Source organism: Ursus americanus, chromosome 6, assembly GCF_024610735.1.
Source record: "Ursus americanus isolate L20-20 chromosome 6, mUrsAme1.1.p, whole genome shotgun sequence".
Lineage (NCBI taxonomy): Eukaryota > Metazoa > Chordata > Mammalia > Carnivora > Ursidae > Ursus > Ursus americanus.
In genome coordinates, this window is record NC_142132.1 from 69841826 (window position 1) to 69913914 (window position 72089).

Consider the following 72089-nt stretch of genomic DNA (forward strand, 5'->3'; position numbering starts at 1 on the left):
ATGGAGAGATGGATAGATACGTAATAAGTCAAGCACAGAAAGTTTAGTTGTTGAATCTAGGTGGTGGGTATATAGGTCTTCAGTGTAAAGTTATTTGAACTTTCCTGTGTGTTTGAAAATTTCTTTCTTTTTTTTAATGTTTTTTTATTATATTATGTTAGTCACCATACAGTGCATCCCCAGTTTCCGATGTAAAGTTCGATGATTCATTAGTTGCGTATAACACCCAGTGCACCATGCAATACGTGCCCTCCTTACTACCCATCACCAGTCTATCCCATTCCCCCACCCCCCTCCCCTCTGAGGCCCTCAGTTTGTTTCTCAGAGTCCATAGTCTCTCATGTTTCATTCCCCCTTCTGATTACCCCCCCCTTTCTTTATCCCTTTCTTCCCCTACCGATCTTCCTAGTTCTTATGTTCCATAGATGAGAGAAATCATATGATAATTGAAGTGAAAATTTCTATATTAAAATAGAAAACATTGGGATGGTATCAAACCACTTTGATATTTAGATTCCATATGATATAAAAGGTAAATATAATAATTATTTCTTAAAATATGTACAATACTCCAGAAATTACAATATTTTCAACCACATAAACTTAAAAATATTTTGTTGTCAACTTCACAGCATGCTAGGTGATAGATTTTAAACATCTTTCAGGGGCTTACAGGCAAAAGAAGTGTGAAGACAGGTGCACAGATATCCCCCTGTGGCTAGTTGTGTACATTTACCATCACATCTGGACCTGTTCCCTCCTGCAGAATTTTATCCTTAGGGTGTGAACCCTGCTGCCCTATTCCTATGACCTAGGGATGCATGCTGTAATATAGCAGTTAATGTGTTCAGTGTATGAATTCATGCTATGCTAGTGGCTCTTCCAGGTAACATGTATGTTCTGCCATGATACTGTGAAGAAAATGTGTTACCCAAACCAGTGACCCTAAGGGTGGAGAGCTAAAGGGTGTGGGAAGCCAGTGGGGAGATTATTGGGGCCAGGCAGAGCCCAGAGAAGGCTGGCTCCGTCAGTGTGTAGTAGAAATTTGTGTGAGCATTTCTTCTTTGTCCAATCCTTAGGGAGTCAGGTAGACATTGGCATCTAGATGTAGGCCAGGAATGCTAAAAATCCTTCAGTGCATGGGATAGTCATGCCCAAGAGAGAGTTGGCCCACACATCTGCATGATTTTCGGTGAAAACCTGATCTATGTTCACGTAAGTCCATTTTATATGTAAAAATTTCCTTTGGTGTATAAACCCCAAGTACCTTTTGCAGGCTTTAAATTTTTTAAGAATTCTATAAGATTCTATTTTGTTTTGTATCGAACATAATCAGGAGTGATTTCTGGTTTCAGAAAATTCTGTTGTTTCTGCCATTGTTCTCCTGCCATGCGATTTGCTAATGTGACCCACACCACCACACTGTGTCTGTAGCTGCTGCACTCCTGGCCACTCGGCATGGAGGCGCACAGAGCCCGCGGTGCACATGTCCTCTAGCGTGCTCAGACCTGAGCATTTACACGTGGAAAGACATAGCCTTGTACTACCTGTGACTTCCCGTCTAGTTTAACTTATATTGCAATTATAATGGTTTCCTTTATTGAAATTCTGTGTAGGTGGTAATATTATTTACAGATTTCATTTCCAGATAATAAGGAGGATGTTACAGTTTATTTGTTGAAAGAAGGGAGCACTGGTCCAGTAGAATTAAGAAACACTGGCCTGTGATGCCCCTGGGATTTAGCACACCGCACTTCATGACCCTCTAGGTCATCGCTTCACCTGTTCACGTACTCAAAGTAACAACTATGTCGTGGCTAATCTTTCTTGAAGGATTTCTTTGATTCCCCTGTGGGACTATAGGTCAGTGTATGGACAGCACGTTTGTATCCCTCCCTGCCCACCTCCCCATATTCATATGTTGGAACTTAACCTCCAGTGGGATGGTGTTAGGAGGTGGGGACTTTGGGAGGTGGTTAAGTCCTGAGAGTGGAGTCCCTATAATGGGATTAGTGCCCTTATAAGAAGGGACGGGAGACCCTGCTTCCTCTCTGCCTAGTGAGAGGACACAGCAAGACAGCCATGTGCAAACCAGGAAGCAGGGCCTCACCAGACAAGGATCTGCTGGCACCTTGGTCTTGGACTTCCAGCCTCCGGAACTGTGAGAAATAAACTGATGCTTAAGCCATCTAGTCCATGGTCATTTGTTAGAGCAGCCCGAACAGACAAAGGGGGCTTAAATTCAGTGATGCCTCTGTGTATGTGGCAGTCGCCACAGGTGTCCATAATCTAAAAGGAAGCCCCAAATAGGTGCATTTCAGCACCATGATGTCCCCTCGACAGCTGGAGCCCAAGATGATGGTAACACCGCATGAAGTAATGCAGCAAGATGCCAGCCCACGTGCACAGACAACCCATTGAGACCAACTGGGAGGAAAACAAACATATGCAAATACAGAGCAGGAGTAAACATAACACATTTGCTTGTGGAACTCATGACAAATGCAGCCAGGCAGCAGGCTCCTGTCTGCGTGTGTAGAGGGAACGCAGGGTGAGGAAATGAGGCAAATGTTTGATCTTATTATGCTAACCAGCTGGCCACCCGCCAAGTTCCACATTATAAGAGGAAACCAGGTCGCTCCTACCCCCCAGCTGTGACCCAGCGATGAGGCCCAAGTGCGTGAATCTCAGGACCTCCTGGGCATCGTGGTGCCATCTAGGGGTGGAGGCTGAGTTGTCCCTGCAGCCTGGCAGCCTTTTGCACAAGTTGTCCAGGATCTTACTGCAGTATTTTGCTTTGCAAGAACTGTTATCAGTGTTTATTCACATGGACTAGTAGATCTAATAATATTGCACGTTTCACAGTCTTCTAGTTTTTTATTAACGTTCTTCGGCTAGGTAATACTTAAGCACGGCACGAGATTCAGAGAGTACAAAAAGGTATCAGAAGAAGACCCCCTCAGCTCTCCGGTCCTCCAGCGGTGTGTGATTCTCCTATCCTACAGTGTTTTGTGTGTTTTTCCAGAGGTTTGCACAGATGTATAACAATTTTTATACAAACCAGTGCAAACTACACACACTGTTCTGCACCTGTTTTTTTCCATTTATCAAGATATTTCAAAGATGACTCTGTATCAGGATATATGGAACTAGTTTGCTCTTTTTAATGATTATATGGAATTTTACTGAGTCATTGAACTGTGATTTCATCTGTCCATTTTGGATGACTATTTAGGTTGTTTCAAATACTTTTCTATCATAAACAGTGCTATGATTTATATTCACATCTTCTATGTGTGTGTGTGTACGTGTGCACAGTCATTTTGCACACGTGTATGAGTATCTCTGAGAACACATTCCAGGAGTGGGATTGCTAGATTAAAGGGCATGCGTCTTTGTAATTTTGAAAGCTTTGGCCAAAGGTTCCTTCAGGGAATTGGTAACATTTACGTTGCCAGTGGCAATGTATGCAAGTTCTTGTCCCCCTGGCCCCCCTCCCCACCAGCACAGTGCATTATCAGATATTTTTATCTTTGCTAACATGATCAATGAAAAATACTATCTCTGTAGGTTTAATTTCATTTACAAGATACCATTATAAGCATCCGTCTCTCTTAATCCATATTACTACCCTGTTAGATAGGTATTTTGTTAATTTTGAACATTTTCCTGATGAGAAAACCAAGGTTAGACAGGCTGAATGATTTGCAGGTCACACAGCTCAAGTTAGAACACAAGTCCAGAGGTTCTGCATCCAAATGCAGCTCTTCCCATAAGACCAGAGTTGCTTCCAGTGGATAAAGTAGCTATGGTCCAGGAAGCAGGAGATTTTGGTTTGTCAGAAAGAAAACCACAGGCCCAGAATGGTGTCATTTAGGCTGAGTTAACAAACCAGAACTTAATACCTAACCTAATTGTAGCTTCAGCCTCCCCTAAAAATGTGGTCTTAAGCCATCAGTCCTGAATTTTCTGATCAGCACCAAAGAGGGAATCTGTCACTTGGGCCCTCTCTATGCCCCACCCCCACCAAAGAAGCTGAGGTAATCTGCATGGTAAGACGCCCTGCCCTTCCCTCTAAGGGAAGTGACCTTGCTTTATTTTGCTAATAACTCCTTGCCTCACCTTTCTTCCTATAAAAACCTTCCATTTTGTATAACTCCTCCTAATTTCCCTCTACTTGCTAGATGGGATGCTACCTGATTCATGAATCACTTAATAAAGCCAATTACATCTTCACATTTACTCATTTGCATTTTTGGTATTTAACAGGTTCTTGGTGGAAGAAAAGCCTAGATGCCTCAGTGGAGACACAGGCTATAAAAGAGGGAAATTGGTCTCTGAAAACAGTCTTCTGAGACCTGGGGACTACCATAGCTCTACCCACAGCCCTGGGAGACTCAGACACAGGCATCCATTTACCTGAGTCAGAAAGCCACACAGTCAGTGCCCAGAGAACATTGACTACTTCCTGGGAACCAATTCTCTTCAGCAGAGGACCCCTCTAAGGAAGTGAAGACTGAAAAAGATTGTACACTTTCCAGAAGTTAGGGTGCAGTAGGAGGCTGGGCTTGATGATGTTCCCAATTGAGGGACCTCTGAGGAAAACAAATCTGCCTCTGCAGCTTCTTGTTGGAGATTAAGTTGCCACTCTGCACCTGTTGAGACCTCTGGAAACTCCTGTCATAAATTCATTCTTTAAGAAGACCAGCCAGAAGATATGACGGCTGATAAAGGATTGCCAGTGCTGAGGAGTTGGGGTCAAGGGTTGGCTGGTCTTAGTCCAGTTTCCCCCACGTGACCCCTGAGACAAGGGGCTCAAGTGCAAGTAGTTGTCTTGCGAGATAGAAGACCATCAGGGGATTGGGGAAGTGACATAGGGAGGGAAGATGGCCGTAAGAGGGAGTTATTAAACCAGCTCCATGCGGGCTTCATCCCTTGGCGGGACCTCTGGGAAGTGGTATAAAACAATCTCAGAATTATCCCAGCTGAGGAGTAGGAAGCTGTAGTATTTATATACAGTATTTATATACCAACTCCTAAGAGTCTCTGGTCAAAGGCTGTTCTCAGAGAGGTGGATTCCCTAGTGTTTTGGGTTCGCCATGCAGGAGGACAGCATGGCTTCCCACGATCCAGAAAAGGGCCTAGAGATACCAATGATGGCACTTGCCTACTGGCAGGAGCGCATGGAAATGGCCGTGTGAGAAATAAGGGTAGGGCACAGACAGGGCTGTGATGGCTCTGCTCTTCAGTGTCATCACCGGAAAGTGCCCCAGGCTTCAAGTGGTGACAGTGAGGGCAGGGAACTGAACTCTACTATGCACCCCTGTCCTGATCAGGGTTGAGCTGTACCTCATCTCTGCTCCAGAACTCTTAACCACTGTTGAATGTTCACCCTCAGACTCATGAATCATTTGCAGATTTGACGAAAGTTAAACTTGTGGCACAGACAGAACACTTTGAAGACAATTGTAGAGGTTTCCCCAGAATATCATCTGTGGACCCCTGGCAGGTCCTTTGGAGCCTGAGATCTAGATCTGCCTTCCATCTGAGTGTGGCAGCCTGCCTATCTAGTAGCCATGCAAACCTTTATTCTCTTTCCTCATCGTCAGACACTCCTGATTACCTTGTCCTTGAACTGATGACAGATGGATTGAATTGCAAGGTGATTGTTTTTAAAGGTTTTATTTTTTTCAATTTCACAATAGAACTCTGTTTCCACAGTTTCATTAGGGGAAATTAATAGCATTTATGCAAACTTCAGCCAGGAAATACATGACAGCTTGTAATCAGATGTAGTCCCAGCAGTAAAAGACTTGAACTTAATTAGCGTTCTCCTGTTCTGCATTTTTATAATGTGCATTTGGACATCTGTTTTAAAAAAAAAATCAGTGCTCTAAATATGTGTTACTTGTGTTGATATGGGTTTTTCTTTAGTGCCTGTGTCACAAGTATTATTAATCAGGGCATGTGAACTACTGATCTTCTAAGAATTTATTTACTGAAATAATATGCTAACGCAGTGGTGTTACTGTGCATGAATACTTAGTGGATTGCCAGAATTCCCTTAGCTTGCATGCTGCACCTCAATTTCTCCATTTGTAACTCTGGATGAATACTTGGATTTAACTCTCAGGAGATTTGATTAAATCACTGTGTGATTTCCAAACTGCATTTTCTGGCCAAATCAAAGAAAGTTTGATTTGGAGGAAAGAACTAATTATTATAAAGTAAAACCTTAATCATTTTCCATGTTCTACATCTCTTCTGAAACTTGCCTCTTCATTTTTCTCTCCACGGAGCCCATTGGGAACTGCAGGGAAGGTAGAGACTACCTGGATTCTGTCTAAAAAACAGTAAGGGAAGACAGAAGCAAATGCTGTTCAGACTTCAACATGGGGCATGGGTCAGGGACACAGGCTGAACACCGATTTTACCATTTATTAGGCTAGCCTTTGAAGGGGATAGCCGGTAGCATCAACTGGGGAGGAGGGTGAATAGGTGTTGGAGTAGTAAGAGTTAAAAAGAGACCTGGCCCATGCAACCCAGACTAGGTCACTGTTCATACTCTCCACTCCTGGGGACTGGGAGGGTGGGAAAAAATAATCAAGCATTTATTTCATCAGAGGATTTATTTTTGGAATATAGAATCCTAGTTTTTCCTATAAGTTGTATTCATTTTTAAAAATATTTTTAAAATTTTTATTTATTTGAGAGAGGAAGAGAGAGAGAGCAAGCACAAGGTGGGGGAGGGGCAGAGGGAGAAGCAGACTCCCTGCTGAGCAGGGAGCCCAATGCTGGCCTCGATCCCAGGACCGTGAGATCATGACCTGAGCCAAAAACAGATGCTTAACTGACAGCCACCTGGGTGCCCCAAGTTATATTTGTTTTTAACTCTGTATCCTTTTTGGTACTACACAGAAGACTTCAGGTTTTTCACATCTTTATAGAGTTAAGTGATACCTGAACATGTCAAGTGACTCTCAAGACTATGAAGAAGAAACAGTGCCTAAGAAGAGTAAAGACATCTAGGCTCCTTCCACAGTTTGGCTATTGTGGACGTTGCTGTTATGAACATTGGGGTATATGTGCCCCTTCTCTTCACTACATCTGTATCTTTGCGATAAATACCTATTAGTGCAATTGCTGGTCGTAGGGTTGCTCTATTTTTAATGTCTTGAGGAACCTCCATACTGTTTTCCAGAGTGGCTGCACCAGCTTGCATTCCCACCAACAGTCTAAGAGGGTTCCCCTTTCTCCACATCCTCATCAACATTTGTTGTTTCCTGTCTTGTTAATTTTTGCCATTCTAACTGGTGTAAGGTGGTATCTCATTGTGGTTTTGATTTGTATTTCCCTGATGGCTAGTGACGCTGAACATTTTTTCATGTGTCTGTTAGCCATTTGTATGTCTTCTTTGGAGAAGTGTCCGTTCATGTCTTCTGCCCATTTCTTGACTGGATTATTTGTTTTTTTAGGTGTTGAGTTTGACAAGTTCTTTATATAAAGATCTTGGATACCAGCCCTTTACCTGGAATGTCATTTGCAAATATCTTCTCCCATTCTGTGGGTTGCCTTAGTTTTGTTGACTATTTCCCTTGCTGTGCAGAAGCTTTTTGTCTTGATGAAGTCCCAAAAGTTCATTTTTGCTTTTGTTTCCCTTGCCTTTGGAGGCATGTCTTGAAAGAAGTTGCTGTGGCCGATGTCGAAGAGGTTACTGCCTATGTTCTTCTCTAGGATTTTGATGGATTCCTGTCTCACATTGAGGTCTTTCATCCATTTTGAGTTTATCTTTGTGTATGATGTAAGAGAATGGTCCAGTTTCATTCTTCTGCATGTGGCTGTCCAATTGTCCCAACACCATTTATTGAAGAGGCTGTCTTTTTTTCCATTGGATTTTCTTTCCTGCTTTGTCGAAGATTAGTTGACCATAGAGTTGAGGGTCCCTTTCTGGGGTCTCTATTCTGTTCCAGTGATCTATGTGTCTGTTTTTGTGGCAATACCATGAATGAAGAAGATGTGGTTCATATATACAATGGAACATTATTTAGTTATTAGAAAGGATGAATACCCACCATTTGCATCTACATGGATGAGACTAGAGAGGATTATGCTAAGTGAAATAAGTCAAGCAGAGAAAGACAATTATCATGTGGTTTCACTCATATGTGAAACATAGGGAAGAGTGTGGAGGACTACAGGGAAAGGGAAGGAAAACTGAATGGGAAGAAATCAGAGAGGGAGACAAACCATGAGAGACTCTGGACTCTGGGAAGCAAACTGAGGGTTACGGAAGGGAGGAGGTGGGAGGATGGGTATTAGGGAGGGCATGTGTTGTGATAAGCACTAGGTGTTATACGCAACTAATGAATCGTTGAACACTACATGAAAAACTAATGATGTACTATATGCTGGCTAACTGAACATAATAAAATTAAAAAATAAACAATGTGCCAAGGGTAAAAAAAAAAAAGAAAAAGAGTAAAGATAATTTTGAAAAAGGTACCCTGTGATAAAACTTGTCCTGAAAGGTATCACAATAGATTATAAAGCTAAAGTAATTAATGAAATGTGTCGTTGGCATGGGGATAAAAAGATAGTGGAACAAAGTAGAATGGTAACACATGGTTCCATTCATGTTGAAATGTTTATCCTTATGTTTAAAATGAAAATTTTCAACTTTATAACATGCAAAAAAATCCATTCTGTACAGTAAAGTTCTAAATAGCAGGACATTGAAGTTTTAGGGGAAAAAATCGTAGAAGACTCTCTTACGGTCTTTGGGTAAGAAGATATTTTTCAATAAAATGTAAGTTTCCAAAATAGCGAAAAAATTCATATAAATTAGGAGAAAGACAAACAGTTTAGGAAAATAATGGAACAAAGTTAAGAATCAAACATTTCACAAAAGAGGATACCTAAATAACTAATAAATATTTGAAATCTTTGCCCACACTTACTAGCAATTCAAACAATGCTAATTATAACATTAGTGCTATTAACAAGGTAATGGCTGTTAAACTTACGCTTCCACTCCGCAAATCGGATAAAATGAAGAAAATGTTCATGGACAATGGACAAGGCCTGTGGTCTTTGAGGAAAGGGAAATAACAGTGAGTGAGTGGCATATTTACCCTGTCTTTCCACTCTGAGTCTAGAATGGTGGCCTGGTGAAATAGAGTGTAGGCATAAAACAGTAGTTGGTAGAGAAAACAGAGATCAAAATTCAGTGAACTCCAAAGTTCTGACCACTAATTCCAACAAATGTGTTATCTCTGTATCTGTTTCTATTTTTTTTTTCCTGTTGTTAGTCACATTTTCTTGCTTCATTGCTAGTAAGTTTTTATTGTAGGCTGGATGTTATGAATGCTATGTTGTTGAGAGCTGGATTTTGTTGTCTTCCTATGAAAAGTGTTGAGGTTTCTGGCAGGCAGTCAATTTGCATGTTGGTGTAACCCTCAGAAGTCTGTTTTGGGACTTTGTTAGGGAAATTCTAGAATAGCCCATACTGTAGGGCGAGGCATAATGTTTATTAGGTCTCAACAGAACACCCAAAATATTCAGCAAGCCCTCTCTTCTCAGATTGTTTTGAACTCTAGTAGCTCCTTGAATTGTAGGACCTCAGAAACCTCCATCTAACTCACATCTAGCTGTTTTCTAGATGTCTTCTCCCTAGCTTTGCCCTGTGCTTATATGGAATAGTATCTGCCCAAAGATGCAAGAGAATTTTAAACAGATTTCTGTAGTTTTTTCTGTATGTACTTTCTTCTTTTTGGAACCCTGACTTGCAAGTTCCAGCCACCTTAGCACCACTGCATTTTAGGATCAAGGAGGGTAGGCAGGAGAATTGAACCATGTCCATAGCAAAATGTTCGGATTTGGCAAACTTAAGTATTGAATACATGAGTGCTGGTTTTGAGTACCTTTTTCATTTCTCCATTTAAATTCCTTAAAAATTTGATTTCTTGATTAGTAATGTATTTTCATGGCTCAAAGTTCAAAAGATGTAATGGCATATGGTAAAAATTTTATCTTCCAACCTTATTCCCTGGCCATACATTTGCTTCCCTTAATGCAACCAGTTTTACCAATTTCTTATCTGTTGTTCCAGAATTATTCTGTGTGCATTCAAGAAAGCTATATGTTTTTCTTATTTTCTTATTTACACACTGTATAACATTTTATATGTTACTTTGTGTATTTTTTTTTCCTTTAAATGTGTCTTGGAGCTTATTACATATTTGTACATAAAGAACTGCCTTACCGTTTTTATTAGCTGCATAGTATTCCATTTAATAATGACAGTAATGTATTTAACCTAATGATAAGCTTTTAGATTGGTTCCAATATTTTTCTATCCCCAAAAAAGTTATAATGAAAAACTTAATATAAACTCATTTCATCTGCTGTATGAGTGTATTTGCATAAGTATTTATTTTTAATTAAATTATACTTGACACAGTATTATGTTAGTTTTAGGGGTATAACATTGTTGTTTGACAATTATTTATATTATGAAATGATCACCATAAGTCCAGTGACCATCTGTCACCATACAACATTATAATATTGACTGTGTTCCCTATGCGGTATTATTTTTCCCTGTGACTTACTTGTTTTGTAACTGCAAGTTCATACCTCTTCCTCCCCTTCATCTGTTTTGTCTATCTCCCCACCCACTTCCCCTCTGGTAACCACAAGTTATTCTCTGTATTTATGAGTCTATTTCTGTTTGTTTTGTTTTTTAGATTCCACATAAATCACATGGCATTTATGTTTCTCTTTTGACTTATTTCACTTAGCATAATACCCTACAGGTCCATTCATGTTGTCACAAATGCCAAGATCTAATCCTTTTGTATGGTTAGTATTCTTTTGTGTATCTACACACCACATTTTCTTTATCCATTCACCTATTGTTGGACACTTAGGTTACTTCCATATCTTGACTATTGTAAATAATACTGAAATATATATATGGGGTGTATATATCTTTTGAAATTAGTGTTTTCATTTTCTTTGGGTAAGTACCATTTACTGAGTCATATGATAGCTCTGTTCTTAATTTTTGAAGAACCGTCATGCTGTTTTCCCTAGTGGCTGCACCAGTTTCCATTCCCACTAACAGTGCACGAGGGTTCCCTTTTCTACACATCCTTCCCAACACTTACTGTTTCTTGTCTTTTTGATTCTAGCCATTCTGACAGGTATGAGGTGATATCTCATTGTGGTTTTGATGTGCATTTCCCTGGTGGTTTGTGATGCCAAGTATCTTTTAATATGTCTTTTGGCCATCTGTTCTTCTTTGGAAAAATGTCTATTCAGGTCCTCTGCCCATTTTTAATTGGGTTATTTGTGGGTTTTTTTGTGTTGAATTGTACAAGTTTTATTTATATTTTGGATATTAACTCCTTATCAGATATCTTATTTGTAAATATCTTCTCCCATTTAGTAGGTTGCCTTTTTAGGTTTTTTTGATAGTTTCCTTTGCTGTACAAAAGCTTCTTAGTTTGATGTAGTCCCAATTATTTACTTTTGATTTTGTTTCTTTTGTCTAAGGGGACAGATCCAGAAAAATATTACTAAAGTCCATGTCCAAGAGTTTACTGACCATGTTTTCTTCTAGGAGTTTTATGGTTTCAGGACTCATGTTAGGTCTTAAATCAATTTGGAATTTATTTTTGTGTATGGTGTAAGAAGGTGGTCCAGTTTTATTCTTTTGCATGTGGCTGTCCAATTTTCCCAGCACCATTTGTTGAAGAGACTGTTGAAGAGACTTTCCCTATTGTATATTCTTGCATCCTTTGTCATTGATTTATTGATCTGCACCATACATTTCTAATTGTAGAATTGCCTCACTTAAAAGGTATGTATGTTTTGAATTTATAATTTGTAATTCATATCTATAGATCTGCCAAATTGCCCTCCTTAAAATATGTACCTATTTAGATTCTCACCATCAATACATGAGAATGCAACTTTCCTATATCCTTGCTAATGTAGTGTGTTATCAAACTCTGCAAGTTAAACAAAAATGAAAGATAAAGTTACTGTGTCTGAATTGTAGAAAATGTACTTGTGGAGAGAAAGCCTGAGGGCAAAGGAACTAGAGAGTTATTGCTATAAGTGAGAGAATTATGGAAGTAATGGTGGGAATATAGAAAAATGGATGGTTTTGAAAGGTAATTAATAGCTATAATTGACAAGATTTGGTGACTTATTTGAATATATGACATATTAATTTTATTATTTATAAAATCAAAAGAATGGAAACCCACATTTTCAAAAATAGGAAATGCTTTAAAGAAATTATGGTACATCCCTATGATGGCATGTCATACAGGAGTTAAAAATCAAGCTGCTAAGAAACATATCTGATAATGAGAGAATGCTCATAATATAAAGAAAAATAAACACAAAAAGTTGGATACAAAACAAAGTAGATCTCAATTTTGCAGTGTTATACCAATATATTTTTTAAGGAAATGCACTGAAATATTAACAATATTTTATTAATTAACTGCTTTTCTGAATGTTTGAATTATAGATCTTTTCAATTTTTACTTTACATATTTTAAAATATTTTACACTTGTTCACAAATGTACTATTTTGTATGAGAGAAAAAGCAGAACAATTGAATTAAAAGGATTGGGGTTTTCTTTGTTTCTTGTCTTTTTTTTTTTTTAAGATTTTATTTATTTGAGAGAGAGACAGAGCACAAGCAGGGGGATGGGCAAGGGAGAGGGACAAGGAAACTCCCCAGTGAGCAGGGAGCTGGATGCAGGGCTTAATCCCAGGACCCTGAGATCTTGATCTAAGCTGAAGGCAGATGCTTAACCAACTGAACTACCCAGGCACCCCTAAAAGGATAGTTTAACAAGAACTGCCATTTCCAGTTTGATATCTGTGACTTTTAAATCATGGCCATTTTTACTTACCTTTCTTCAAAGCTAGTTTTTCTGTAAGAATTTAAAAATACAGTTGAATTATGTTGCCTCTGGAAAGATGATTATGGTACTTCTACAATGCAAGGCAATAGCCCTGCTTGATGTAAGTGATGGAAATAAGTTCTCCAATTATACATAAGTACTCTTAAAAGCCTTCCTAAAACCCAGACTCTTTAACTCTTTTACTAATCGAACCCAAACCAGTTTTGATTCTGTGTCTGTAATTGCACAGATGCACCGAGAATCTGATTTATTGTCTAAGACACATAAGGTGAAAGCATTCTGAAAAATCTGTTTTTATTTAAGGTTTCTGCATTTATTTCCTGAAACTGTTGCCATGTATATCTTTTTAGTGAATTTATATTCAAAATATAAATTTTGCCTATCATGTCATTTTGAGATAGAAAAAGTGCTTTATGGACATTAATAAGTTAATTCTTTAAAGTATGCTATAAATGGCTGTGGGCTACTACTTTTTACCCCTCTGACCTACATAAAGGAAGTAAAGAATCATAAAGAAGGAAATTGACATAAAATAATGGCTAAAGTTCAATAGTAATTTGTCCTTATTAATATTTTAAAACAAAATCTTTTTTTGTAATAATTTTTTATTAAGTTATGTTAGTCACCATACAGTATATCCTTAGTTTTTGATGTAATGTTCCATGATTCATTATTTGCGTATAACACCCAGTGCACCATGCAGTATGTGCCCTCCTTAATACCCATCACTGGCCTATCCCAATCCCCCACCCCCCTCCCCTCTGAAGCCCTCAGTTTGTTTCCCAGAGTCCACAGTCTCTCATGGTTCATTCCCCCTTCTCTTTGTCCCCCCTTTATTCTTCCCTTCCTTCTCCTATTTCTTATGTTCCATAAATGAGTGAAACCGTATGATAATTGTCTTTCTCTGCTTGACTTATTTCACTTAGCATAATCTCCTCCAGTCCTGTCCATGTTGCTGCAAATATTGGGTAATCGTTCTTTCTGATGGCTGAGTAATATTCCATTGTATATATGGACCACAACTTCTTAATCCAGTCATCTGTTGAAGGACATCTCGGCTCCTTCCACAATTTAGCTATGGTGGACAATGCCGCTATGAACATTGGGATGCATATGGCCCTTCTCTTCACTATGTCTGTATCTTTGGGGTAAATACCCAGTAGTGCAATTGCTGGATCATAGGGTAGCTCAATTTTTAACTTTCTGAGGGACCTCCACACTGTTTTCCAAAGTGTCTGTTCCAACTTGCATTCCCACCAACAGTGTAAGAGGGATCCCCTTTCTCCAACATTTGTTGTTTCTTGCCTTGTCAATTTTTGCCATTCTAACTGGCATAAGGTGGTATCTCAATGTGGTTTTGATTTGAATTTCCCTGATGGCTAATGATTTTGAATAAATATAATTAAAATGTCTGTGCTACCCAGAGCAATCTACACTTTCAGTGCCATCCCAATCAAAATACCAATGACATTTTTCAAAGAGCTGGAACAAACAGCCCTTAAATTTGTGTGGAACCAGAAAAGGCCCCGAATCACCAAGGAATTGTTGAAAACGAAAAACAAAGCTGGGGCATCATGTTGCCAGATCTCAAGCTATACTACAAAGCTGTGATCACAAAGACAGCATGGACTGGCACAAAAACAGACACACAGACCAATGGAACAGAATAGAGAACCCAGAAATGGACCCTCGGCTCTTTGGGCAACTAATCTTTGACAAAGCAGGAGAAAACATCCGGTGGAAAAAGGACACCATTCAATAAATGGTGCTGGGAAAATTGGACAGCTACATGCAAAAGAATGAAACTTGACCACTCTCTCACACCATACACAAAGATAAACTCCAAATGGATGAAAGACCTCGATGTGAGACAGGAATCCATCAAAATCCTAGAGGAGAATATAGGCAGCAACCTCTTTGTCATGGGCCACAGCAACTTTTTTCATGACACATCTCCAAAGGCAAGAGAAACAAAAGAAAAAATGAACGTGTGGGACTTCATCAAGATAAAAAGCTTCTGCACAGCCAAGGAAACAGTCAAAGAAACTACGCAGCAGCCCATGGAATGGGAGAAGATATTTGCAAATGACACTACAGATAAAAGACTGGTATCCAAGATCTACAAAGAACGTCACAAACTCAATACATGAGAAACAAATAATCAAATCAAAAAATGGGCAGAAGATATGAATAGACACTTTTCCGATGAAGACATACAAATGGCTAACAGACACATAAAACAAAATTTCCTTTTAAAAAATCTCCCCTTAAAAAGTTCACCTTCATTATGTTCCCAACAAATGGAACTTTTTGTTCCAGATTATTAGCAATCTTCATTGTTTAATCATAAAAGCATAGTGTTTTGTCTAAACACTGTTTTTTGTAATGGCAAGCACTTAAGGTACTCTTCTCCAAGTACCGAGGACCAAAGTGCACTCCTTTCTCCGATTGCCCTAGGCCACTCACTCCTTTCCACTTCATCTCTGTGTGCCTTATGGGGTAGCAGCCTTAACTCAGAAGCAGCTGGCAGCTGTAGATGAGAACAAAATAAAGCAACCATGTATAGAAAGACACTTGAGGCCTTGAGTTTACTGATACCTGTTAACATCAGTGGAAGCCTGGATGGTTTATAAACTGTTGACAGCTGTCAAGGCACATTTGTGTGTGTACGTGGTTAGAGGACACAAGCCATTGTCAAAAGAGCAGAGCCATAAATCATTTTACCTGGGTCTTAAGAGACCACTGGTGTTCTTAGCAGGATATAACACTTGTGGCAAGCCACTTTAGCCAAATACAACGGAAGCTGGCCAGACTGTCATTGGTTCCATGGAATGGTCAACATTTTTCATTCTGCTTTCCTTCCCTCCAGTAATATAGGAACTTCAAGAAACATAGTAATAATATGCTTTTAAGGGTATGGAATAGATAGTGATCACATTTCTAGAACTGAAATCTTTCATATATAAAAAAGAGAACCCCCTTGTAGAATATATAATGCATTATGGTGTCCTCAGTAATGCAATTGGTAATATCCATTAAACTTGCTTAGAACCAAATGAGTCAAGAGAAGAAGTACATTATTGTTAATGGTGCCTGAAAATATGCCTCTGAGAATGTATTGAGCATTTAGAAGAAAGCTGTGGTTCTTTTTAATTTTTTTTCTTTTATTTATTTGAGAGAGAGAGAGAGTGCGAGCAGGGAGAGGGGCAACGGAGAGGGAGAGAATCTTCAAGCAGACTCGCACTGAGCGCCGAGCCTGTTGCAGGGCTCGACTCCGGTCTCAATCCCATAAGATCATGACCTGAGCTGAAATCAAGAGTCAGACCCTCAAAGAACTGAGCCACCCACATGCCCTGGTTCTTTTTCATTTTCCAAGGAACAAAGCTACCGTTCATTGTAAAATAAGAGTCTCAACAAAATTGTTAAGCAAGGAAAATTTAAAAATCAATTAGTTTCAGTTCATGAATACTGTTGAGTATGTGCTATTTATGTGTTGAAGTGTAAAGGGAATGATAACAGATTAAGTTTTAGCCTTTATGCAAGCACTTCATACATGAGCTGAGTGTTCTAGCACCTGTCAAGCATTTTTTTTAATGTTAATATTTTTTTTAGGTAATAAAATGGCATTGTGGGTAGGTTCTGTTTTTGTTTTGTTTTTTAAATAAATCTTATCTTTTAGAGATCCATACTGAAATATTGAAAGATGAGTTAGTACAATGCCTGGGATTTGCTTCAAAATAATCTGAAGGAGAGGACAGACAGAATTGATGGGGAAGAGAGAAATCAGATTGGCCATGAGTCAATAATTGTCAAAGCTAAGAGATGTGTACAGGGGGGTCATTATACTGTTTTCTCTACTTTTGTTTACATTTGAAATTTTTCATAATACAAAGCTTTTGGATTTTCTTCAAGACTTCTAGCTAGTGACAACTAACTTACAAAACACTTGGAATGTCAAGCATTGTTTTAAGCACTTTACCTATTTATTTAATGCTTACAGGAACCCCAGTGAGATAAATACTGTTATTCACCCCATTTTATATTTGGGGAACTGGAGGCACAGAAAGTTAAATAATTTGCGCACAGCAGCATGCTTATTAACTAGAAGAGCAGGGAGTGGCTATGGTCTGATGGCATCCTCCGTTGTAGGCAGTCTCGCCGTGGGGTCTGTGTGCTGCAGCCACTCGGTAAAGAAACACCCTTTCTTTTTGGCCCCAACACATGACATGAGGGCAGAGCGGCTGGACTTAGACTGTGTGCCACACAGCTGCATCCCCGATGCTCTCCTGAGATGCTCCCTTCTGCAATCCCTCTTTGTGGTAAACCAGTTCTAGTTTAAGGACACGTTTTGAAGGACTCATTTCCAAGGGCCCTGTATTTGTATGTTTTTTTCCGCTTATTTTACTAAGATTTTTTGTTAAACCAATCTTCTGTCACCTTGGGCTTGTGTTTGGGTTGGTGCATTGTGTTGTCCTGATTTGTGATACAAGTTGCAGAGGCGGAGGGGAGGAGGGTGGCAGCAAGGAGAAGGATACCTTACAGCACAGTGATGGGGAAAAGGCACCATGATGAGGAAGAGGGGGAGACAGGCCTGGAGCCTGGGGCAGATAGAAGCTGGGGTATTCATCACAGAGATGCTGGTACAGAACAGACCGCAAAAGGTGCTAGCATCATTTGACCTTAGGGGTTTAGAAAATTGCATGTGGCAATCACCAGCTTAGAGGCACAGTCGATGCTGGGCACTTGAAGCGTGTGGGGCTCATTCAGAGCAACCACAGCTGGCAAGTACAGTGGCAACCAGAAATAAATCTAAGAGAACCAAAAGGAATGAGAGGCCAAAAGATCAGCAGGGAAGTTAGGTTGGACCAAGATAATGACTCTGTGAGTATCAGTAACGGCAGTGGCCACACTTCTCCTGCCTTTTGGACACGTCTCCTCTTTGGCTCTCCTTCCCCTGCCCAGTGTCTGATGAGATTTCACAGATGGTCTGCCTCCAGTGTTTCTTCTCTAATTTATGCCCTGTGGTTTGAGTCATTCAGAAACTCTGGTCTGATGATATCCTCAGTTGTAGGCAGCATCATGCCATCTCTGCTCCCTTCCTTCACACAGTTGCCTACTGTGGCCACAATTTTCCTCCTCTGTTGGGCCCCTGCCCTCATGTGCAGCCATCTTAAGCTCTCCTAGCATCCTCAAGAACATAGACTTGCCTGTTGCCGGAGGAACCTCAGAGGCCCGGTTTTGAGAGCTGCTGTTCTTTAGGCTGATATGAAGGAAGTGAAATGCCCCACCATGTCCAGAGTGGTTCCACAGCCACTGTCTCACCAGGTACACACATTAGTGGAAGGGGGTGACGCTGCTGTAAATGGAGAAACTAAGTCTCACAAAGCCGGTCACATAGCTGCTCAGCAACAGACCCGAACCTAGAAACACCAGGTCTCCTGGCTGCTTGCGTTATGTCTGGTTTCTGTTGGTGGTGGTGTTTGCTTTATTTTTTATTATTTTATTTTATTGTTATGCAAAAAGGACCATCTGAATTAGAGGCAGAATAATAATGTTCTCCAAAACTGTTGCTACCGGAGTCAATAGTTAACATTTTTGAGAGGACAAGCTTGATGGGAACTGTATGTTCCTACCCCGACTGTACAGATCAGATTCCCAGGAGCCTAACTGAAGCATTAAGGTTTGCTTTCCTCAGAGCTGCTAAAAATTACATACACAGTACAACACTGACTTGCATCTACACAGCTCCCCTTTCCTTTGGGGGCCTCAGAGCCGATAACAAACATGCACCTCTCTATTCCCGAGGTGCCCAAGGCAGTTTGCATACATTAATCTACCCAGCCAACCATTAAAGCAGTGTGGGAGTTTGTTAAGTTTAAGGCAAGGTAGACTTCGGAGCCTGCTCAAGTTTAGGGTCATCTGATCCTTTGATGTGAGCAGACTCTCAAGCCAAATTCAGGTTAGATTTCCATAAAAGGTGTTACCCAAGATGCGAGATCATCATCCAGCTCAGTGTCACTCAGAGTGGGGTCGGGAGACCACGTGTCTTAGAATTACCTGGGTGCTTAGTTAAAATGCATTGCCTTGTCTCCATCTCAGACCTGTTGAATCAGCATCTCTGAGTGGCTGGACCTGGAATCTGTTAACAAGCTCCTTTGATCTTTCTGTGGCTCAAATGTGAAAACCCTGGGTCCAGTTTATCCTTTTATGCTGAAGGTGATCGAAACATGTTGGCAGAAGCTCCATGAGCTACAGTGGCTGTGGTCCATCCTGTCCCTGCTGTCATCACAGTATTTGCCATCTGAGGGCCTCAGGGGACATTCTCCCCCTGACAGACAGGCATGCCATATTTTACAACTGTGTGTCCTTTTCCAGGAAATTGAGCCTCACCATACTCTGTATGAGAAAAACAAAAAACAAAAAACAAAAAACAAAACTTCTGGCTGTCAAGATTATTTGAACTACTAGAAATTATAATAATTTATTACTGGGAGCTGCCTACAACAGGCCTGCGCTGGGCTTCCTCACTTTATATGATGTATATGATCTCACTTGGGTTCACAGTACTAATTCTACACCGTGGACATCCTCCTCTCCGTTCCTAGGTTCTTTGGTGAGGCGTGGTGAGGTGGAGTGGCTTATTCTGGGACATGCATCTCCTTATGGGCAGCTGAGCTATCCATTCAGAATGGAACCCCCTCGCTCCTCAGATTCAGCCTTACTCTTTAAGATACCTGATCCACCGTGGAGTCTGACCACTTGATGAGCAGGATCTGTCGTCGATGGTCCCTGAGCACTTCACCTTCCTCATTGAGTTCATCCCGGACCTTCTAACTAAAGCAGCTACCACTATATAGAAATGCACACGCATACATGTGCACACACACACAGACACAGACACACACACAGACACACACACACACCCTCCTCTTTCTCTAGTCTCTCCCTGTTTTGTTTTCTCTGGGGAATCTGCCACAAATGGAAATGGATTTGCTTATTCCTACATTCTTGCCTATGCCCCCTGGAATGTAGGCACTGTGAGGGATGGACTTTTGTTTGTCCTGTTCACCTTTGTATCTCCTACACTTAGAATGGTGCCTTGCACATAGAAGGTCCTCAGGAAATCTTTCCTAAATCAGCAAGCGAATGAATGCTTCATCTTTGGTTTCAGTGTTTTCCCAGCTTTTGTAGAAAAACATTCCTGATGCTGAAATTGATCTACTCTTTCTGCAAGTGTGGATTTGGACCCACTTGCCATTCCTGAGCTTCTAGGAGAAAACACTGTACAGCATTTTAAGAAAGCCCATGTGTGTGATGGTTATCATCTCTTAACACTTGGGATTGCTATTCTTGCTGTCTTCTGAAAGCCTTTGATGAAATAGGTTCAACTTCCCATTTGTCTCTTGTCCCTGAATTTACAGTGTCTAAGGTAGATTATGGCATTGTAGTCAGTGGCTCTGGAATCACCTTTAGGTCCAGATAAGAGGAGCCCCTGACCTGAGCCCCAGGGTCTAGAGACCCTTTCATTCTGACTGTGCCTCTTATGTTGGAATGAGGAGTCTGCAGGGCCAATGGAGCACGTCCTCCATGACCCCATGCCATCCCCAATAGATGGTGCTCCATCTGTTTAAAACCTCGGAATTCTTTTCCCAAATGTTCCTAACCTGATGGGATGATGAGGTCTGCATGGGCCTCTGTCCTGGACCCATTCTCCCAAAAGTGCACTGTTGCTGGCATGCATGCCACGTACACCCAGGTCTAAGAGGCAGCTGTGTACAAGGGGATGTTAGCAGAGCATGGCTATGTTGCTGAGGGGGCCCACACATGCATGTAAGGACTACAGAGCAGGATGGAAACAAAGGTGGCAACAGGAAGGGGTGGGCCAGGGCCAGAGGCCTGGGGCCAGTTTTCTCTGCCCCATCATCTGCCAGCACAGGCTTCTGAGCATCCTCAATACCAGCCTGGTCTAGATCATTACGAAGGTCTGTGTGGTGAGGTAGGATGAAAGAACATATTGTAGTTAAGTTTGCTGACTTGGTTTCTAACTTTTAATTGTTGTAGTTATCTGGTATGGAGTCTCTATTTGCGCTCTTGTCCTGAGTCCTGCAAGTATTAGGACTAATCTGAGTGGCTTCTGAAAATTATGCTTGATGGTAGCAGTATTTAAATGTTTCATGTCTCGACTTAATTTTTAAGTTTCTTATATGTATTTTCTTACCTCAATCATGCCTAGCACATTAGTGCTTAATGCCTGCCTCTCCAGTAATGACCAGATCATTGTCCGGATAAACAAGGGAGCCAAATCCATGCTGAACTGGAAATTGGCCTTTAACATTCCTGACTCCCAGGTCAGAGTGCAACACACCTATTTACGTAACAGTAAGGCAGAGCGTGCGAGAACTCAGCCAGTTTGTGTGCTTTCCCTGCCCATCCCTACTTGGAGGGTGTGCCATTTGCAGCAAACACGTTTCCTGTCCTAATTTTTCAATCACTCTCATGATGTGGTTGGAAATGGTTTCACAAATTCATGTTCTAAATGAATGTACAACCCTCTTAACACAGACACATTTATACTAATTTTTAAATGTTTTAAAGGATATTTTTGGTTTTGTCAAATCAAGTAACTTAGGGAGCACCGTGCAGGCTTCACTTACAAACCCACAGATGCTGATGTAGGGCCATGCAGTTTGAAGGGAAAAAAGTAATTATCTGGAGAGAGCCCCAGCACTGCTAAGAGTCAAGTCTGCTTTGAAAGTTTATGTTCTAGTGACTGATAGAGATCAAAATATAGATAATCCAAATCCCCCAGAATGTGTTGATACCTTATTTACCACTGAAGTTGCTTTGGGGCTGGCAAAACATTCTGTTGGCCTTTAGATTTATAATATCATAAAGGTATTATCATGTCTTTTCTTGATTGTTCAGAAAAGTGAGACCAAAAAAACCATCCCCAAATCCCAGACTCAAGGTTGCTAGGGTAGGAGGTGGGGGAGAAATGGGTGAAGGGGTACAAAACTTCTAGCACAAACTTCTAGTCAGAAAATAAATAAGGCCTGGGACATAACGTAAGCATGACAGCAATAATTAATAATGCTATATTGAATATTTGAAAGTCGCTAAGAGTAAATCTTAAAAGTTCTCATCAAGAAAAAAAAATTTGTTAGCTCTGTGTGGTGATAGATGCTAACTAGACTTATTGTGGTCATTTTGCAGTAGATCCAAATATTGAATCATTACATTGTACACCTGATGCCAATAAATGCTGAACATCAATTATACCTCAGTTTTTAAAAAAGTGAGGCCAAGAAGGGGGTAGATATGGTCTCACAAACACAGAGAGGCTGATTTCTCCTGTGGATTTCCAAGTCTCACTCTCCTGGGTCAGCCTACACAAGTGACCGGTTCCTTCTCAACTTCTTAGGAATAGCTTATTTCCTGCCTAATTTTCTTAAAGAGGTGGACATGGAAGTGATTCCTAGTTAAAATCTCAGAATATAAAAATACAAATAATTGTTATATCTTCAATTTTGTAGGATCTCATCAATAGGAGTTAAAAAATAACCACCAGAACCTAGGCAATCAGTATCTACTGAGGACCTACGAAGTAGATAAAATTCTGCTGTATTGCCTTCTCCTGGTTTTTTTCTGGATTTTGAGAAAAGAGGTCAGGACACAGGCTATGAATCCTGACCGTGGGAGCCATGTACAGTTAGTGTGCTGACCTGGTGCTCTGCAGCTCGCCGTGAATGGCTCTCTGTGTTGCTGGAATCTGTTGAGAATTCTGTACTTCTGTTTCTAGCAGCTTTATTGAGGTTTGATTTACGCACAATAAAATCGCCTACTTTTTAAAAAAAAGTTTATTTATTTGAGAGAGAGAGCGAGAAAAAGGGCAAGCGGGGAGAGGAGCAGAGGAGAGGGACAAGCGGACTCCATGCTAAGCTGGAGCCTGACACGGGTCTTGATCTCATGACCCTGAGATCATGACCTGAGCCAAAACCAACAGTTGGATGCTTAACCAACTGAGCCAGCCAGGTGCCCCTAAAATCACCTACTTTTTAAGCATTGAGTTCAGTGAGTTTAGAAACTATGGAGAGTTATGTAATCACCCCTGCAATCCAAAATCCAAACATAGATCATTTCCATCACCCCTAAAAGTTCCCTCTTGCTCCTTGTTTTCCTCTGTTTTGGAAGGGGAGATAACAGATTCAGCATGAATCAGTGTTAAGGCTAAAATGAAACCACAGACCTCCATTGCTAGAGTGTAGAGACACTGTTATTTACCCAGTCTTCCCATTGGAAAAAGAAAGATCACTGCTTTACACTAGAGATTTCTTTCTTTTCTTTGAGAAAATAAATGTTAAGTGCCAGACAGCCAATGTTTGGTTGTTGTGTGTGGATGTTTGGGTTTAATTTCAGTGCCTGAAATAGAACTTATCTGAGGTGTTTTGAAGCCGCATTTATCTGGTAGGCCCATGGGATTCCTTATTGCTCCAGGTAGAGTTATTTCGGTCAGCTGGGCCCCCTCCAGAGTACCCTGAGGATAAAGTTGTAGGTGGCAGACCGAGCGCAGGCCTCAGGAGTCTGGGTTCTGGTCCAAGCTTTGCAGTCTTCTATGTAATGTTGAGAAAGTTATTTAATTCCTTGGCTTTCTCCTCTATGGAGTGGTAATGAAAACATCATCTCATACGATTATTATGAAGGTTAAAAGGTTGACATGAACCTACCACAAGGCCCGGCACCCAACAGGCCCTGCTAGTTTTGTGTCTTAGCAGATCAGTTGTAGATGCCACTGCCTCCACCATGAAGCCTACCACCAAGGCCATGTGGAGTCAGCAGCACTCAGATCCCTGTTTCTGCTTCAGGGCAGGCAGATAAGCAGTGCTCATGCTGTGTTTCCACCCATGACAGCTATGTGTCATCAAGCCACTACTGTCCAGCCAAGCCCATCTCCTCCCCAAGCCTCTCAAGCCTTCTAGTACACAGACACTACCAATCCCTCTGATGTGATCCTGGAGATGAAACCTGTTTGTGTTCCTGGGGAGATTTCTGCCTACCTGTAAAACCTACTACCAATTTTTTTGGAAACAAAACTCATTTTTATTCATTTGTGATTTGAAAAAAAATACAGTTTCATGGTTTCATAAGTGAGAAGATCATATGTGGAAATTTACAGAAAAGCACATGTCAAGTTGCTCATTATCTCAAGACCCAGAGGAACCACTTTTGACGTAAGGATGTCTCTTTTAGGATGAACCAGTGGGAAAGAGCAGCCAAAACACAAGAGCAGAGTGCACAGAGCATACACCAGAAACACTTCCTGAGTGCCAGGCTCTGGACTGTGCAGGACCTCTTTTTAATATAGTATTACCCTGAGGTGCAGGAAACATAACAAGCTTTCATAACATGCAAAAGATAAAAATGCAAAGTGACAAGATGGAGGAATTCTCCCCAAAAGAAAGGTCAGGAAGATATCACAGCCAGAGTTTTGTTCAAAGTAAATATATACGCAACATATCTAATCAAGAATTTAAATCAACAGTTAAAAGACAACCAGCTGGACTTGAATAAAGCATAGAAAACAACAGAAAAACCTTTGCTGCAGAGATAAAAGACCTGAAAACTAGTCAGGCTGAAATAAAAAATGCTGTAACTGAGATGCAAAACAGATTGGATATAATCACTATGAGGATTGAAGAAGCAGAGGAGAGGATAGTTGATATAGATAAAATTATGGAAAACAAGCTGAAAAGAAGAGGGAAAGAGAATACTGGATTACGAAGGTAGACTTCGGGAAGTCAGCAATTCCATAAAGTGAAGTAGTATCTGTATTATAGGAATTTCAGAAAAGGAAGAGCAGGAAAGAGGGGCAGAAGGTTTATTTTAGTAAGTTATAGCTAAGAACTTCTTTAATCAAGAGAAGGAAATAGGCATTCAAGTCCAAGAGGAACAGAGAACTCCCCTCAAAATCAACAAAAACAGATCAACACCATGGCATATTATAGTGAAACTCACAAAATACAAAGATAAAGGGAGATTCCTGAAAGCAGCTTAGGAGAAAAAGTCCTTAACCTACAAAGGTAGACACATAAGGCTGGCAGCAGACCTGTTCACAGACACTTGGCAGGTTAGAAAGGACTGGCATGATATAGTCAATGTGGTAAATGGGAAAAATCCACAGCTAAGAATACTTTATCCAGGAACGCTGTCATTCAGAATAGAAGGAGAGAGAAAGTTTCCAAGATAAACAAAAACTAAAGGGGTTCGTGAACAGCGAGCCGTTCCTGCAAAAAATGTTAAAGGGGACCCTTTGAGTGGGAAAGAGAGACCAAAATTACAAAGACTAGAAATGAACAGAGACAATCTACAGGAACAACAACTTTACAAGTAATACAATGGCACTAAATTCATATCTTTTAGTAATTACTCTGAATGTAAATGGACTAAATGCTCCAATCAAAAGACATAGGGTATCAGAGTGGATTAAAAACCAAGACCCATCCATATGTTGCCTACAAGAGACTCATTTTAGACCAGACACCTCCAAATTGAAAGGGGATGGAGAACTATTTATTGTGCTAATGGACATCAAAAGAAACCTGGAGTAGCCATCCTTATATCAGACAAACTAGATTTTAATCCAAAGACTGTAATAAGAGATGAGGAAAGACACTATATCGTAATAAAGAGGTCTATCCAACAAGAAGATCTAACAATTATAAATATTTATGCCCCTAACTTGGGAGCAGCCAAATATATAAACCAGCTAATAACACAATTAAAGAAACTCGTTGATAATAATACAATAAGAGTAGGGGGCTTTAACATCTCACTCACAGTAATAGATCATTCACGGAGAAGGTCAAAAAGGAAACAAGGGCTTTGAATGACACACTTGACCAGATGGACTTCACAGATACATTCAGAGCATTTCTCCTAAAGCAGCAGAATACATATTCTTTTCAAGTGCACATGGATCATTCTCAAGAATAGGTCACATACTGGGTCACAAATGAAGCCTCAACCAGAGGCTTCAAATATACCATGCATATTTTCCAACCACAATGCTATGAAACTTGAAGTTAGCCACAGGAGAAAATTTGGAAGGACCACAAATACATGGAGGTTAAAGAGCATCCTACTAAAGAATAAATGGGTCAAGCAGGAAATTAAAGAAGAATTTAAAAAATACATGGAAGCAATGAAAATGAAAACACAACTATTCAAAACCTTTGGGATATAGCAAAGGCAGTCTTAAGAGGGAAGTATATAGCAATACAGGCATTCCTCAAGAAGGAGGAAAAGTCTCAAATACACCACCTAACCTTACACCTAAAAGAGCTGGAAAAAGAACAGCAAATAAAGCCTAAATACAGCAGGGGAAGGGAAATAATAAAGATTAGGGCAGAAATCAATGATACAGGAAAAAAAACAAACAGTAGAACAGATCAACGAAACTAGGGGCTGGTTCTTTGATAGAATTAACAAAATTGATAAAACCCTAGCCAGGCTTATCAAAAAGAAAAAAGAAAGGACCCAAATAAATAAAATCATGAATGAAATCACAACCAACACCATAGAAATACAATTATAAGAGAATATTATGAGTCATTATATGCCAACAAATTAGACAATCTGGAAGAAATGGATAAATTCCTAGAAACATATAAACTACCAAAATGAAAGCAGGAAGAAATAGAAAATCTGAAGAGACTTATAACCAGTAAAGAAACTGGAGCAGTAATCAAAAATCTCTCAACAAGTAAGAGTCCAGGGCCGGATGGCTTCCCAGGGGAATTCTGCCAAACATTTAAAGAAGAATTAATACATTCTCTGAAACTGTTCCAAAAAATGGAAATGGAAGGAAAACTTCCAAACTTAGTCTATGAGGCCAGCATTACCTTGATCCCAAAACCGGACAAAGACTGCATTAAAAAAAATTACAGACCAATATTCTCAACAAGATACTAGCATATCAGATCCAACGGTACATTGAGGGGATTATTCACCATGACCAAGTGGGATTTATTCCTGGGCTGCAGGGGCGGTTCAACATCCACAAGTCAATCAACATGATACGCCACATTAATAAAAGAAAGGATAAGAACCATATGGTCCTAGCAATCGATACAGAAAAAGCGTTTGACAAAGTACAGCATCCTTTCTTGATAAAAACCCTCAACAGAGTAGGGAAAGAGGGAACATACTTCAACATCATTAAGAACATGTACAAAAGACCCACAGCTAATCTCATTCTCAATGGGGAAAAACAGAGCTTTTCCCCTAAGGCCAGGAACATGATAGGGTTGTCCACTCTCACCACCATTGTTCAACATAGTACTGGAAGTTGTAGCCTCAGCAATCAGCAACAGAAAGAAATAAAAAGCTTCCAGGTCAGCAAAGAAGTCAAACTTTCACTCTTGGCAAACAATATGATAACTCTAGAAAACCCGAAAGCCTCCACCAAAAAAATTGCTAGAACTGATTCATCAATTCAGCAAAGTCACAGGATATAAAATCAACACATAGAATTCTGTTGCATTTTTTAAAAGAGTTTATTTATTTATTTGAGAGGGAGCAAAAGTGAGAGATATCACAGAGGGAGAGGGAGAAGCAGACTTGTCGCTGAGTGGAGAGCCCGAAGTGGGGCTCAGTGTCAGGACCCTGGGATAATGACCTGAGCTGAAGGCAGACGCTTAACCAACTAAGTCATCCAGATGCCCAGTCTGTTGCATTTCTGTACACCCACAACAAAGCAGCAGGAAGAGTAATCAAGGAATTGATCCCATTTACAATTGCAAAAAACATAGGATACCTAGGAATAAACCTAACCAAAGAGGTAAAAAGATCTGTACTCCGAAAACTAGAGAACACTTATGAAAGAAATTGAGGAAGACACAAAGAAATGGAAGAACATTCCATGCTCATAGATTGGAAGAACAAATATTGTTAAAATGTCTATACTACCCAAAGCAATCTACATATTTAATGCAATCCCTATCAAAATAGCACCAGCATTTTTTACAGACCTGGAACAAACAATTCTAAAATTGGTGTGGAACTGGAAAAGCCCTCGAACAGCCAGAGGAGTGTTCAAAAAGAAAACCAAAACTGGTGGTATCACAATTCCAGACTTCAAGCTCAATTACAAAGCTGTAGTCATCAAGACAGTATGGTACTGGCACAAAAGTAAACACACTGATAAATGGAACAGAATAGAGAACCCCAAAATGGACCCTCAATCCTATGGTCAATTAATCTTCAACAAAGCAGGAGAGAATATCCAATGGAAAAAAGACAGGCTCTTCAACAAATGGCGTTGGGAAAACTGGACAGCCACATGCAGAAGAATGAAACTGGACCACTTTCTTACACCACATGCAAAAATAAATTCAAATGGATGAAAGACCTAAATGTGAGGCAGGAATCCATCAAAATAGAGAAGAACACAGGCAGCAACCTGTTTGACCTCGGCCACAGCAATTTCTTGCTAGACACATCTTCAGAGGCAAGAGATACAAAAGCAAAAATGAACTATTGGGACTTTATTGAGATAAAAAGCTTTTACACAGCAATGGAAACAATCAACAAAACTGAAAGGCAGCCTATGGAATGGGAGAAGATATTCACAAATGGCATGTCAGCTAAAGGGCTAGTATCCAAATTCTATAAAGAACTCCTCAAACTCAATACCCAAAAAACCAAAAAATCCAGTCAAGAAATGGGCAGAAGATATGAGCAGACATTTCTCCAAAGAAGACATAAATGGCTGACAGACACGTGAAAAATGCTCAACATCACTCATCATCAGGGAAATGCAAATCAAAACCACAGTGAGATACCACCTCACACCAGTCAGAATGGCTAAAATTAACAAGTCAGGAAACGATAGATGTTGGCGAGGATGTGGAGAAAGGGGAGCCCTCTTATACTGCTGGCGGGAATGTAAACTGATGCAGCCACTCTGGAAAATTTTTTCCTCAAGAAGTAAAAAATAGAACTACTTTATAGCCTAGCAATTGCACTACTAGGTATTTATCCAAAGGATACAAACATAAAGATTCGAAGGGGCACATGCACCCCAATGTTTGTAGCAGCAATGGCCATAATAGCCAAACTATGGAAAGAGCCCAGATGTCCATCAACAGAGGAATAGATAAAGAAGATGTGGTATATGCATACAATGGAATATTACTCAGTCATCAAAAAATAATGGTATCTTGCCATTTGCAACAACATGGATGGGTATAGAGTGCATTATGCTAAGCAAAATAAAGTCAGGCAGAGAAAGACATACCATATGATTTCATTCATATGTGAAATTTAAGAAACAAAACAGATGAACATAGGTGAAGGGAAGGAAAAATAAAATAGGATAAAAACAGAGGGGGAGACAAACCACAAGAGACTCTTAACTATAGAGAACAAACTGAGAGTTGCTGGAGGGGAGGTGGTTGGGGGGATGGGGTAAATGGGTGATGGGCATTAAGGAGGACACTTGAAGTAATGAGCACTGGGTGTTACAAGCAACTGATGAATCACTAAATTCTACCCTGACATTAACAATACACTGTATGTTAACTGACTTGAATGTATTTATTTAATTTTAAGATTTTATGTATTTATTTAACAGAGAGAGACAGCACACAAGCAGGGGGAGGGGCAGGGGGAGAGGGAAGCAGACTCCCCACTGAGCCAGGAGCCCAATGGGGTGCTCTATCCCAGAACCCTGGGATCAGAACATGAGCTGAAGGCAGACGCTTAACCAGGCGCCCCCCCTTTTTAAGAATTAACTGACTTGAATTTAAATAAAAATTTAAAAATTGGGTGACTCTTTTTACATCCTTTTCTTTCCTGAGAATATTTTGTACAAGTATTTAAAAATTTTTTAGGGGTGCTTGGGTGGCTCAGTCAGTTAAGCGTCTGCCCTCCTCTCAGGTCATGATCCTGGAGTCCTGGGATCGAGTCCTGCATCAGGCTTCCCGCTCAGTGGGGAGTCTGCTTCTCCCTCTGCCTCTCCCCTTGCTCATGCTGTTTCTCTCTCTCTCACTCTCTCTCTCTCAAATAAATAAAATCTTTTAAAAAGGCTGGATTAGTTTTTAAAGCGTTGTATGTTCTTTTAAAGAAATTACAGTGGTCGACCAATTTACTAAATGTTTTTCAGTCTCTGACTCTGTATTAAAAACTCAGAGGGATACAAAAATCCAGGGGGCCCAGTCCTCCCTGCAAAGAAGTTGGAATAAATGGGAGGAAAGCTGTAGGGACCCAGGCCTGAGACTAGCAGAATGACAGGTGCTCCAGCAGAGCAAGAAGGGCACAGAAAATGGACATACTAATTACAAATTGACGAAAGGGTGGGGGAGCTGAGTAAGGATGCCTACGGGGGCGGGGGGTGATATTTGAGCTGGAGCTCAGAGATGGGTAGAATTTCACCAGGGAGTGAAGGGGAAGAGGTTGTGTTAGGAACATAGAGGGGACAGGCAGAGCAACAGTATGGATTAGTCATGTGCAGGCTAGGTTTACGGAAGCCACCTTGTCTGCTGTGGTTAGAGAAGAGGGTGAGGGGAGTTTGGCAAGAGGCAAGGCCCATAAGAGAAGTCAGGGAGGCCCCTCAAAGACAGAAATGTGGTAAGGAGAGTCACCCAAAGATGCGCATACCTTTACATCATCCCCTGGCAGTCCCAGAGGAGACACTCCCCCAAATACTTCGATCTGGGGCAATACTGTGAGAACGTCTGTATGTGGACAGAGCTCGATTACTACCAGGCATCTTGGTATTCACTGGGGAGAAAACATCGCTGAGGCAGAACAGCAAGTGGAGGTCATGGGCAGGTAAAAGGGAAATCCCATGTTCATATGCAGCCAGGTGGTAAGTGCAGAATTTGGCCCCCCTGCATCACCTACCCTGTGTTGTTAATGTCCCATTGACTGATAGTTAGGACCATACTACTCTCTTGTTACCTGTGGGGTCTAGCTTTCCTTTCTCTCTTCTCGTGTGATTGTTTGGTTGCAGTGTTTCTGAACATTTTCCATTATTGCCCCTTCTAAAAGGAAACATCAAATAAAATTTATTTACATATTTATTAATTTAATTTCTGTGTAATGAGAGAAAGTAAATACTAAAGAATAAGACTTTATTGGGTAGAGTGGAGCTTTGGAAGTCCACAGACTCTTATAATATCTGAATTTTTTTTGACCTCCCCCCTGCCAGGAGCTTGTTTTCATTGCCTTGGTGATGATATCACCCCCCATGAAAATGCATGTCCTTTTGAGTGTATGTATGAGTATAAATAAACAGACACATATTTTATCATAAGCCATTCTAATTTTTTCTAGAAACAATTTCAGTATAAATTATAGACACCATTTATGACATCAATGCAATAAGCTTTCCTAAAGCAGAGGCTGAATTTGAGATACAAAACTTAGCCAGCGGGCTCATTTACAAGGGCAACATTAGTCTATGAGTGATTTATTGTCCGAGGGGGAATGTGGACCTTTATTTCTTACTTGCTCCCATACAAAATGTTCTGGGACTTCAAAGAGCATAACATAAAAATAAAATTTTAAAATGGCAATGCCATTTTATTGGGAAAGCTGGGGTGCTGTATATCGGTAATATGGCAGTATGAGCTGCTGATCCAAGACACTGGCCTGAAATTCAGTGACGGTAAAGGCAAGAATAAGAGGAAGAATCATTACTTACTGAGAATTTCCAAGGCACTTCTAATAGATGAAATTTGAGTTGGGATTATTTAACTTCAGGAAAAACCAAATGGAGCTTTGCTGCCATGCGAAACCCATGACAGGACTTAGTTCCAGGGCTCCTGGACATGAAGACGGCAGTGACTTTAGCCTGGGGGAGCTCAGTGTAAAAAGGGTATTTTCTTTGCAGACTACAGGAATTAATAAATTTTTTGCATGCGTTTGTTTTGATCAATTTTTTCATACTGTGTTAAAATATACATAACATAAATTTACTGCCCTATTTTTAAATGCATAGTTCATTCAGTAGCATTAAGTACGTTCACATGATTGTTTACTCATCAGCACTCACTGTCCAGCTCCAGAACTGTTGTCATTTTCCAGCATTGAAATAAAGTACCTATTTTTTTTATTTTTAAATTTATTGTAGAGATTGAGAGAGAGTGAGCGGAGGGAGGGACAGAGGGAGAGAGAAGATCCCAAGCAGACTCCTCATTGAGTGCAGAGCCCAATGTAGGGCTTGACCTCAGGACCCTGAGATCATGATCTGAGCTGAAATCAAGAGTTAGACGTTTAACTGCCTGAGCCACCCAGGTGCCCCAGGATTTCACTTTTTTAGGGCCATATAATACTGTGTTGTGTATATATACCACATTTTCTTTACCCATTCATCTGCCAGTGGACATTTAGATTGTCTTCATGTCTTGGCTACAATGAATAATGCTGCAGTAAACATGAAAGTGCAGATATCTTGTCAAGATAGTGATTTTGTTTCTTTTTGATGTAAGGAAATATGGGATATAGGACTGCTGGATCATGTGGTAGTCACACTTTTATTTTTTTGAAAAACCTTCATACTGTTTTCCGTAGTGGCTGCACAAGTTTACACTCCCGCCCAGTGCAGAAGGCTTCCCTTTTCTCCACAGCTTCACAGACACAGCTCTCTTTTTCTCTCTCTCATTCTCTCTCTTTTTTTATTTAGAAGGGGGCAGGCAGAGGGAGAGGGAGAATCTTAAGCAGGCTTCACACCCAGCACAAGCCCGATATGGGGCTTGATCTCAAGACCCTGAGATCAAGACCTGAGGGGAAACCAAGAATCAGACGCTTAACCTACTCTACTGAGCCACCTGGTGCTCCAGGGACACTTATCTCTTATCTTCTTGATTCTAGCCATTCTGATGGGTGTGAGGTAGTATCTCATTGTGGGTTTTCATACGCATTTCCCTGATGATGAGTGATGTTGAGCACCTTTTCTCGTACATGTTGGCCATCTGTATGCCTTCTTTGGGAAAAAAATGACCACTTTTTTTAACCTAGAGAATTTACTTACTTTTCATTAATTTATTAATCTTCACATGTATGCTTTCTTAAAGATTAAGTAAATATTTACATTTACTTTTTCTCATTTTATCATGTATTTATTTCTCTTAACAAACACTGACTCATTAAGAAATTATTTTTTTTAATTATATAAGCTGGGAAGTCTAATTTTATATAAATGTATATATTTTCCCTAAGAATTAAGCAGTTTCCCTAAATCTAAGTATTAATCCTCTCTTTTCCACCTCTGCTCTTTCAGTGTTTGAGAATTTTAGTTATACCACCTTTTCAATTGACTATTAGTACTGTGAATGAGTTAATTCAGTCATATGTAATGTTATACCTCCACCATTGAAGACTCAAGTTCCAGAAAATGACTTGATCTAAAATTTGGAGGTCTTTTTTGTTTGGAATGACTCGTAAAATTTTTCTCCAACTAAGTACCAGCAAAGCCAGACTTGGTCAAACCAGTGGCCCAGTCATTTCACCTTTGAAAGTTTCTGAAAGAGTGTAGGAGTACATGTGACTCGGTGCATGTTTCTTAAATTCTCCACACCTTGGTTTCTCTTCCCTCGTGAAAACGTGAAAATTAGGGTAAGAAATAAAAATAGCCTGGGGGTGCCTGGGTGGCTCAGTCAGCTAAGCATCTGACATCATGATCTCAGGGTTCTGGGATCAAGCCCCAGGTCCAGACTCCCTGCTTAGTGTGTGGGGGCGTGTCTGCTTGTCCCTCTCCTTCAGCCCCTCTTCTCCCTCGTGCTCATGCACACACACACTCTCTCTCTCTCAAATAAGTAAAATCTTAAGGAAAAAAAAAAAAGAAGAATGGCTTGCCTTATATTGTTGCGAGGACTAAATGCGTTACTGGAAGGCATCTAGTACTGAGCGTAGCTGCTAGCTATGGTTGATGCTTATCAAATTTCAAAATTACCTCTAAGATAAAATTAATTAATTTTAATTTAATAAATACTATGATTTCACTAATTATTAATAAGATTAATTTTATATTCAAGGCCTCAGTAACCCCTAGCCGAACTCTGTGCTCCCATCATACTAAGCTACCTGCAGCTTTCCCAGTGCATTTAGACTTTCATAGTTTAGCATCTGTACACATGCTCCTCCCTGTGCCTGGGACGCCCCATCCCACCCCCGCTGTCCCCTCTTCTTCCCGGACCCCCTGCCTTCCAGCCATCTTTGAGGGCTCAGCTTAGGCCTGATCATCTGTGAGATGCTTTCCCCAAATGCCCCCCAGCACCTTCTCTCCCCAAGCCTCCCCCTCCAGTCTGCTTTCTGTGTCCTTTTTTCACAATTCCTCGGTGCCTTGTACTTCTTTCTTATTCATTCACTTATTCATTCACTTACTCATTTGTTAATTCATTCATGTAATAAATATCTATGGAGGGGCTACCATGTGCCAGACACTTCCTGTACCTCTGAATTATCAGGCCACTGACTCCTGGTGGGCATGGTATCCAACTGGCATATTAGTGAGAGCTCAAGGAATAGTGATTTCATGAAGAGATTCCTATGTATAGTGCCCTTAAACTTTGTTTTCTGAGCTCCTTTCTTTACTCCTTCAAAATCCCTTTGGGGAATTCTAACATACTCTGGAGTCTAATTTGAGCCTAAAGAAGGAAGGATCCTCCTTACTCAAAAACAACTGAGAAAGTGATAATGTAACTTGTCCAAGTAACATTCTACTATCTTCCTGGGAAAAATAAATTACTTATCAATTTCACTAAATGAGCACAGACAGTATTTCCTATGAACCTAGTTAAAAAAAAAAAAAAAAAAAAAAAGCTTCCCTGCTGCCACCCTCGTTGGAAAACTCTTTCTGGCTTTCTGGTTATTGGGATTCCCAGCTCCTGATCTGGTAGGAGATGGTGGGAAGAATTTGACCAGTCAGAATCTGTTTCCTGCCCTAGACACACACACACACACACACACACACACACACACACACACACACATTCCCCTTTCTATATCACCCCTGTCTCCATGGGTGCTTGCCTGGATTCCACATCAAAGAACTCACCCCCCCACCCCTGCTCAGGGAAGGTGAGTTGGAAACAGGCCTTTGTTGAGGCCTGTGCATTTCTGGATGTTCTTGCCCTTTTCCTGAACTAGGATCAAGCCCTCCATCTTCCTGCCCATTCTCAGTGTGCCTGAACTTTCCAGGAAAAGAGGACACTCTGTAATGGGAAACACTGTCTTCCCGGTCTTAGGATTGAGTACGGTTCCAGTTTGCTGAGTATTTTTTCAGAATAGATACCAAGATGGAAGCGTGTTATGTCCTCCCAAATTTAACTTCGAGCATCAGAGGTGCTCAGGCTCTGGGGACAGGGCATGTTACTTAGCTTGTGCTCCCTCTAGTGGCTCTGCAAGAGCACAACACAGGAGGTCAGATTGCATATATAGCACTTTTTTTTTTTAAAGACTTTCTTCATTTTGAGAGAGAGAACAAGGGGGAGAAAGAGCTATTCCCAAGCAGACTTCCCACTGAGTGTGGAGCCTAACCCCAGGGGCTTGATCCCACAACCCTGAGATGACTACCCAAGCTAAAACTAAGAGTTGGACGCCTAACCAACTGAGCCACCCAGATGCACCACTACACCAGACTTCTGCACTTTGTTTTCCTTGTTGGGTGAGCATGTTTTAAATTGTTATTTATTTCAAATTTTAGGGACAGCAGGAAAACAACCCATTGTACATTTAACATTAAGGAGTAGTCAAATTTTGAGTTTGAGTTTCTTTCTTGTATCTTTTTAAAACTATTTCACCTTTAAAAACTAAAACTCATGGGGCACCTGGGTGACTCAGTTGGTTAAGCATCCGACTCTTGATTTCAGCTCAGGTCATGATCTCAGGGTGTTGGGATCAAGCCATGTGTCAGGCTCCGTGCTCAGGAGGGAGTCTGCTTGGGATTCTCTGTCTCCCTCTCCCTCTGCCCCTCCCCTCACTTGTACTTTCTCTCTCCCTCTTTTAAAAAAAAAGTAAAAGTCACAATTTGAAAATAATGTAGACAGGGATGCAAAAGTTCTAATTCATGTCCTTCTCCCTGAATGTCCAGTTGATCCAGAATACAATACGACATACTTCTATAGGAGGCTTTGAATAAAGTGTGCCAACGCAGGAGGGAGCTGTAATTTTGCATCTTGTTTCACGCTGTCATTTTCAGTGTGGCAAACTGACTCATTATACACTACTTAGGAACAGAGACGTTGAACTCTGTGCTCAGTCAGAGCTGCATGGAAGCTCTGCCTATGACTGTGAGCACGTTCTGTGTTCTTCCACATGTCACTTGCTGCAGAATCTGTTGCCTTCAGGGCCGCCCAGCCACGCGTCCTTGATGCCTCCTGGCAGGGATGGTAATAAACCAGCAAGGCTGGCCGTGGCTCCTGGGCCATAAGGTAGCACACTTTATGGCCCTGCCCTCCTTGCTGCAGTGTGATTTATCCTCCTCCGTGTACTGTACACTGCTTGCTCCTTTTATTACTTTGCAGAGGTTTGAGAAGAAATAAACCCTTCCCTAAGCCATTTGCCACTGCGCAGATGGCTGGCCCTGTCGTACATCCTGTGGCAGTTTGAGCAGTGCTCATGCTATCTATGTGGTGGCTACTTTTCTATATCAACCTGACTGGGGTAAGCGATCTCCACACTGGCAGTAAAACATGATTTCTGGGTGTGTCTGGGAGGATACTTCTGGAAGAGATTAGCATTTGGATCTGTAGAATGAGTAAAGAAGATTCACCCCACCAGTGTGTGTGGATAGCATCCAATTCGTTGAGGGCTCGAACAGAACAAGAAGGCAGAGGAAGGGCGAATTATCTTTCTCTTCTTCAGGTGGGACTTCTATCTTCTTCTGCCCACAGACATTGGTGCTCCTGGTCTTAGGGTCTTCTGACTTGGACTGAATGACACCACCAGCTTCCCTGGGTCTCCAGCTTTCTCATCACAGATGGTGGGACTTCCTGGCCCCCATAATTGTGTGAGCCAGTTCCTCATAGTAATTCTCCTCTTATTTATCTCTCTCTGTATTCACCTGTTCTTCTGGAGAACCTGGCTCATACAGTCCACAACATCCGTATTTTCCTACGTCCTGAGTCCATCCTGAAATGCCTTGCTTTGGGCTCAGTCTTTTCAAGTGCTTTCTAAGGAACTGAATGACATGAATGGGCAAAGGCATTAGGCTGTGTGACCAGTTTACCTAAAAGCATCCATTAAAAATCTGGTAATAATAATAATAATAGTAACAACAGCAGTAACTGGGGTTTTGAGAAACTGGACCTAAGACAGTCGGGTCAGGGAAGGCCAGTTCAGGGCACCTATGGGACATCGGTGATCAAGACAAGGGGACCAGTCTCCAGAAGGTCTGAGATGCTAGAGTAATGTCCCCTCCTCACCTGGAGCACTCCTACTGTCAGCCCCTTTCAGTAGATAGTGAGAGTTGTTTCATCTAATTACTCCTCATCATCATCCTGTTCTCAGCCAGCTTCTCCAATACTCACCTCCAACATGGGTACTGTTTTTCTGTGGCCCTAGCGAGACTGAGAGAGCCCAACCACAGTTCAGGGTATACTACATATATGGCAGTATTAAAAGATTTTAAGAGGTTTCTAAGACCAATTCTGACATGAGGTGGTGCGGGGTGGGGGGGGGGGTCTTCTCCACACCAACGAGCAAGGTTCAACTCAATTTGGACACTGTCTACCCAGAGACAGCATCAGATTCCACAGGTTAAGGGCTCAGCCCCACTAGACTGCTCCTCACACCCCTTTCAGACACCGCTCAGAAGCCCAAGGTTGTTACCTGTGCTTCTGACTGACGGGCTAGAAACCAACTCCCTCCTTGGGTTCAGTTCATTTGCTAGAGCATCTCACAGAAAGCAGGGAACTTACCTATCAGATCATGGGTTTATTATAAAAGGATACAACTCAGAAACAGCCAGATAGAGGAGTTGCGTAGGGTAAGGTCTAGGAGTGGGGGTGCCCAGAGCTTCTATCTCCTCTTCCAGCAGGCCATTCTCCCCAAATCTCCGTGTGTTCAGCCACCCAGAAGCTCTCCAAACCCTCTCCTTTTGGGTTTTTATAGAGGCTTCATTACAGAGTCATGATTGATTAAATCATTGGCCGTTGATGATTGCTCCAACCTCCAGCCCTTCCCTGCTCTCCTCCACAGAGGTTGGGATGAGGTGGTACTGCAAATTCTAACCCTGCAGTCATGTGGTTGTCTCCTCTGGCAACCAGCCCCCATCCTTAGATCCTTTCCACAAGTCTCTTCATTAACATAACAAAAGACACCTTTGGGCTCGCATCACTTAGGAAACTCCTAGGGTTTTAGAAGCTCTGTGCCAGGAGCAGGCAGGAAGACCAAATACATGTATTTCTTATTGTAAATCACAACATCACAGCTTTGTTAAAAACTTCTTTACAAAGTAGCAGTGACTTCAATAATTTAGATTAAGCCTTTTGGAAAAGACTGGTGTCTCTTTGTGGAAGAGAAAGTTTTAGACACACTTGGTTCTGTTCTAAGACTCAGTAGGATTGGTGGTGTCTGTGCTCTCATATTCATATCCCTGGGTGAAAGGTCAGAGTTTATTACAACACAGCCCATTGTAGAATAGTGTTAGCAGCCCTTACTGAGAGCTTACTCACTGCCAGGCACTGCTCTCAGTACTTGAAATGCATTAGCTGCTTTTGCTAATAGACCAGGGGCTGGGTGCTGTTACTGTCCCCTGTTTGACAGTGGTGAACCTGGAGCATGGAGACTCAGCTTCAAGGTCACATTAGTGGAGATCTCAGGATTTGAACATAGGCTGTCTGGTCGTAGGTCCTAGGTTCCTAAGATCCTCCCACCCTCACCTGAGGCCCCCTCCCAGGACAGGCAGAATCACTGACGTGGATGCTGTGAGGACATCTGGTCCACCTCCTCAGAGACCAGGGTAGGAATGACTGACTGCTTTCCGTTTGCTTCATAATACTTTTGACTCTTGCTTTACTGACCCCATCGTTTGGGCTTCTGCAATTTCTTTTCTTGATCTTGGTATTAGGATAATCTTAAAGCATTTCTAACTCAATGGTATCTCTTCTTTCAGCAGCAGGAGAGAGCTGTAGATGTGTAATGGGCCATACAGCAGTTTACAGGCTTGTACCAGCGATGTCATCCCAAAGATTGAGATGTCCCCTCTGAGTGCATAGCTCTCACTTCCCAGGGGAGTGTCAGTGCCATTCAGCAGGCACACTGCAAAATAAGATGTGTCTAGGCTTGGTTCACTTCATTTCTCTGTGAAGAAAAGAGCTCCAGTAGATGTATTCTCAGAGAGAGAAGCAGCCTGTGAGAAAAGGATGATGAAGCTAGTCTTTGGGCCCCATTTCAATTCACATGTTTACATAATGATGTGACGCTAGCAAGACCATTAATTTCCCTGAACCTGAGTTTTCTCAGGGCCCCTTCTTGCTCCATGTAGCCCAGGACTCACACAAGGGAGGTGCTCAGGGAATATTTGCGGAATGAATGAACAAACAAATGGTCAGTGTAGGACACCGGCAAGCATAGGGTAGAGTCGGTGGATGATGGTGACCTTCACTTTTCTTCCTGTCCCTTCTTTGGTGTCATTCTCCCCAGGTACCCTTCAGGGGTCAATAACGCCTGCACTGACATTCAGAGATGATCTTTCTTACCAACAAGGTGAGTTGTGCACAAGGACTCATCCTAGTTGAGGAGCCAGAGTTCTTACAGAGAGGCCAAATATAGATGCTTTAATTGTCTTTCTCTGAATGCCAGCCAGGTCTGGTTTGGGCGAGGACTTGGTTTCAGGGAGAGGAAAATCTTTGATGAGTCCCTGCTAGGTAGCTCTCCCAACAAGGACACGAAAAGGCAGGTTTTCCTACCTTATAGTAGAAGTGCCCTAAGAAGGACATGCTTGCACCCTTTCCAGTGAAGGGGTAGGGGTCTTTGCTGGGCAGCTTTTATGCCCTGCCTCATAGCCCTCCAGCTCCCACCACCACCCTTTGTCAGCAAGAAGACCCACACTGATGCCTGCTTGCCGCCTGCCCTCATGAGCTAGCTTCAATGCTACTGCTGGCTTTGGAAAGCACGAGTCCATTCTATCTTCCACCACACGGTGGTTTGCTGTGTCAGGATGGAGCGTGGCGAGGCCCATGGTTGGCATGGATGTAACACTGAGAAGTAGTAGAATGAATGGTCAGTAAGTCCAGATTCCTGCTCCCCCTGCCTCCACAATACATCAGACTCTTAGGACATAGTTTGCACAATGAAAAATGGAAAGTAGCAATCATTGCTCCAGCTTGCTTTGCTTCTCTGCGTCTTAAGGAATGTTAGAGAGATACTACTTGCAAAACACTTAGGGCTGCTTTAGGGACATGTGCCTCGGCTCTTTCCACATAGGCATTCATGATTTGGAAGAATTTATTTTAGCCATGCAAATTGCAACTGGCCGACAGGCCCAGGGCCAATGAGAAGTTAGGGGAGGCTCAAAATCATTAAAATGCAGAATAAAGCACCTACTGGGTTCTTCTCAAGGTTTTTATTGCCTTTTCCTGCCACACTCCTATCTGCGTCTCTCCGCTCAGGGCCACTGTCAGCGGCGGCTGCTCCCAGGGGTGGGGTCCCACGTGCTGAAGCATCTTAGCACCCTTGCACAACTCTGCACCTGTGTCCCCAGCAGCTTCATGGCCTTTTCCTTCCTCCTTTCATGGCTCCCTTTCACATGTTCTCAGCCTTGGGAACATTTCTCTCCCTTGTATATGCCTTCAGAGGGCAAGCCTGGCTGTGTGTTAAGGCGTAGCTTTGCCACGTGGTGCCTTTAGTGCAGGGGCGACAGGCTGCAGGTCTAATAGTGAGATTTTGTGCTACCATCGGATGATCTAGAGAGGGCTTGGGAGGTGGACGGAATCCCATCACAGGGACAGTTCCTGTGTCCTATAAGGCTGGACTACCTTCCAGGAAGATGGAAACCGGCTCAGGGCTCCAGACCTTTCTTAGCGTGTTTCCCCATGGGCTCCTCAGAACCTGTGATCTTTGACACTCAGCCTCCTACTGTGGTTAATAATATTTCTTGTTTTCCACTGTGGCATTGTAAAACCACCATAGCCACGAATTTAAAAAGCCTTTAATAGTTGTATATAATCTGATGACACTGTGTGAGACAAGACAGAGACTTTTTTAAATTTTTTATTTATTTTTTTAAGGATTTATTGATTGATTTGAGAGAGAGAGAGAGAGAGAACGAGTCGGGGGAAGGACAGAGGAAGAAGCAGACTCCCTGCTGAGCAGGGAGCCTGACACGGGCTCCATCCCAGGACCCTGAGATCATGACCTGAGCCAAAGTCAGACACTTAACCGATTGAGCCACCCAGGAGCCCCAACAGAGGCTTTTTTTTTTTTTTAAACCTGTTATAAAGAAAGACTTAAAAGGAATTGTACTCAACGAGGTACAGCCCAGTCCGTTCCTAGAATGGAGCTCCTAAGGCTGACTGCTTCTGGCACGGGGACATGTGTTGAGGTTTGGTTATTGCGGGATTGTTTAGTTAGAACAGTCCTTCGGTGTGGGTTCAGTTTTCCTGAGGGGGTGGTTTCACACCATCATTTGTTCTGGAAAGAAGTCACTGTCGTGCCAGAAAATGAGCACTGGGGAGGCCACTGTAAGACTACAGAAAAGGAAAGGCATCCTCCTTTATGTGGCAGCTGCAGTCAGTTTTGTAAGAGATCTAAGGCATGGAGGTACTAGGTGCCCTTGCGGCCATGAGGGAGTGAGCCCCCTCCACACCTGCCAGGAAGGTCTGTCTGGGAGAGCGGCTGAGCACATGGCCCTCTGGAGCAGGTGCAGACTTGCTTTGTATTGTAGTTCCCTTTGGTCCATTTTTCCTAGTGGTTAAAGCCGGGTATATCTGACAGCCACAGGAAATCAAAGAGAAGAACTGAATTCTGTGGAGGGTGGAGGGGAGGCTCTGATTTTTGTAGCATTTGCCAATGTCTCTGGTATAAACACTCCCACTGTGGCCTATTTCAAGCTAGCGGTGGTTTAACGTCTGCCTTCAGAATGCCTTGTTACTTAACGGTGTGTCCTTGTGAACCACCATAAGCTGAGCAGGGTCACTTCCTCCAGCCTCCCCCAACCCTGTGCCAGCCAGAGTAGATGTAGCGGGGGTGTAGGTGAGGGGCAGGGGTGTCCAGAGGAGCTGCCCCTCATGAGGGTCATCATTAGGGGAGGCAGCAGAGTTGGTCTGGGATGAGGAAGCTGGAACAGGTCACAATTTTGGACATGTTGGGTGCTCATGACCCTGAAATCTGGGCCGTCCCCAGCGGTGAGCTGGCGCTGGCTCAGACAGGCTTCCGAGTGTTGATTGATAAATACTTTCAGGAGCAAGTCTGCCCGTCTGCGCACTTCACATTGGTAGCTTAACATCAGCCATTGTTGGAGAACTCACTTATACCCAGAAGTCAACAAAAGCTACACACGAAGGCCTTTCGTTCCTAGAAACACACCGCTGTCTAAAAGGCAGGTAGAGTGGATGCAGAATGTGACTTCCCATGTGTCACCGTGGGATAAATATCCGATGAACAAAAAGGATCCCTTGCACACAAAAAAACCACTTCACACTTTCCTTATCCCCTTTAATCCCTGCAACAGTCTTGTCAGACACTTGGAGAAAATATTATTTTCCCCATACAAACGACTCAGAAATAGGGAGAAGAGAAAGAGAAAGAATGCCAAGACTTTTTAGAAGCCAGCTTTATTAAGAAGAGTGTAGCGCTCAAGTGGAGAGAGGGAAATAATGGGTACAGAGCTGGTATCAAGCCTCAAGAATGGGAGAGGTCTGAGGTGTGAACAGATGGGATAGGAAATGACTCAGTGGGAACTAGGTCGGCCGGAAAGCTCTGTACGTGCAATGCTAAAGCCGTGTTCATGACGCGCTGCAGAACACGGGGGAAGGGTCCCCCCGCTTAAGCTAGCCTTGCACACGTACCCTGGAAAGATGCCCGGGTGTCCCCTCCAATCTCCTCTCACCTTCTGTGGCTCAGAGAGGGCCCTGCACTGATTTTCTAGGAGCTGACCCTGTGTTCTCTCCACAGCTCTGCAGAGTTATAGTCGAAGTCTGGAGAAGTGGGGACATGGTTGCCTCGTGATTGGGACTAATACAAATTTATCAGCACACCAGTTTTTGCAAATTGCCCTAAAGCTTCATTAATTCGAACCACTCATCTGGAATTGCAGGATGATTCAGCCAGACTAAGGTTTGCCTTATCCCATCTGACTTTAAGGAAGTAAGTGAGATCATGATGGGAAAGTTTAACTTGAGGATGTATTTTAAAGAATGTCAGCGATTCACATTCCCACAAAAACCAAGAATGTGCAGGGTACACTTTCATTAAAACAGGCTCATCAGCCTAATGAGCCAAAAGCTCCTGAGATGATAGATGATATGGAAGAAAAATTCAGTTTAAAATGATCTGCAACTCAGATTCTCACCATTTCCAGCCTACCTTTTCTAACTGCTCAGACTGGATTCAATTTAATCAGTAAATACTAGAGCTAAGAAAGCCCCACACAAGAGCTAACAAATGAGTCATGCCTGTTTGAACCCTTAACCTGTATTGATTATGAACATGTCTTAAACCTCTGCTCAGTCTTTGATCTGGGATTCCTGTTTTCTCCCAAATATCTTTAATTCTTTTTTTTTTTTTAAGATTTTATTTATTTATTTGTGAGACAGAGAGAGAACACAAGCAGGGGGAGCAGCAGGCAGAGGGAGAAGCAGGCTCCCTGTTGAGCAGGGAGCCCGACACAGAGTTCCATCCCAGAACCCTGGGATCATGACCCGAGCTGAAGGCAGATGCTTAACCGACTGAGCCACTCAGGCACCCTATCTTTAATTCTTTATTGGTAAAATAGGGAAAACTATATGATTGCTAAGGGAAAAAAAATGAGTAAAAATTTGTACAGGATATCTGGTATCGAAAGAGTATTTTAATCTGTGAAAGTGCTGATTAATTATCAACACTGGTTGGGAAAACAAACCCTTCTCTCCCTGAGAGAGGTGTCTCATGGCAAACAATTATGTACTGACTGGAATCTGATCTCTTGTAAGCTCCAAAGGGAACTGAGATAAAAGAGAATTTAATCTTTATTCATGAACTTCTTTCTCTGAGGGGGAAAAAAGGTAAGAGGAACCGAAATGGATTCTGTGTTCTGCGAGTGTTTCAGTACAATGAGTCAGGATAGCAGCTCTTCTTTTGAGCGCTGAGGCTCTGTTGCCTTAAAAGCACTGTCCTCTTTACCTGGACAGGAACATGAGTAGGTGGGCCAGATGCTTACTGATGCAGCTCACGGCTGTTTGCCTTCATAGCACTTGAGAATCCGAGCAGTGGTTGGTAAATGGGCTCCGGGCGTTAAGGACAAACGGGATTCCAGTCTGGCAAGTCTGATAGCCCATCTTCAGGATCCATCGGATGCCCCATCCCTCCAGCATGGATCCACATTGATGAGGCCGCTGCCATAATGAATGGAAGGCCACAGAATCTTTCTGGTCTCACATCGACTGGCATCTCCAGCAACCTGTAAAGGGAGCAAGCTCATTGCATTCCAGTTCATGGCCCACGTAGAGGAGTGCTTATCTCTCCAGATAGTATCACCATCACCAAATCCTCCTTGAGGGAACAGGGAGGGTCTGCCACTTCACTAAATTGGTTCCAGCAGAGTTTCTTAGGATTCCTGTTTCCTGGATCACACATACTCTGTGGGAGTTCATGTTCGACCAGAGTTTCAGACTCTTCTTCCAGAGAACATTCTTCTCACAAAGATGCTCTCTGACAGTTTTACAATTTAAGTGAGAAATCTGGGACTTAGTACTTGGTTGATAATGAGAACTGCTTGCCTTGATTTGAGATTCACATCTTCCTCCAGCACCTGCAACACATCTGCAACAGCTGTGTCGTGTCTGTACTTACAATGGCTTTGCTCACTACTCCTCTTCCTGGGATCTTCCACATGATTCTGGAAAAGTTGGATTTGGATCACCTGACAGAACAGTACTACTTCCCAGGTCAGACGGTCTGTCTTGGACTATGAGTGATGAAGACGTGCATGCCAAGTTTTGCCTGTATGTGCCAAACAGTAAGCAGAAAACATAACCCTAATGCCAAAACTAGACAAAGATATTATAGGAAAGAAAAACTATAGGCCAATACATCTCATAAACATAGACTAAAAATCCTCAACAAAATATTAGCAAATAAAATCCAACAATTTATAAAAAGAATTATACACCATGGCCAAGTGGGATTTATTCTAGGAATGCAAGGCTACCTCAACATTTGAAAAGCAATTAAAGAAGCTTACACTTATTAAAGAAAATGAAAAACTTCGATATAAATCTAACAAGAATAAGATCTGTATGAGGAAAACTATAAAACTCTGATGAAAGAAATCAAAGAACTAAACAAATGGATAGATATCCCAAGTACATGGATGGGAGGACTCAGTATAGTCAAGATGTTGGTTCTTCCCAGCTTGATCAATAGATTCAGTGCATTCCCACTCAAAATCTCAGCAAAGTGGGGATACAGACAAAGTGTGTATGCTTACGTATGGATATGTATATTCCTAGGAATTTATCCATTTATTCTAGGTTGTCCAATTTGTTGATATTTAATTTTTCAGGTGGTCTCTTATGATTCTTTGTATTTCTGTGCTATCAGTTACAATATCTCTTTGATTTCTGATTTTATTTATTTGAGTCCTCTCTTTTTTCCTTGGTGAGTCAAGCTATAGGCTGGTCAATTTTGTTTATCTTTTCAGAGAATCAGTTTTTAGTTTCAGTGATCTTCTTTACTGTGTTTATTAAATCTCTTGTTTTATTTCTGCTCTAATCTTTATTATTTCCTTCCTTCCACTAACTTCGAGTTTCATTTATTCTTCTTTTTACTAGTACCTTGAGGTGTCAAGTTAGGTTCTTTATTTGAGACGTCTCCTGTTTCTTGAGGTAGGCATTAAATCGCTATGAACTTCCCTCTTAGAACTGCTTTTGCTGCATGCCACAAATTTTGGTATATTTCTATTTTCATTTGTCTCAAGGTATTTTTTTATTTCTCCTTTTATTTCTCCTTTGCTCCATTGGTTGTTCAGTAGTGTGTTGTTTAATCTCCACATATCTGTGAATGTTCCAGTTTTCTTCATGTAATTGATTTCTAGTTTCATACCCTTGTGGTTGGAAAAAATGCTTGATATGATTTCAGTCCTCTTATATTTATTAGTACTTGTTTTATATCCTGGAAAATATTCCATGTGCACTTGAGAAGAATATGTATTCTATTGCTTTTGGATGAATGTTCTGTATGTATCTATAAGTCCATTTGGTCGATTGCTTCATTTAAGGCTGATAATTCCTTATTGATTTTCTGTCTGGATGATCTATCCATTGATGTAAGTGGGGCATTAAAATCCCCTACTATTATTGTATTACTGTCGATCTCTTTCGTTAGGGCTCTTAATATTTGCTTTATATATTTAGGTGCTCCTATGTTGGGTGCATAAATATTTACAAATATTGCATTCTTTTGTTGAATTGATCCCTTTATCATTATGTAATGCCCATCTTTGTTTCTTATTACAGTCTGTTTTAAAAGTCTGATTTGTGTTATAAGTATTGCTACCTCAGCTTTTCTTTTGGTTTTCATTTTCATGAAACCTCTTTTTCCATCCTTCATTTTCAATCTGTATGTGACCTTAACATCTAAAGTCAGTCTCTTGTAGGCAGCATATAGCTGAGTCTTGTTTTTATTTTATCCATTTGGACAGCCTGTGTCTTCTGGATTGGAGAATTAAGTCCACTTACGTTGAAAGTAATTATTAATAGGTATGTACTTACTGCCATTTTGTTAATTGTTTATGGCTGTTTTGAGTTTCTCTCTAATCCTTTCTTCTCATGCTTTCTTATGGTTTGGTGTCTTTTTTTAGTGATATACTTTTATTCCTTTTCTTTATCTTTCCAGTGTTTATGATAGGTTTTTGCTTTGTGGTTACCATGAGGCTTACATATGACAACTTATATCTGTAATAGTTAAAGTTGGTAACAGATAAAATTTGATCCCCTTGTAAAGTTCAACCTTTTTATGCTCCCCTTCCATGTTTTATGTTTTTGATGTTACATTTTATATCTTTTTATCTTGTGTATCCACTAAGTATTGTAATCACAGTTATATTTACTGCTTTTGTCTCTTAATCTTTATACTAACTTTATAAATGATTAGTTTACTACCTTTACTATATATTTACATTTTCAGTGAAATTTATTCTTACATGTATTTCCTTATTACTAATTAGTGCCCTTTCTTTTCAGCTTGAAGAAGTCCCTATAACATTCCTTGTAGGACTGGTTTAGTGGTGATGAACTCCTTCAGCTTCTGTTTGTCTTGAGAACTCTTTATCTCTCCTTCAGTTCTAATTGATAACTTTGCCAGTTAGTGTATTTTTGGTTGGAAGATATTTTTCTTTCAGGACTTTGAATATATAATGCCAGTCTCTTCTGGTCTGCAAAGTTTCTGCTGAAAAACGTGCTGACGGTCTTATGGGGGTTCCCTTGTACATAACAAGTTATTTTTCTCTTACTGCTGTTAAACTTTTTTTTAAAGATTTATTTATTTATTTGACAGAGAGAGAGAACATGCATGAGCGGGGGGAGGGGCAGAGGGAGAGGGAGAAGCAGAGTCCCCTCTGAGCAGGGAGCTAGATGCAGGGCTCTGTCCTGGGACCTCGAGATCACAACCGGAACTGAAGGCAGATGCTTCACCGACTGATCCACCCTGGCGCCCCTGCTCTTACTGATTTTAATATTCTCTTTTTGTCTTTAACTTTGACATTTTAATTAAAATGTATCTTGGTGTGGGTCTCTTGAGGTTTATCTTACTTGGAACTCTGTGCTTCCTGGATCTGGATGTCTGTTTTCTCTCCCCAGGTTAGGGACATTTTCAGTCATTTATTTCTTCGAACTAGATTTCTGTTCCTTTCTCTCTCTCTTCTCCTTTTGGGACCCTTATGATGCAGTTGGTAGTCTGTTGTGCCACTCAGGCTGTCTTAACTTTTTTTCATTCCTCTTATTTTCTTCTTGCTTCTCTGATTGGGAGTTTTACTGACTTGTCTTTGAGTTGACTGATCTTTTCTTCTGCATCTTGTCTGCTGTGGAACCCTTCTAGTGTATTTTTCAGTCATCTCTGTGACTTCTATATGGCATTTTCTTATCTTTCCCAGCTCTTTGTTGAAGTTCTCACTGTGTACATCCATTCTTCTCCCCAGGTTGGTGAGCATTGTTATGACCATTACTTTGAACTCCTTATCAGATAAATTATTTATCTCTGTTTCATTTAAGTTTTTTCCTGAGACTATATCTTATTCTTTTATTTGGCACATATTCCTCAGTTTTATTTTGCTTGACTCTCTGTGTTGGTTTCTGTACAGTAGATGAAACAGCCTCCTTTCCTCCCAGTCTTAAAGGAGTAGCTTTGTATAGGAGATAAACCTTGTCATTCGACCCTGCCCCAGCTCTTTGTTACCTCTCAAACCTTTGTGCTTATCCAAGCAGTTTGTATTTTTAATAGCATCCAGTAGTCAAGGATGTGCCAGGACCTGTCAGTGTCTCTAGGGGGAGGGTCTTAGGACCTAGATTCAGACTGATTAGAAGCCAAGTCCCTCAGGCAGCAGCTTTTAGAAGTATGCAAGTATAAGCCCCACTGGCCAGCAATCTGGTTGTATCCCCTGGACTGCAGTTGCAAAACTTGGCGCTCCACATGGATACAAGCTCTTTCTTGGGAGATGAGCTGGAGCAAGGTGGAGGTAGAGTGCCAAGATGGTGCCACAGCCTGTGTTCTTTGAGAGCAGCCCTGTGGTCCAAGAGGTGTGTGCCAAATCTGAAGCCTGCCCCTTAAACTAAAGCTCTAGGACAAGAAAAGAGGCGTCCTTTACAGAAAGACCTGGAGTCTTTGCTTTAGCCTGCTGTCTGGGAAGTGCTTTTGGGGTGGCAGCCCAGAGCCAGGCTATCTAGAATTGTCCTCTGGCAGCAGCTGCAGAAATCAGGGCACCAGACAAGGGTATGAGCTCCTTTCTGAGTGACACCAATTATGGTTACATGGGACCAGGAATGCAAAGTCCCCCTTGCCTTCAGAGCCAGGCAGTCAAGAGCTGTCCCCTGGGTGGCAGCCACAAAGATCTGGGCACAGGCTGTGTGTGAAAGCTTCCTTCCCAGAAGTACTGGTGCTCTGGAGCATGGCATTGGGAGGGCGCCAGAATAGTGCCCACCAATATTCCGTACATATTCTTCTTGGAGAGTGTTCCAGCAGAAATGGGGTATGCAATTCGATGCCTGCCCCTCAGTATAATGTTTAACGTAAGCAAGTGAGCTTCCCTCACTTTAACTTTGGGCACCATCTGCCTGAGCTGGGCCTGGGGGTAGGTGAGTCCAAGCATGCAGGACCTTTAAGAGCCATCTCCCAGATGGCTAAAGTTCTGTGGGTCTTAGAATATGAGCCCTACTTGTTTTCAAAGTTAGGTGTTTTGGGGCCTCATCTCTCACGTGCATGTCCTAAAAGTTGACATACCCATTGTGGGTTTCAAACCCTTTTCTCCTCAGGGAGAAGTTCCAGGTTTTGAGTTTTCTCCCAGTTGTGGGTAACCATGTGTGAGGTGGGGTTTATGGTGAGATTGTGTCCTACCCACTGTAGTGTGGTTTTCTTCTCATCTGCCCAGTAATTAGCCATCTCTCAGCCAGCCTTTAGATTTTGAAGAGGAAATTGTTCCATACATAGAGCTATAGACTCAATCAATGGGAGGAGGTGAGTTCAGGATTTTCCTGTGTTGCCGTCTTGAACTGGAACCCCATCAAATCCATTCTAAAGTTTATATGGAAAGCAAAAGATCTAGAATAGCCTACACAATATTGAAGTTGATGAGCAAAGTTGGAGGACTGACATTACCAGATTTCAAGGCTTACTATAAAGCTGTGGTGATTAAGACAGTATATATTGGTGAAAGAATAGACAGATGGGTCAGTGGCACAGAATAGCAAGCCCAGAAATAGAACCACACAAATACAACCAACTGATCTTTGACAACGGAGCACAGGAACTTCAATGGAGAAACGATAGTCTTTTCAACAAATGATTCTAGAACAACTAGACATCCATATACAAAAAGGTAAATCTAGATCCAGACCTTATACCTTTCCTCCAAATTAATTCAAAGTGGATCGTAGACTTAAATGTAAAATGCAAGCTCATACAACTCATAGAAGATAGCATAGGAGAAACCTCAGTAACTTTAGGTTTGGTGATGACTTTTTCGATATGGTAACAAAAGCATAATTCATGAAAGAAATCATTGATAAGTTGGACTGTCATTGAAATTAAAAGCTTCTTGTCATCTGTTCAAAGACTTCGCATTGGAAGATAGTTTGGCAGTTTCTTAAAAAACTAAAGATACTCTTAACATACAATCCGGCAGTTGCGTTCCTTTATATTTACTCAAGGAAGTTGCAAACTTAGGTCCACACAAAAATATGCACACAAATGTTTATAGCAGCTGTATTCATAATTGTCAAAACTTAGAAGCAATGAAGGTGTCCTTCGGTAGGTGAATGGATAAAGGAGCTGTGCTTCAGACAATGGAATATTGATTCAGCATTAAAAAGAAATGAGCTATCAAGCCATGAAAAGACATGGAGGAACCTTACATGCATATTACTAAGTGAAAGAAGCCAGTCTGAAAAGGCTGTGTGCTGTGTGTTCCCAACTATATGGCATTCTGGAAAAGGCAGAATGAGGCAGGCAGTAAAAAGATCAGTGGTTGCCAGGGGCTCCTAAGTGGGGAGGAGGAAGGGATACATTGGTGAAGCACAGAGGATTTTTAGGGCAGTGAAATTATTCTGTATAATACTGTAATAGTGAATATATGCTATTATATGTTTATCCAGACTGGTAGAATGTATGACGTCTAGAGTAAACCCCAATATAAACTGTGGACATTAGTTAAGAAGAATGTATCAGAGCGCCTGGGTGTCACAGTTGGTTGAGTATCTGACTCTTGGTTTTGGCTCAGGTCATGATCTTGGGGTCATGAGATTGAGCCCCACATCGGGGTGCTCAGCAGGGAGTCTGCTTGAGAATCTTCTCCCTCTGCCCCTACCCTGGTGCTCTATCTCTCAAACAGATAAGTAAGTCTTTAAAGAAAAAGAATAATGTATCGTATTGGTTCATCATTTGTAACAAATGTACCACACAGATTGAAGATATTAATAGGAGAGATTGGAGGAGGCAGAGGTGGCACAGGGGAGCTCTCCATACTTTCCACTGAGTTATTCTGGAAATCTAAAATTTCTCAAAAGGAAAAAAAAATCAACTCTACGAAAAGAAGAGAGATTGCTACCTAGTCTTGATATATATGGTTATACCTTTCATGCAATCCTTTGACACTTAATTATATATAACTTTAATCTCTTCTGCACGAATAGGCATAATCATCCTCACTGAAGTCATGTTGCTGCTGCCATTTTTATCGATTTTATCAGCATTTCCAATAAAACGAATAGAGTAAACCAACACAAATATGTGCTCTGCTAGGCATGAAGTAACCCCTGTGTACCTGCCATCGTATGTGTTTTCTTGTAATCACTGAAAAATGTCCTTCCCAGAGATTCATGAAAGGCATTTTATCTCTAGGATGATGTTTCTGAACTTTCTGATCTTCTGGCTAATGTGAGAAATGTGAATGTTACCATTCTCTCTGCTGTGGGGACTTAAGCATGACTGTAAGGGATTTTGATTGGAGTGTGCCCATAGACAAGTCTGTTTGAGTCCATTCCCCAAGAAAAGAATTAGTTTCTTCATGGAGAAATGGAGTTAATATTGGAAATGGAGTTAATTATTGATCATGCCTTCTCGAGGGCCTCCATAAAATTCCAGATGTACAGGGTTCGATGAGCTTCCAGGCTAGCAAACATTTGCACCTGGAGGGCAGCACATCCCAACTCCATGGGGACAGAAGCTCTTGTACTCGGAACCCTCCCGACCTCCCCCTATGTATCTCTTTACTGACTGTTCATCTGTATCCTTTCTCATATCTTCTAATGTACCAGAATATGTAAAAAAAAAAAAAAGTTTCTGCCTTATTGTTTAAAAGCTGATGTGGTCTTTTTATGTGTCTGTGTCTATTTTTAACCCTTATTGATAAATGAATACCTAACTTTCTTTTCTCCTCTGCCTATAGAAGATCTTTTATTAAAGACCATTCCTGACTAGAAATGACAAGATCTTACAACTGATAAAGGGCTGAGATTCTTTTTATAAAGTATCTTTCAAGAGCTGAGACTTAGTTTTCTGGTTTTCGTTTGGTTTTATTTTTTGTTTTTACCCTTGCCTCCCTTCCCTGAAAGCGGAGAAGTAGATTGAGAATCTTCCCTTTCACCACAAAGATGTAAATTGGAGGAAACGGGTATCTAAATTGGTGAAGCAAGAGGTCAGTGTGCAACACCGTATGCAACAATTGTACTGTTTTCCCATTAGTGCAAATAGAAATATCAAGAAAAATCTTGCTCTTCAAAATATAACTAAAGGGCAATGGATAATAGGGAAAACACAAGGAGAAAAGTGAAATGTTTATGAAGAAACAAATAAATGTAACTTGTAGAGTAAAGATCATAGGATTCTTTCTTCAACATTCTACTGCCCTTATTTCTGTTCCATCTGATCTGGAGACTTACGACAGTGTACTGTTTTGTTCTTAGTGGTTTTATATCTAAAAGACGTTATCCATACAATTCTTGAGTGAGAGCCTTGTCGGTGCTTCTGGTGTGTCCCCTGAAGCCCTTGGCAGAGCTCATGTAGACAAACTCTGGATTGATTAATACCATCTATTCAGTCTTTTTTTTTTAAGATTTTATTTATTTGACAGAGAGAGAGAGAGAGTGCACACAAGCAGGGGGAGCAGCAGGCAGAGGGAGAGGGAGAAGCAGGCTCCCCACTGGGTGGGGAGCCTGATGTGGGGCTCGATCCCAGTACCCTGAGATCATGATCTGAGCCAAAGGCAGATGTTTAACCAACTGAGCCACCCAGGGGCCCCCATCTATTCAGTTTTAAAGTCAAGTCTAGATTATCTGCTTCAAAGGGGAGAACACAGCTGGGAAGCTGGAGCACTGAGAGAGCTGCTAAGTAACAAAAGGTGTTCCTCTTTCTCTTAATCCTCCTTAAGGAAATCTCCCACCTACCTTTCAAAATGCACTTCAGCTGTCACCTTCTCTCTGAAACTACCCACATCCCCAAGTAAAGATTTTGCTTCATGCTTCTGTTTTCACGTGTAACTCTGTTCCAGCACTTTTAGTATTGCTTTGAAATTATTTGTGCTCAGGGTGTCTGGGTGGCTCAGTCAGTTAAGTGTTTGACTCTTGATCTCGTCTCAGATCACGATCTCAGGGTCCTGAGATTGAGCCCTGTGTCCAGCTGCATCCTCAGTGCGAAGTCGGCTTGTCCCTCTTCCTCCCCCTCCCCCTTCTCCCCACTTGCTCGGAGCACGCGCGTGCTCCCTCTCTCTCTCTCTCTCTCGCTCTCGCTCTCGCTCTCAAATAAATAAATAAAATTCTTTTAAAAAGAAATTATTTGTGTTCAAGTTTGCTCCCCTCAAAGGCAAGTCATTCATCTTTATGGCCCTCATAGTAGTCCTGGCTTGGCATGAGCAGAACCACAGTGAAAGTCTTAAATGAATGAATAAAATAATACCAATTATTATTAGGGCCTAGGAAACAGATTTCATCTTCATATGACCAAGTCTGTCTTCTCTAATCCTCAGTTATAGACTATGACTCCAACCCTACTCTGGTTCCTAATCGCAGACAAGTAGCCAGTGTGCATTCATAAGAGATTGTGCATTTTTCACTGAGAACCTGTCAACACTGCAAAAAAAAAATCAACAAAAAACAGTCAACAACAATAACCACAAAACCTAGTAATGACAAAAGACAGTAACGACAAAACGTTGAGTGAATGTTCTCCTAATGATAGATCAATAGTGACATCTTAATGGAAGAAAAACAAGTTATACTATTTAAATAGTCAAATAGTGTCTCATAAGATTCAGCGATCCTCAGTTCCTCAGGATTTCCCAGACTGCGTGTAAATTCCTCATTAAAATGAGTTCTCATCTCTGCCAACAGGAACTCATGTACAACCCTCATCTTGGCAAGACTTCTGACGCCAAAAATATGAAAATGTCTCTTGGCTGCTGTCATGTCTGAATCCCAAAGTAGTCTCCATAAGGACCTCTGTGACGAACAGAAAGCTTACTATGTCTTTATGTTGGAATATATGGATTTGACTTGTAGATATCATAACCTGAATACAAGCAGCATACAACTGGGCCTTCTGGCTCCAGCCCTGAGGCTGGTCTCCCCATGGTGCAGCACCCAGAAGGAGCACAAAACAGACCTGAGAAGACCACTGAGAACCAAGCTCTACCTAAGATTGCTCCCTGAGGAGTGAAGAGAGTGTCTGCACATCACACACTAGGACTTCTAGAAAATCTACTTTAGATAGCTCTCCCTCTCCCAGTTCTCCTCCTCACGGAAGTGGCTGTCTCTCCACTCCATGGCTGGGGCTGGGGTGGGCTCTCACCCAGCACAGTGCTGGCTCTCAATAGGCTCATGGGCTTTGGCATCAGCAAATTAGAGGCACTGAAATTCTCTTAAAAACAAAAACAAAACCTTGGTAAAACTGCCCCTCTCTTCAAATCACTGATCTGTTTCCAGAAACCCCACCACTTAGGTGGAAAGCTGTTAATGTTTTTTAAATCCCAAATTTCAACAACACAAAGATGGTACACTCCACTCCTATCCAAGATACACAAACAATCTTCACATACAACAAATATAAATTAACATATGATTGCATACCAAGCCTGGATAGCTGTCTTGGGAAGAACACACTATGGAAGGTTCCTGGGGGAGATGTGGGTGTTATTCCGTGGTTCCCGGGGTAGCCTCTGCCAGAGGAGAAGCATGGGGTCTTCACAGAGTTCTTTCCTCATGGATACAATCGCCACCAGGTGTTTTGCGTCATCAAAACCATGCTGGGTTCTGATTGATTGCTTTCAGCTCTAATTTTGGTCATCTGCTTCCTCGTGCGTGGATTAGGCCTGTCCCTCTGTTGCTGTTCCAGCTTCTTGAGGTGAGAATATAAAAACTGCATTTTAGATTTTTCTATTCTTTTGAGTGAGGCTTGGATGGCTATGTATTTCCCCCTTAGGACTGCCTTTGCAGTATCCCATAGGTTTTGGACTGTTGTATTTTCATTCTCATTGGTCTCCATAAATTGTTTAATTTGATTTTTGATTTCCTGGTTTATCGAGTCATTCCTGAGCAGGATGGTTCTTAGTCTCCAAGTGTTTGAGTTTCTTCCAAATTTTTCCTTGTGGTTGAGTTCCAATTTCAGAACGTTGTGGACTGAGAATATGCAGGGGATAATTTAAATCTTTTGGTATCGGTTGAGACCTGTTTTGTGTCCCAGAACATGGTCTATTCTTGAGAATGTTCCATGGGCATTAGAATAGAATGAGTATTCTTTGGTTCTGGGGTGTAGTGTTCTATATATATCTATGAGGTCCAACTCGTCGAGTATGGCATTCAAAGCCTTTGATTCGTTGCTTAGTTTTTGCCAGGGTGTTCTGTCTATTTCTGATAGTGGAGTGTTGAGGTCCCCTACTATTAATGTATTTTTATTTATATGTCTCTTTATTCTGGTTAAGAGTTGGCTTGTGTATCTTGCTGCTCCCCTGTTGGGGGCATATATATTTATAATTGTCATATCCACTTGTTGAATACTTCCTTAAAGAATAATATAGTGCCCTTCTGCGTCTCTAACTATAGTCTGTAATTTAAAATCCAATTTATCTGATATGAGAATTGCTACCCCAGCTTTCTTTTGAGGTCCATTTGCATGAAAGATGGTACTCCATCCCCTTCCTCTCAGTCTGAATGCATCTACAGTAGAGCAGATCAGCAGGACTAGAAGCTGGTGCTTTGAGAGAATCAATAAAATTGACAGACCACTGGCAAGACTTATCCTAAAGAAAAGAGAAAGGACCCAGATTATTAAAATTATGAATGAAAAAGGAGAGGTCACGACGAACACCATTGAAATTGGAAGGATTATTAGACATTTTTATCAACAGCTATATGCCAATAAACTAAGCAATCTGGAAGAGATGGAATCCTTCCTGGAAACCTATAAACTACCAAGATTGAAACAGGAAGAAATTGATTTCCTAAACAGGCCAATTAATTATGAAGAAATTGAGTCAGTGATAAACAACCTTCCAAATAACAAAACTCCAGGCCCGGACGGTTTTCCTGAGGAATTCTACCAAACATTCAAAGAAGAAATAATACCTATTCTCCTAAGGCTATTTCAAAAAATAGAAACAGAAGGAAAGCTACCAAACTCATTCTGTGAGGCCAATATTACCTTGATCCCCAAGCCAGGCAAAGACCCCCTCAAAAAGGAGAATTACAGACCGATCTCCCTAATGAATATGGACGCCAAAATCCTCAACAAGATACTTGCTAATAGAATCCAACAGTACATTAAAAGGATTATCCATGATCAAGTGGGATTCATACCTGGGATGCAAGCGTGGTTCAATATTCGCAAATCAATCAGCGTGATACATCATATCAACAAGAAAAGACTCAGGAACCATATGATCCTCTCAATTGATGCCGAAAAAGCATTTGACAAAATACAGCATCCTTTCCTGATTAAAACCCTTCAGAGTGTAGGAATAGAGGGTACATTTCTCAATCTCATAAAAGCCATCTATGAAAAGCCTACTGCAAATATTATTATCAGTGGGGAAAAGCTGGAAGCCTTTCCCTTAAGATCAGGAACTCAACAAGGATGCCCACTCTCGCCACTATTATTCAACATAGTACTAGAAGTCCTTGCAACAACTAATGAATCATCGAGCCTTACATCGGAAACCGGGGATGTACTGTATGGTGACTAACATAATATAATAAAAAATCATTAAAAAAAAAGAAGTCCTTGCAACAGCAATCAGACGACAAAAAGGGATCAAAGGTATTCAAATCGGCAAAGAAGAAGTCAAAATGTCTCTCTTCGCAGATGGCATCATACTCTATATGGAAAACCCAAAAGAAGCCACTCCCAAACTATTAGAAGTTATAGAGCAATTCAGTAACGTGGCGGGATACAAAATCAATGCTCAGAAATCAGTTGCATTTCTATACACGAATAACGAGACCGAAGAAAGAGAAATTAGGGAATCCATCCCATTTACAATAGCACCAAAAACCATACGTTACCTTGGAATTAACTTAACCAGAGACGTAAAGGACCTGTATTCTAGAAACTATAAATCACTCTTGAAAGACATTGAGGAAGACATAAAAAGATGGAAAAATATTCCATGCTCATGGATCGGAAGAATTAACATAGTTAAAATGTCCATGCTACCCAGAGCAATCTACACTTTCAATGCTATCCCGATCAAAATACCGAGGACATTTTTCAAAGAACTGGAACAAACAGTCCTTAAATTTGTATGGAACCAGAAAAGGCCCCGAATCTCCAAGGAACTGTTGAAAAGGAAAAACAAAGCTGGGGGCATCACAATGCTGGATTTCGAGCTGTACTACAAAGCTGTGATCACAAAGACAGCATGGTACTGGCACAAAAACAGACACATAGACCAATGGAACAGAATAGAGAACCCAGAAATGGACCCTCGGCTCTTTGGGCAACTAATATTTGATAAAGGAGGAAAAAACATCCGGTGGGAAAAAGACAGTCTCTTCAATAAATGGTGCTGGGAAAATTGGACAGCTACATGCAAAAGAATGAAACTTGACCACTATCTCACACCATACACAAAAATAAACTCCAAATGGATGAAAGACCTCGATGTGAGACAGGAATCCATCAAAATTCTAGAGGAGAACATAGGCAGCAACCTCTATGACATCGGCCAAAGCAAACTTTTTCATGACACATCCCCAAAGGCAAGAGAAACAAAAGATAAAATGAATTTATGGGACTTCATCAAGATTAAAAGTTTCTGCACAGCCAAGGAAACAGTCAGAAAAACTAAGAGGCAGCCCACGGAATGGGAGAATATGTTTGCAAATGACACTACAGATAAAGGACTGGTATCCAAGATCTGCAAAGAACTTCTCAAACTCAATACACGAGAAACAAATAAACAAATCAAAAAATGGGCAGAAGATATGAACAGACACTTTTCCAATGAAGACATACAAATGGCTAACAGACACATGAAAAAATGTTCAAAATCATTAGCCATCAAGGAAATTCAAATCAAAACCACACTGAGATACCACCTTACGCCAGTTAGAATGGCAAAAATAGACAAGGCAAGAAACAACAATTGTTGGAGAGGATGTGGAGAAAGGGGATCCCTCCTACATTGTTGGTGGGAATGCAAGTTGGTACAGCCACTCTGGAAAACAGTGTGGAGGTCCCTTAAAAAGTTAAAAATTGAGCTACCCTATGATCCAGCCATTGCACTACTGGGTGTTTACCCCAAAGATACAGACGTAGTAAAGAGAAGGGCCATATGCACCCCAATGTTCATAGCAGCAATGTCCACAATAGCTAAATCGTGGAAGGAGCCGAGATGCCCTTCAACAGATGACTGGATTAAGAAGTTGTGGTCCATATATACAATGGAATATTACTCAGCTATCAGAAAGAACGAGTTCTCAACATTTGCTGCAACATGGACGGCACTGGAGGAGATAATGCTAAGTGAAATAAGTCAAGCAGAGAAAGACAACTATCATATGATTTCTCTCATCTATGGAACATAAGAACTAGGAAGATCGGTAGGAGAAGAAAGGGATAAAGAAAGGGGGGGTAATCAGAAGGGGGAATGAAACATGAGAGACTATGGACCATGAGAAACAAACTGAGGGCCTCAGAGGGGAGGGGGGTGGGGGAATGGGATAGACCGGTGATGGGTAGTAAGGAGGGCACGTATTGCATGGTGCACTGGGTGTTACACGCAACTAATGAATCATCGAGCTTTACATCAGAAACCGGGGATATACTGTATGGTGACTAACATAATATAATAAAAAATCATTAAAAAAATCATTTTACTTATTTAAAAAAAAAACATGCTGGGCGCAAGGATCTATCCATTCCCCCAAGTCCCAGATGGTTCTGAGTTGCTTACAAGATACATTCCCCAAGTTCTAGGTCCAGTGAGGCACCAGGGGCTTAGTACTCAGGTATTCGTTATCACCTCCATCACGGGGAAGCAAATCAGAGGGGGCGGGGGGTGGGGAGAACGAAGGAGGAAGGAAAGGGGGCGGGGGAGGCACTGATTAAGGCTGGGAAACACTCTTATTACCACTCACTAGGTCCTTATTTATCAAAAATCTGCCCTCAGCAGGTTGAGTCATATGTATGGTACTTCCCCTTCAGGTCTACACTGCCAGCTTTGGTCCCAGTGTTATGTGATATTATTTTCTGAACACGGGCATTGCTGTCTCTATGCAAGTCAGTTTTGCCAGTTCTAGAATTCACAAGCCTCTTGGAGAAGCTTATATTTTTAAAATAATTCCCAGGGGCGCCTGGGTGGCTCGGTTGAGCGGCTGACGCTTGATTTCGACTTAAGTCGTGATCTCAGGGTTGTGAGATCGAGCCCCACGTTGGGCTGTATGGTGGGCATGGAGCCTACTTAGGATTCTCTCTCCCTCTCTCTACCCTTCCCCCCTCAAAATAAAATAAAATAAAATAAAATAAAATAAAATAAAATAAAATAAAATAAACTCTCAGATATAAATTGCTCCCGCAGTGATGTGATGTAGACATTTCTAATGTTCCACACAGGTTCTAAACCTGCCTTGGCAGCACAGTGGCGGTCTCAGCCAGGACACAGGGCAGTGGCCCCAAGGAGAATTAGACACCTCTCCCCTTCTTACGAAGTATCCAAATCCTGTAGAATTGTGCCTCTCAGAATTTGGGTTAGACCTGTGAACTTGTGAGGAATCTGCGTAGTCTTTCCCAGTTAGAGAGGGACAGATTCATGCAAAGCTTTGGTTTCCGTGTGATGTATGCAGAGGCGCAGGGTTTTTTCCCCAAAACTGTAACTCTGAACTCAAGAGTAATTTCTTCTGCTTCTCTTCTACTTTGAGTGGGATTCCAGGGGGTCATCACAGACTGTGCTTGTGACACCCCCAAGCCTCTCCAAGCACCAGTCCAGAACCTTGGCAGTTGTGAACTCACTCTCTTTTTTTTTTTTTTTTTTTAGATTTTATTTATTTATTCGACAGAGAGAGAGAGACAGCCAGGGAGAGAGGGAACACAAGCAGGGGGAGTGGGAGAGGAAGAAGCAGGCTCATAGTGGAGGAGCCTGATGTGGGGCTCGATCCCATAACGCCGGGATCACGCCCTGAGCCGAAGGCAGATGCTTAACTGCTGTGCCACCCAGGCGCCCCTGAACTCACTCTCTTGACCCAGTTCCAGGTGGGGGTTCAAGCCGAGGTATGGTTAGCTACTGAGTCCCGGGTTCCTGGCTGGCAGTCCACCGAACAGGCTCCTTTCCTCCTGCCTTGAAGGCAGCCTGCGCGTGGACAAGCACCCAGGAGACACATCATCCAGCACCAGACAAGCATGGCCAAACAGGTCGGGCTTTTTGGGAAGTTTCTCGGGGGATGTGTAGAGAGCATGAAGGTGAGGTAGGGGTTTTCCATCATAAGACACCTGAGAGACTCATGGAAAACCTGTTTTTCTCTTTCCACAAGGAATCACTTATCGTGAGACTGTCCCCAATCCTCTGTTCCCACACCTTCCCATGTCACTTCACTGCTCACTCACTGTTCTCTTACTTTAGCTAAGCTTCCCTCAGCCCCTCCACACCCTTCAAGTTGCTGGTTGTGTTATTTGCTCCAGGAATCTATCTTGATGACCTTTCTTCTGCCAGCTTAGCCTTCCACATTTTTTCCACCTCTGATGCCATCAGAGAAGAAAAGACCTCATGCATGAGTGGGGAGATGGTGGGAGTGAGGGTGAGGCCACCAGCAATCAGGATTTCTGTCCTTGTCATGCAGTTGGATTACACGGCAAAGTCCCAGTTATGGGCTTGTAAAAATGCTCATAAACTTTTCTTTCCCACAGGCTGCTCAGGCTCTCTTGCTCTGTGTAGCTGATGAGAAATAACATTTCCCCCCCAAATTAGCAAAAGAAAACTGCCCGAGCACGGGTAAGCTTAGCAGCCCTCAGCTTGCTTTCTGCCTTGTGCATTTCCTACAAAAGATGTAATTACGTGTTTTGGTTGGGAAATGCACTCTGAAAACTCCTGCCTTTCTACTTTCCAGAGGGACGTACACAGGGATGGAGGCATCAGAAACTACATTCCTCAAGAAGTGGAACTGAAAATGTCACGTGGGCATAGACAACAGTGTTTATAGTCACGAGGCCAGAGCTCAGGGAAGAAATTGTGTGAATGTGGAGTTTCATATGTCAGTTTGAATGCAGCTGGGCTGCTGGGAGACCTGTTAATAGGGGCCCTCTGGGACTCAATTGGGACATCTTTGTGGAGGGATGTTTTGATCAATCTTTCAACGAAACAACATTGTGTTTTTGAAGAAAGAGGTAGAAATTGGGTTTCGGAGTAGCTGCATCAGCCCCACCTGAATACTTCATGTAAAATCTCCACACCTCACAGAATGACTGACATATGGCAGGTGCAGGGGGTGATCATTAAGGGAAGTGATTAGTCCCTGGGATTCCATGTGGCGTGCTGCATGTTCACACCTGGTCTGGGGTTGACAACGTCCTGTGAGGGAAACAAGAACCACCAAGCACAGAGACAAAGGAAGAGACATTTCAGGAGGGACTTTTGATAACTGTGCCAATGCCAAGAAAGCTTCTAAATTAAACATGCTACGTGTTTATCTCACCTCAGAGAGATACAGACACTTCCTGGAGCCTCGTATGTAACTACTGAATTCTTCATTTTCTGGATTTCAAGACAAAAATTTTAAAAATGATGTTTAAGAGGTACATATCAGAGATGCAGGTAAGCGAAAGCTTGCAGAGGGAGGTGGGAAGGAGGGAGTGGAGGGAGTTAGGTAAGAAAGACCATATGGCCCATTTAGAAACTTAGTACTATAGGCTGCTTAAAATTTCCTCGTGACTCCATATCATGTTAGCACCATGTGGGTACAGCTACTACTTTATAAAGAGAGTAAGAATAGAGTGCTGATGCAGATAAATTTTGCCAGCCTTCGCTTTCTTTGCTGTATTCTAATTATGTAGAATATTTCCAGTGTTGATAAGGTGATTGATGATATTCACATTTCATTGCATATAATTTAGATGTGATTATAAAGTGGGGACACCTGGGTGGCTCAGTTGGTTAAGCATCCGACTCTTGATTTTGGCTCAGGTCATGATCTCAGGGTCATGAAATCAAGCCCCATGCATCGGGCTCTGTGCTAGGTGGGGAGTCTGCTGGAGATTCTCCCTCTCCCTCTCCCACCCACCCCGGTTTGCACTCTCTCTACAAAAAAGAAAAGAAAAGAAAATTTAATAAAGAATCATGGGATTGCCAATGGGTAAGGAAGAAGGAAAATAATGAATGTATTGCTGAATGTTGCATAGAGTCTGTACGTGTGTGTGCGTGTGTGTGCGTGTGCATAGTTTGGAAGTGCACACACAAGTCAGCTGATGTGTGGCGAGTTTTCAAGGAGAAATTTTATTGCTGTGGTTATAGAGTTGTCAGTTACTCATTTCCTTTTCTTTCTACTTTCTTATTTGGGTCTATCGGAATAAAACACTTTCCCTTTGAAGTGATTTTCCCCTCCTTACCTCCTCCTTTACACCACATAGAGGAAAACTACAGCTCCACTGGTATCCATGTCTATACCTGTCCCCACACCCACACCCGGCATCCATGTCTATGCCTGTCCCTGCTGCTGTGGCTCACAATAAAAACTATGTTTTTGGAGATGAAAATGCGACTTTTATCTTCTCACATTTCTGCATTATTACACCAAACCATAATCTTGCACCACCTCACCCTCTTCAAACAACCTTAGCTTTCTCTTGTTCATTCTTGAGAGCATGCCCAGAAAAGAACTAAGAAGGCAAAATCTGGAGCCAAGAGCTTGAGGCTGCAGATGAGAGCCCACGAGTCTGAACGGCAGTGTGGCAATAAATGAAGACCCACCAATAAGAAGAGGCGAAGGCTGTGACGGAGAGCTCGCTACAGCAAGGGAGTCAGCCACCCTCACTTGTGCGTTGGTAGAGACTCAAAGGCCGGCAGAGGAGTGGGAAAGCTTTAGTGAACAAAATGGAAATTTCCACGTATGCTTGGAGTGGATGCTATCATGCTGAGGTGACTGGAGGTGGGCCAAGTGAAAGCAGGACATCCTATGTGATTGGTTAGGGGAGCATATTGGTCCTAAGTTAGAAGGAGGAACAAAAATGAAGGAAGCGGTCAGTTACTAATCAAGTCCTGGCCATTTGGGGCTAATTGTTACAAGGGTTACTATCTGGCTCACTGGGTTGTCACTAGAGATAGCAGCCTGACTTCCTACAAGTCTGACTTAAAGCAGGCTGACCTCCTAGGCTGTTTGTTGTACATCGTGGTCAGTGTCCTGAACAGGCCATTGCAGGTTATGGGTCAGAGTTTTATTTTTTATGCATGGTCTATCCGTTGCCCGTTTGTACATTCAGTCTCTCAGCAGTGTTGCAAGGAGCTGGAGGTAGAGCTTGGCTCTAAAGCCAACAGCAGGGAGAGCTGAAATTTCTCAAGGCACAGCAACTCCATTTGGATTATTTGCCAGTTGACATCACCTCATGTGTCAGCAACTGAAGCACCCATGAGGCTTGAGTATTGGGATCAAGCCCCCTGACCCCTGACTCCCCCATCCCAATCGCTGGTGATGTTGGGTGGGGGCTGTTGTGTCTGAGCCCCACTCCCATACTGTGGCCTGGGTCTCTCTGAGTCACTGTGGCAGCAACAGAGGGGGAACACTCCCCTCCCTTGGGTTGGAATTGTTCTGTAACTTATTCAGAAAGAGGGCACTGTGTACTCACAATGCCAGACAGAAGCATCTGAAAAATATCTGCAGACGGTAGTCGTGTTAAATGTGGCTCCCAACCTTCCCATCCATCTGCATGAGGTTGGCCTGACAGTACCGCTCTCTGAAAATGAGACAGGGAGCTGGGGAAGATGTTTATTTTTCTTTTCTTAATTTGATCTGGTCTACGTCTTCTCCCTTCCATGTGAAACTCCAGGATTCCAAGGTTTTGAACAGTAAAAGCAAAGGACCTTCTGGTGCTGGAGATTAAGGATCTGATTAGATGGCTCCTTAAGGAGCAGCTGTGAAGCAGCTGATGAGAGACTCATTCAGTAAATGACTGAATGGAGAATGGAGTGAAGAAATGCTCAAGTTCAAACCCATCTTGAATGTCACTGCCTCCGGGAAGTTTACCACACAGCCCTGGTCTGAGTTCTGCTCCATGATCCCTAGGTCCTGTACCTCATGTGAAAGGAATTGCCCAGCTAATGGTGATGATGTCCCTACCACTTTCTTCCCTTACACTGTAAGCTTGGGAGCAAGGACCGCCTTGTACCTCTGCTCCCCCAGCACCTGTCACTGAGCGAGGACTTGCCTTATGTTCATTGAAGGAATACAGTATGAATATGAATACACCATAAGGGGAGGTTCACAGTTTGGGAATATTGGAGAGAATGTTCTGAGTATCATTATTCTTGTGCTCTTTTGCTCTAATGATCAGCCAAATCTTTTTTAAAATTTTAGTCTACTGCACATGAACCATTCATAAAAAGTTACCAAGTGATATGATATTATCTCATCCCTGTGAGGCATTTGGGTCTGAGCACAGGGTCAGGCTATGTTGATAGATTCAGGTAAACAGAATTTGTGCCTGGTCAAGAAGTGGTTGTCAAGTAGTGAGATGTTTGGATTGTGTGGGTGACAGAGTTTCTAGCAGAGCCATCATGGCAGCATCTGAGGGAATAGTGAACAAAGGTTATATTTTGGGGCTTGGGGGATAAGGACAGCTTTGGACATGGTGAACTGGAAGTACCTATCAGACATCTAAGTGGGGCTCAGGAGAAAGTTTCGCATTGAAAATAGTGAATTTGGGAGGAGTCAGTAGCACAGAAATGTAATTGAATTCTCAGAGTGAATCCTTCTGTCCAGGTGCAGTGAATAGTAGTAGAAAGACTAGGACCATGCCCTGGGAAACATACATATAATGGACAAGAAAAGAAAACTGCCAAGAATACAGAGACATATCTAGAAAAGTGAGAGGAGGTAGGAGTAGAAGCCAGGACACAGAATGTGTAGAGATTATGAAGGGAATCATGATTCTAAAAATGTCCGAGGTCAATCCTGACCCTTGAGTTACTTATATTGGTAGTTGTTTTCTGTGGGAAAGAGAAGAAATTAATGTCTTCCATTTTTAAGCCAGAGAACTTTTCCAAAAGCCCAGCTGACTGAACAATAGAGACAATAGTTTTAAGAAGAGATAGATTTATACAAGTTTTCTTTGCTTGCAAAATAATAGTAACTAATAATAACAATCACCTTGTGCCTCTAGGGTAACCTATCAGTGAAATAAGATCCTGTTTCTTTTTAAGCCAGAGATAATCGTACGAAGTAACTGGCACCATTTCTATAAACATGATTAATCCAGGTATTTCAGGGGAGATGGCTCCCAATGGCTCATGACAACCACATTGCCTATCAAAATTGTGTTTCCTCAGTTCAGTTCAGAGACGGAGCAATGCTTGCATGGAAAAAAGGCTCACCTAGAACAAAGCCTGTAGACTGATGTTTCCTGTTCTGTGACGAGATAGCTATCAAGAAGAGAGGTGGCAGACATCCTGGTTGAGGCAGAAGTCTTCTCCTGTGTCAGGAGGCAAGGAGAAAGGTGTGGAAGAGGGTGCAAATAAGACTGTAGGTGTGGTAGTAAGAAGTTCAAGGATTCTTTTCCTGAGAGTTTCTATTTTCTCTGAAGTAGAAGGGGAGGTAATTTGCTGAGACTGAGAATGGGAAGGAATGCCTGAAGAGAATATTTGGTGGAGAACAGAAGGGAAAGTTGACTGGGAAATATAATACAGGTAGTTAGTTTGGAGTGGCACCCCTTTACACGTTCCTTTTTAAAACAAAGCTATTCTAATTCCTTTTATCTAAAAGATCTGAATTCTATCTCCTTTTTTGTCAAATAATTGTCACATGTGCTTCCATGTAAGAATAGCTCTTCTGCCAAGGCACCTGTGGCTTCCTTCTGATGGTTCATGATATTTTTCTTATTTTGAGCACCTGCCCAGACATGTGGGCAGTCCATCATGCTGCACAGCCTGGTGCCTCTCCTCTTGCAGGAGCTCCCAGGAGATCATAATCTCAATGATTGTGCATATAATCTGTACCCACAAATAGTACACCACTTGCGTCCTCCCTCTTTGGGGCCCATCATTGACTGCTGTGATTTCCCTTCCACGTACACAATAGTCTGCTATTTGTCTTGTATATGGCACCCCAAATGAACTGTGAATGCATCAAGAGAATTACATCCTTAGCTATCATTTGCTAATCCAAAATCTTTGTCACTTCAACTTGAATCCTTTCTCAAAGTTGCTCAATATCCCTGTGGCTTCACAGGCTGCTCCATTGGCTTCCATCTGGAATCACACTGCTGATGTCTGTTACTGTCTGATCCTCGGTGGCCCAGGAAACCATTCAAGTGTGACAAGTCTTGTCCATGAGGCCACACTTCTCTTTTTATTGTAAGGCCTTTCTGTAGAACTCATTTCCCACGGATTTTTGCTTGAATTAAAATCAATAATTATCACCCATTTTTCACCTCATTGAGCCCACTAAACCCAAAAGCAGAGAAAAATCACCATATCACCAGAAGACATAATCCAGTACTTCAATACTACCCCTCTTATTAGCTACTGACCAGGAACTGATGACTTTGACCTGTTATAGGATTTCCCTCAGTGTCTTTGTTTTGGGCTTGCTCAGAAGAAACAGGGACATTCTTACATGAAGTAGTATACAGTGACTGTGAGCGATGTCACCTCCATTGATCTCCAGGTTTCTCCTTCTCCAATTAGAGAGTGAGGCATTTTGTACAAATTTGGTACATGGGAAGTAACAGTTGCCATCACTACCCCACTCTGTGGCGTTACATTTTCTTAGTGGCTTGAACTTCATGTTAAGGAATTTAGTATTTTGTGTAAACAAATGAGTACTACTTAAACATTTTTAAAGTGGAAAGTGATGAAATTTTATTTGTGTTGACAGTATTGTTGTTCTTTTATGTTTCCCTGGTGTTGTTTATATACTTAGTGCTGTCTACATTAATCTTAAATCACTTGGCAGCAGGAGCTTGATACATATGACTTGATGTCTATGGGGCTTAGCAGAGTGTCAAGCACTGATGTTTGCTTTATTTCAGTATCATTTGATGATTACTTCTGGACCTAGATGATCTCTCAGGTTTCTTTCAGCTCTAAAAGTCTGTAAGTCTAAGACATTAACTGTTCATTACTGTATTAGGGTTCTCCAGAACCAATAGAAGAGATACCTAATAGAGAGGTACAGAGATAGAGATAGAGATAGAGATAGAGATTGAGAGAGAGAGACAGAGAGAGAGAGAGAAAGATTTATTTTAAAGAATTGGCTCATGGGATTATGGAAGCTAACATGTCCAAAATCTGCAGAGTAGTCCAGCAGGCTGGAGACCAAAAAAAGAGATGATCCTGCAGCTCAAGTCCAAAGCTGTCAGCTGGCAGAATTCCTTCCTCAGGGAGATCAGTCTGTTCTTCTGTTTAAACCTTCAACTGATTGGGTGAGGCCCACACACATTATGGAGGGCAATCTGATTTACTCAGCCTACCCATCTAAATGTAATCTCATTCCAAAATACCCTCCCCAAAACACCCAGAATAATGTTTGACCAAATATCTGGGCACCGTGGCTTAGCCAAATTGACATATAAAATCAACTATTATAACTACCTATGTGTGAAGAACGATGATACTATGTCAATTTCATTTTATGTAAAAAAAATATGTATTTTGAGATTTAACTGGAGATTTTGGTAGTATATTGTTCATTTCTACTTAATATTGTAGATGAATGAAATATATAGTGGTGAGTACATTCCTGTTGATGTCTTCCACCATGCTGCCCACAGGGAGCACGGAACACTGAATGATGATGGATAACAGTGTTGTCCTTGCCATTTTGAAAATCACTCAAATACTATCAACTGTGAATGTAAAGAACTTTAGTTTTAAAAATGGCATGTAACTGGTGAGCCCTTTGCAACCTCTCTCATAAGCACACTAAAGTGCTTGTAAGAATAGAAAAAGAGACCTTTTTAATTAATCATGAAATTTAACACTATATTCAAGCTGTTGCCGTTATGTTTGATGCAGAAATGAATGTATTCTAAAAAGTGTGAATTGGGGGGCGCCTGGGTGGCACAGCAGTTAAGCGTCTGCCTTCGGCTCAGGGCGTGATCCCTGCGTTGTGGGATCGAGCCCCACATCAGGCTCTTCTGCTATGACCCTGCTTCTTCCTCTCCCACTCCCCCTGCTTGTGTTCCCTCTCTCGCTGGCTGTCTCTATCTCTATCGAATAAATAAAATAAAAATCTTAAAAAAAAAGTGTGAATTGGCAAAATTGATTCAAAATAAAGCTGGAAATCTAAGCAGAGAAAACTAATGAAAGATTTGGAGGAAAAGCTAAGCGAAATTTTCCTTCTGGTCTTTTTAGTATTGAACTTCACTGTGTTTAATATTTTATGCGTATTATTGAATCTCTGTGGTTGATTCAGCACATAGAATTCACAAGCTTAATTTGATTTTAGGAAGCTGTGTTCATGAAACAACTTGGAAGATTTTGTTATAGATAAAATTTTACTATGAATATAGATAAGGCAATCATAAATAAATGCTAGAAAATTAAATCCAGTAGTATATTATAAAATAATTCAGGGGTGGTTTAATGTTAGGCAATCTATGAAGTCATCACTTCAATGGGTCCAACAAAAAATCATATGATAATCCCAATATATTGTCTAAAAGTGAGTACAGTTTAACATTTATTCAAGATTTTTAAAAGTCTTTAGAAGATTAGGAGTACAATGACATGTTCTTCCTGTGATAAAGAGCTTTATCTTGATCCAGTAATCCAGATCATACTTAATGAAATATCAGAGTTGTTTCCACTAAAATCAGGAGTAAGTCAAGAGTACTTTCTAGGACCATCATTGTTTAATACTGTTTGAGAAGTCCTCACCAATGAAATTGTGTATGAAATAGAAATGAGTAATTTTGGGGGCACCTGAGTGTCCCAGTTGGTTAAGCATCCAACTCTTGATTTCAGCTCAGGTCGTGATCTCAGGGTCATGAGATCGAGCCTCAAGTTGCGCTCTGTGCTCAGTGGGGAGTCCCTCTCCCTCTGTTCCTCCCTCCACTTACACTTGTGCCCTCTCTCTCTCTTTTTGTCTCTCAAATAAAGTCTTAAAAAAGAGTACACTTAAAAAGAAAAAAGAAATGAGTACTCTGAAAAGGAAGAAGAGAAGTTAATTTTCTTACAGTTTATATGATAATATATCTGAAAAACAGAAAGTCCACTGAAAATTGCTTATAAGGATTCAATGAGTTAGCTCAATGGGCAAGACAAAAATAATATATAAACATCAATAGTTTTTCTTTATAGTAATAATAAATTACTAGATGGCATAATGGAAATCTATTTTTTTGAAGCAACAATGAAAAAATTCATCAAATATCTAGAAATGCTCTGCAAAAGAATAGTTTTTTAAAAAAATTTCTATCTCACTTATAGGTAGAGTCTTGATGAAAAAAAAATCTCATAGAACAGATTGGTGGTTGACAGGGGCAGAGGGTGAGGGACTGGGTGAAATAAGCTGATGGGGTGGAGGAAGATCAAAGATACAAACTTCCAGGTATAAAATGAATAAGTCCTGGTAACATAACTGTACAATATGGTGACCATAGTTAATACACTGTATTTTATATTTGAAAGTTGCCAAGAGAGTAGACTTTAAAAGTTCTCATCACAAGAAAAAAATTATAACTGTGTACAGTGACTGCAATCAACTAGACTTATTGTGGTGATCATTTCACAGTTATACAAATAATGAATCATTATGTTGTACATATGAAACTAATATAATGTTATATGTCAATTTAGAAAAATTCCTGAAAGCTTTAATAGACATTTTGAGCAATTACCCCCTTTACATATAAAAGGTTTTATAAATAAATAAGAAAAATATTCATATCCCAGTAGAAAATCTGGGCAAAACCATAAAAAAAGAATTCACCAAAGAAACATGAATATATAATAAATGTAATAAAAATGTTTGCCCTATTAGAAAAAAATTAAAATGAAAACAAGATGCTTGTCAAATTACTATAAATGTAGATAATTTAAACCATAATACTCAGTATTGGTGAAGATAAAGCAAGAGGAGCATTCTGTTATACTGCCAGTGAAATTATAAATTGGGACTACTTCTCAGGAAGGAATTTGGCAGCAATGTAACTTAAGGAGCATTCTGTTATACTGCCAGTGGAATTATAAATTGGGACTACTTCTCAGGAAGGAATTTGGCAGCAATGTAACTTAAGAACCTTGAAAATTTCCTAACCTTTGATCTGTCATAACCACTTCTAGCAATTTATCCTAAAGAAACAGTGAAGGATGAAGCCAAAGAGTTATGTACAAAGTTTTAATTGTAATATTTATGATAAGGAAAACTGGAACTAACTGAAGTAAAGGAGAAATTATGCAGTAAGTTAGGATGCATGCAAAAATATAATACCGTACAGCCATTATAATTAGGTTTCTAAGGACTCTTAGTGGAAATGGAAATTAACATAATTAAAAATTGCTATATAAAACCATATATAAATAATATATAAATTGAAACTTTGTTCAAGGAGCATATGTGCAATTAAAATATTAATTCTTTAGATAGGACAGGAATTGAGATTTAAATTACATTATTTTAATTTTATTCTTTATACTTGTCTGTACTCTATGAATTTCTAGAAAGAGCACGTAACACTTCTACATAAGAATCATATTAAAAATGTTTAAAATATTGATACAGTCATACCTCATTTTATTGAGCTTCATTATATTGTGCTTCGGAGATGTTTTTTACAATTTGAAGGTTTGTAGCAACCCTGTGTTGAGCAAGTCCACTTCACACCATTTTTCCAACAGCATTTGCTCATTTTGTGTCTCTGTGTCATTTTTGGTAATTCTTATAATATTTCAAACTTTTTCATTATTATTATATTTGTTACAAGGATCTATGATAAGTGATTATGTCTTGCTGAAAACAGATGTTGATTAGTATTTTTTAGCAATAAAGTATATTTTCTACAAGAAATATATTTTTAAATTAAAGTATGTGTATTATTTTTTAAGACATAATGCTATTACATACCTAATAGACTCCATTGTAATGTAAACATAACTTTTATATGCACTGGAAAACCAAAAAGTTCATTTGACTTGTTTCATTGCAATATTCACTTTATTGCAGTAGTGGAGTCAAGCCCACCATATCTCCGAGGTATGTCTGTCATCTATCTAAAATGAGGTTGGGAATTATAAAGATGGCTCTAATCTGTCAAAGAACCAAAAAATAAATACATATAAAATGAAAAGGCAATAAGTTGAGAGAATTAGCTTTAAGTTTAGTAAATGTGTATAAGAAAACAATGAAACAACAGCAAACATGTTTCATTATAATAAGTACAATGAAAATATCTGATAAAAAATCTTTAATAAATTTACTAAAGTTTTTTGAAAAATACCAAAATTATATTAACATAAAAACCTTTGAAATGTTGACAATGTGCAAGGAATATAGTCATACCGTACTTAAAGTATGAGAAATTCTTAATTAATAATTCTTGTGTAATGTAGTTCTGAAAGCCTGATTCAGTCTTTACAGATACATTCATGACCATTTTTCCTGAGA